Below are 72,089 nucleotides of genomic sequence, written 5' to 3' on the forward strand. Positions count from 1 at the left end.
AAGTGTCGATCTCATTTGAAATATTGTCACAATGACGGCAGAAGTCCAATTATAGATTGGCGTTAGCTACGGTTTCCAAAAAGTTTGACGTCGTGGCCTATGGTGAACAGGATGAAGTACTGAACAACAACAACTTAGATATGTACTTACTAAAGTCAATATGTCAGTACGTGCTCTAACATCCAATTACCGTCACGCTTTATGCTGAAAAATATCGAAAACGCTCGATATCAGAAAAAAACTTAATGACGTCACTGTGACATAATATTCAGGGCTATGACCACCAAACTTTTCTCAAACATGCCCTTGCTAATTATTTGAGGCTATGCCAAGTTACTGAAGTTCATAGCTCATCAGGTTCCGGAGATGTCACACAAAATGTAAAGGGGGGGGGGGGGGTAACTTATGCCTCCAGCACCTCGTGAGTTAAATGCTCCTTACCAGAGAACCCCGTGGTATATAATATGACCTTAAAAGTTCAAGTGCAAAAAAATGACATCAATCAAGATCATGTCCCAGCCTGCAAAAAAAGTAATTTTGCATACCTACATATATTGAATTTTCGTCAGAACAAGTAGGTTTACCATAGTGGGCTGTGTTGCACTTTGTTGCTAGCATGCAACCGGCAAATCGTATTTCACGGCACGGTAAATAAAAGTACTGATATGCTAGCTCAAAACTAATCTAATCGCTGCAATCGTTGGGATTCGTCATTTGATAAGTCTCGTCTTGCTTAATCTCAACATTTTACCCTCACTCTGCTGGGCCTCTGGATTTTTCACCACCTGCTGGGGCGGGGTGTTTGAGCACCCCCCCCCCCCCTAACTCAGCTCCGGGGCGCCGTAGCGAAAAGCGGCAGATGGCGTTCGAAAACTCATTAACCCTATTAGTGGCAGGCTCCTGGCATACCCCTATTAGTGGCAGGGGGGGGCTGTTTACGACCCCCCCTTGATATCTCGAGATCTAACGGGCCGATTTTCAAAATTCAAACGGCATTCGATTTCGCTCAACGTGATCTACATTTCTAAAAAATAAAAATTAAAAAATGTTAATAGGGGGGGGGGGTAGAGGGGGGTAAAAACAGGCAAATTGCAGATACATTTTAGACTGTTTATCACGGCCAGGTTTCTGAACCAATCTTAACGCAACTTTTGCCGATCGATAGAGAATGAACCAGGAATTCACATGGATCCTAAAAATATGCATTTTCAAAAATCATAGGCGGATACAGATCATTGAGATTGGGGGTACACAAAAAGTATAGTAAATAAGGTTTTTGTTTGTACTGTTTCTAAAAAGGGTGGTAATGGTCTTGTTATGTTACAATTTTCTTATGAGAGAACGACTACAATTGTATTGGTCATGCATAGGCGGTGTCAGGGCACCTATGTTGGGGGGTAAAACATAACCCCCCCTTTTTGGACGCCTGGATCCGCCTATTATAGCAAAAACGTGTCAAAAGAGGATGCACAATAACTGTATATGTTATCACATGATACCTTTCATTCACTGTTCGTAAAACTGGTGCAGCATCGTGATCTTCGCCCAAATGACTCGCTTCACGAATAGGACCCCCCAATTCCCAGTGCTCTGGAGCCGCCCCTGGTAAAGTTATGAACTTGAAATTTACAGGGAATGTGCCCAATTTAGTTTTAGGAAAAGTCAGAAAATTTCAGCATCGTAGCTTCAGCGGTTTCGAAGATATTCCCGAAAAACCTGAGGGGTGGATAAAAACCCCCCTGCCACTAATAGGGTTAAAAAGATGACGAAATTGTTGGTCATTGCTTAGCTCAGGTAAAAAAAAAAGACGTCACCAGAGGTTATTGAAGGTTAATATTTGACGATTTCGACTCGACTTAACCCTCACGTTTTGGTTATTATATCACCTTATACACAGTACAATTTCTCCAGCAGTCCCTCTGATTCCTGACAGTCGACTGACATATCTGACTGATCTGATCTTCTTGTGAATAAGGAAATCCTCCAAATTTGACCCTCTTTTAAAATTTAAACGACACAAATATGTCACCGGTACAAGTTTGCTTTAGTTCTTCAGATAGCACAACCACAAGACTTCTTCTTGTTTCATTTTTTGTTTAGATAGGTATGTATACTCTGAGTTATAAACCGCCAAAGGCACAGAGGCGGCCGGGGGCACAGGCCTTGCCCTGACGACCGGACCAGAACTAAAGACTAAATAGAAGCCCTTCACGTATGAATGTAGCGCAAAGTGAAGCTTACCTTTTTTCGACGCTGTGGCATCTTCAAACTTCCCAGTCACTGAAATGTCACTCAACCGCACACAATCGAGCCAACACACAACTGCCGCGTCACCCAACAGCCACGTTGCCAGTTAATCAACAGAAATTGACGAGAGCCACAGCCCACACCGCTATGGATTCCCCGACTTGAACGACGCCATACAGGTGCCAGTCTCTAATAACGTAACCCATTTAATATTGTAAGCACATTTTTAGACTACCTATCCTTAAGTATCAAATAATATATATTATGAATAAGATTACAACAGTCATATCATGCTTACTAACAGCCATATCACGCTTACTAACGCAACATTAAGTACAACACAGCAGCTCTACTCACCATCCACCTGCTACTAAGCGTTTCGTTTTTATTGAATGCAGCAGATCGCGTTCTGATTGGCCGGATTTGGCGCGACCGTCGGCCCGGAGCGGCGCGTGAAAGCGGCAATCAGCTGATGCTAGCGCCACTGGTGGTGAATCTTTGAACTACGAGCTATCAACTTTTTTATTTCACATTTAAAAGGGAATTTCGGTGGACCTGTATTGGGTCCATCGAAACGAAAAGCAGAGTTAAAACACGTACACGTCCACTGAAAAGCAAGGATAGGATGCTGTTTTTACGTGGACTTCTTAGGTCCACCTAATGACAATGTCCACCGAAGATCAGAAATGAATCATCAAAAGTCCACATAAACCAGAAATTGGAAAGCATCTTCATTTTTAAAGGAATCAAGACGTAACAAAAAAGGTTATACGTGATTCTACTTTGTCTATCAAATGGCTATCTCGGTTTTTTGAAACTTTTGGATTTTGGCCCAAATTTTTTTTCAAAAAACTGACTTTTTTTGGGAAAATATTTATAAAATCCAAAATTTTGAATGTATCGAAAAAAACCGGAATATATGTCAAAGAAGTGGTCAATGTGCATCTACATACCAATTTTTAGAAAAATCGGTTCAAAAATGTGGAAGTTATTCAAAATTGTATGACGTCACGACACACAAAAAAAAATTGAAAAATGTTTTTTTTTTTGGAAGTTCTAGACCTTGTACGGAAACAAAAATAGCACCATTCGATTCGCCGTGAAAAACTGCATCAGATAGACACCTTTTTAGGCCTTAACAACCAACTTCAAAATTTGACCTCACTTGACCTGACCTTGACCTGACCTCGACCTGAAATTCGTCCAGAGGTGGTCGATATCACTTATTGAGTGTGCCTATTGAATTCTATGAGTAAAATGACCCATAAAACATGTGTCGCACATGCCCTTTTCTATATTTTGTTTTTGGTGACCTGACATGACCTGACCTGACCTTGACCTTGACCTTTGAATGACATTGTATGCAACGAATATTGTCTTGGTAGTCTAAGAACACGTTTTGGGCAATCAGTCTCAGTCCATTCTTCGGCAACTACGGTGCGAGGCCGATACTGTAGAAACTTGCATCTTGTACCCTTGACCTGACCTTGACCTGACCTCTGACCTACTTAAGCAAAAAAATTTGGGCTCTTAAGATCCGCCTTGTTGAGAGCTTTCGATTGCCGTTTTCCCCGTCTTTCTACGACCATCGGTTCGGAAGTTAGACAGGGGGGCAGAATCTGCCCCCCCCCCCAGCAGGGCGCGTATGGCTGAATAGCCCAGCGGGGCGCGGGTTAAAGGTAGTGTGCCACCTTTGAAAGATTTCCCATTTTATTTTTCCTAGGATAAGAAGCTTCTGTTTTTACCGAATATCGCAAAAAAATCAAAAATGGGCCTGGAATAGTGCCTTTTTCGCCTAAAAGTTTATCGGTTTTTCGATATGTGTAACAACTGTAGTGGGCTGACCTGCAAACAGGCGTCGGCAACAATCGCGAATGCGGCGCACATGTGACAATAAGCAAAGGTCATTATAGAGTTACGACGTACGGGAATGAGTTATCAGCTGTCTAATCTTAGACAACACAATGTCGAGCCTTAAAGGGACTATCCCACCTTTCACATTGGGTTTGAGTTGAGATAGCCAAGTTTGCGGCGAGGTTCAGAAACCACTATCTATCTAGGTTGCAACCCCCGCGGCCTCTTGGTGTTGAAGAAATTCGTTCCCTTCATTTGAAAATGGGCCTTGTACAAGGCCCTATCTTCAACATGGAGCGACCGTTAGTGTGACGTCACCTCGTTTAGTCATTCTGATTTAAATGGGTTTGTTCGTTGAAAAATCGCTTAAAGGGACCATCCCACCTTAACATTAGTTTTGAGTTGAGATAGCCAAGTTTGCGGCCAGGCTCAGAAACCACCATTTATCCTGGTCGCAACCCCCGCAGCTTTATGGTGTTCAAGAAATTTCTTCCCTTTACTTGCAGGGTGGGACCAGCGTAGTCCCTATCTCTTAACCATTAGCGGTTTTTTGATGACGTCAGCAGTCATTTCAACGCCCGCCATTCCTTGAACCCGAGTTTTGCTGACCTTGAGCTCCCTTTTTTATCAACGTGAAATCCGTCGTCGGCGCTGAGAAAGCCTATTGCTTTTCATTTTAATTTGAATATTAGAAGATACCCACCACTGGAACTTGGACTGATATTATACCAAGGCCGAAGATGATGAAGCTGCGTGCTATATCTGGAGCTTGGGGTTCAACTTCAACATGGAATAAAAACAAAATATCGAAGCAAACTGGATATGGTACTGCAAGTTAAAGTCCAAAGAAATTTGAAGAGCTGACAATTGACATTAATTCTTTTCCTGCAAGGTTTCCATATGGAGATCACACCATGAAGAAATATTTTTGATGTTAACAGTTGAAAGGGGATTGATCTTCCAGTTTTGACGAAAGACGCTGCTGACTGTCTTTGGAAAAGGATGTCGGCATGAGGTGCAATTGTGCTTGTGAAGTGGGTATAACTGGTCTTTTCACAGTATTAAACTAAATGTGCCATTGCAGCCAAGTGTGTTATCATGTAAGGTAAAATCAAAACTACAATGTTGGTTATGAGCATTGAGAAGGCTGGTAGGTAACACCTGCCTGTGCTCGTAAATCATGCTGCCAAAGTATTCTAAATTAATTTTATCATACAGTTTTGTTGTCCAGAATGGTTGCACTATTGTTTGGTATCATATTATTCCATGTAAATATGGTAGTGTTAAGTCCGACCAACATGTTACCAGATTTGAAGCTGTTACGTTACCTAAGTACCTGTTTTTTTTACTGGCGTGGTGAATGTCACCTGGATTTTGTTTTGAGGTGCAGACCTAGTAACTCTGACTACATGGGTTTGAAGCTATTATCTATTCTGTCTTTACTGGCCTGGTGAATGGCGACTGATGTTGTCCGTGGATGGCACTGAAACAAATTTTGAGTGTCATGTACAGTGTTTTAACCCGCGCCCTGCTGGGGGTCCTGGATTTCCACGCCCTGCTGGGGGGGGGGGGGGGTGTTTGAACACCCCCCCTTCTAACTCGGCTCCTGGGCCACGTAGCGATACGCGGAAGGCGGCGTTCGAAAGAGCGTCAAAAATAATGACGAAATCACTTCGGTCAATTTTTTGGTCATGTCAAAGGTCAGGTCACCAGAGGTCATTGAAGGCAAAATTTCGCCGATTTCCAATGTCGAAAATTTCCAAGAAGCCAACGCATAACTCGGGAACCAATAGAGCTACAGCGCCGCGGAAAAGCGCATTCGATAGCCCTATTAACGCCCTTTCTGAGTAATTTTCTCAGATTTCACCTAACGTCAACGGTTTTGCCTGCAGGGGGCAAAAACTGCAAAAATAGCCGATTTTTTCGGAAACAGTTTTTCTGCAATAACTTTTTGACCCAAGCCTTGTACGAGCTTACTTTTACCGGCATCGTGTTCCTCTCGTCAAGACGCATCGAATGAACTATAACTTGACCTTGAAAGGTCAACTTGAAAATTTGACCTCAGGTCAAGGTCACGACCTGACCGGAAAGGGTCATGTTGCATATCAGTCGATCCGTATCGTCGAGCTGAACACATCTAAGGCGTTTTCATCGCTCTAGCATGCCTCTATCAAAAGTTATTTGCGAAAAACTGTTAGATACCATTCGTGACCTAAGATGACCTCAGGGCATAAACAGGGGTCACGGACACCATTTTCATGATCAGTGTGTCTAAACCACTTGTAATTCAGTGTTTGGGAGTGTTTATAATGTCTTTCGTTCAAAAGAGGCGCATTTCAATTTTCTCCCATTGACTTATAATGGGGAGGTCGCAAAATTGACCTGACCTTAGGTCATCGATATCAAAATTCTGAGATATACATTTTGTACATGCTATTGCTCTTAGCAATCGCTGACAGTTTCAAAGCGATCGGTCACTCGGTGTAGCTATGACAGACATTGAAACTTTTTATGAGGTGAGGTCACTTCATGTGACCTGGTGACCTGACCTTGAATGACCTTGGTCTGAAATTTTCACAACATGTGTAGAATTGATGTATGATAAGGTGTACCAAAAACGGCGGCGCTCCGCGCCGCCGTTTTTGAGATATTCGCGAAAAACCACAAGGGGGGTGTTCAAACACCCCCCCCCCCCCAGCAGGGCGCGGGTTAATACAATGCTGAGGGCTGAAAGTTGTCTTGTTTAGAGTGGTGAAAGTTCAGGATATGCCAGCCACCATGGTGGGTCAGAGTTAATGTGTTGCAGTCAGTTCGGCTTCGGCAAGCACACGGATGGGCATACGCATCAAGACCTGCTCTGCCATACTTTCAGCCAATTTTACCTAGGTAAGTCTTTTCTTTGTTTTCTGCCAAAAGCTATGACATTGTGATTTGTGAATTTCAGTGCTGTGGCCTGTGTGTAGCTTTCAGGAAAGCAATTCTAAATAAAGCCCTGATAAAGTGCAAAATCAGCAATGCAGCCCTCTATTACATTTTCTACAACATCTTACTTGTTCCTTGCATGGAGAGAAAAATGCAATGTTATGAATTCGTTTATTCACATAATTTGACAAGCATGCAGTTACCTGCTACTATCACTGCACAAAACAGAGCAGAAAACATCAGTTGATCAAACACAAGACACAACAGAAGTTTACAACATAGGGCTGCCGAACCTGCTTCCTCCCACCACAGTTGACTTGATGCCATTTCCTAGCCTGGCTTGATGTGAGCACTGAATAGCTGCTTTGTCTAATTACAGCGCACTACCATTCAACTTAAACTACTCTCTTTAAAGTAAGAGTGAGAGCGTTCAGTGTTCATAGCAGCTCGACAGACGACAGACAACAAACATCTTGACAAACCAACCAGTTTTTGATTTTTGATTTTTGAATCATCATCTGAATCATCTGATATCAGATACTGGCTTCTGTTTCTCTTGAAAGCAAGTTAAAACAACAATGATAAACTAAGGCAGGAGATGTGAGTTGTGGCAGTAGATTTTTGATTCAACATATGTCAACCTAGTATATTGCTTGAGACCTCTGTGACAGACAAACAAATATTTATAGTTTTTTGATAGTTTGGATTCTTGGCTTGATTTAGCAGATCAGCTGTGAGCCTTGACTTCGAAATCACATAAATGTCATGGTACCCGAACGAATCCTCGCATGACATTTCTTCGTAGCACAATTTTTCGTCCGCATTTCTTCGTCTACAAATCTTCGTCGGTGCATTTATTTGTCCCTCAATGCTTACTCTTGCATATATTTGCGTTGAAGAAGAAATGCGAGCCGATTTTCATATACCCTGATGCGAGACAAAGTAATGCGATACGAATAAATGCCCTGACGAAGATTTGCAGACGAAGAATTGCGATACGAAGAAATGCCATAAGAAGAATTGTCCTGGAATCCTTTATTGGCCATCATATATTGACCTTGATAAGATAAACGCATCATTCGCGCAATATTTGTCGCACTTTGGTACCAAACTATTGCTTCCAAATGCCGACGTAAAGGAAACCTTTATGTGACGTCATATAAACAGCGGAGTTCCCAAAAAGTAAACAAAAATAAAAGTCTAATATTTTGAAAACGGGTGAATATTTTCCGGTAAAATTTGGTAGATGTTCATTTTCGCTCTTTGTGATTCACGCTACATCACTTTTATGCCAATTCATTAACTTTTTTGAAGGTGGGAGGGTCCCTTTAAAACTTGGTCTGAACTTTGTTGTGGTGCTTACAGAGTAAAAAGAATAAGCTTTATGACAGTAATGTGGCCTGGGGAAGGAGGTAATTTTGGGCTGTGACGTCACATATTTGAAAGTTTGTGTTTGGAATATGGGAAGTCTAAGATGTTTAATGAAAAATAAATGCCAGAACCGTGTTCCTGGTCATCCAATCTATAAAGTCGGGCACAATTTAACTGGTTTTAACAACATTTTAGAAGGTGGGATAGTCCCTTTAAACTGTAAGCCTGTATTGGTATTGTTTCTTTTATTTGGCTGTCGAACATTATTTATGGTTTGAAATATGATTTTATGTAAAATAATTGATATGAAAAAGCCGTCTCTTAAGTTATGACCCCATTTCACCACACGCAAGTGGCAGAAATGACAATGATCAGCTGACGCATTTTTCTTGGCCGAAGTCAGAGCGCGCGGCCCGACGCACCACCACCGCACCACAAAGTATGAGCAGAAGCCGCGCCCAAAGCCAGGGCCCCGGTAACGTGAGGTAGCCGAGTCGGGGCAGCGTGCGCTGACCCAAGCCGGGGCCGCAGCTTTGGGCGCGGTCTACCGCATCCCCGCGGGCAGCCCCGGGCTATCACATGACACCGGGAGGATGCGCGGCCCCGGCTTGGGTCAGCGCACGCTGCACCGACTCGGCTACCTCACGTTACCGGGGCCCTGGCTTTGGGCGCGGTCTACCCAAGGGTCTACCGCACCACCTAACAGGCGTGTTCGAAACCGCAGGAGATGATGATGAACGGGTTTATCGAAACTTGATTGAATGAGCATATCGGTAATAGCGATTTCAGTGTGTGCATTTATTGTTCATAGTGGTGTGAAATGTGGTTGGGGTACGACCGACGACCCGTCGGGGCGAATTTCGCACTGGGGTACTCAAAATTTGAAGAATTAAAGACGTTTCCATGAGTTTTGAAGGTATGGATAAGTTCTAAAAATCCGGTTCTCCTTATCTGGGCCATTAACTCCATACGGTCCAGGAAAGCTGGCACACTACCTTTAAGAGAGCTATCGAATGCGTTTTTCCACAGCGTTCTAGCTCTATCCTTTTCTGAGCTATAGGCCAGTTTGTCGAAAATTGTCAAAGGTTGACCTGGAAATTGGCGAAATTTTACGTTCGATGACCTCTGGTGAGTTGACCTTTGACTTGACCTAAAAAGTGACCACAGTTTTCCTTCATCATTTCTTACTCTCTTTCGAACGCCGACTACGGCGTTTCGCTAGTGACCCAGGAGCCAAGTTAGTAGGGACTAGGGGGTGTTCAACCTCCACCTCCAGCAGGGCGTGGATACCCAGTAGCCCCATCGGGGCGCGGGTTAACCCCCATACGCATAGGGGTAGCGGGTATTTTTCGGAATAGATCACGTTAAAAGGGTCGGATCACGAAAAACTGTACCCTCGAGCCGATCATCTTTATCTGTCCTGAAAATGGCATGACCTTAACCCGAATAACCGTTGATTTGGGAGATCTCTCTTGAGATCATGGCAGGCCACAAAATCTCACTTCAAGAAGTTACAGCAAGAGCCGATTACTCGGGACTTGTCATTGACCTCTGGAAGGTCACCAAATGACCAAAAACCTTTCAATTGGGTAGCAGCGGCTGCCTATCTTCATGGGCAGCACGCTCAATTTTTCTGCAAAGCTCCATTTCAGAGGCCGAGATGCTTGGGTCAGGGTGCAATGGACAACTCCTCTCTCTTGCATTAGTGACTGTGAAAACGCCAATAGGCGAGCGCCAGTTAATACATGACAGTTACCTTTGCGCGACTGTACGGAATGGTGAGCAGCTATGTACATGAAAATTGGCATGCGCCAGCTAATCAGTTCATGTTTTGTTCGTTTGCCCTCGACTAATCTTTGAATCCTGGGGCACAACAGTTGCGATATCTGTCCCATCAAGGGAGCCATTAATTCTAAAAAAGATGAGGCTTTCTCAGAGGCCCTCATTACCCCCCGCCGAAGGCCGCCATTACCCCCAAAGGGGGCATGCCCCACCATTTGCCGACCCCTGTTGTACATCAACCGGGCCTGCCTATTGACTAGGGCCGGTCTCCGGCTGGTTTTGTTAGGTCTAGTTTCAGGCAGAACATGAACGGCGTTGATGTACCTACTTGGGAGTTTTTACAGCGTTAACTAAACAATGATTTATGCTATAGCCGAGTCTGCAACTCAACCTGGTCGTTACTCAGCATTGTCGTCATCACAGAGCTTCAAATCGATCAGCTACAGGCTGAACACGTACCTATAGGGTATAGGAAGACGTCCAAAAACTGTTGGCCATAGTATCTGTAGTGGGATCTACGTTCCATGCTGGTCAGGCATTTTGCAAAATGCCTAGTCATTTTGTAAAATGGCTAGCCATTTTGAAAAAAGCCTGGTTGCGTTCAGTCATTTTTCAAACAGCCGTCTTTTTGTAAAATGCCTAGGCATTTTACAAAATGACTGATTTTCTAAAGTGCCTGCAACATATATATCCTCTGTCCTTGCGGGATCATGCTGCCAAGTTGAGGTGCGATGACTGAACTTCAGGATTGATCAACCTTTTCTTAGCCACTGCTTATATACGAGAAAGACCAAATGCTTGTTTGTAAACTGCGTTGAAAATTTAATGTTCCATCTCCAATTCTGACATGAAGGCACAAATGAAATAGTTCCCTCCCCTTTTGGAATACACAAAGCAAAATATTTAATAAATTTTAGTGGATGGACAAGAGCAATTAGCATAGCTTTCCCTCAAGTTAACTTCTGGCCTGCTTCTGTGGCACTGATAAATTACACTGACGCTTATTCGCGTCATATTTTGTAACAAACGCGCTAGAACTGCAATATAACAGCACTATATGCTTCTTGACAAAATACAATAGTAGTAAAAATTTAGCCCTGATGGCATTCATTCTTGGTGGAAACGTAATTACAAAATATTTTGTAGTAAGTGTTAAATTTCGGCCGAAAACAGTGCACGGTTTAAGAAAGAATCATTCCAATGACGGTCCATTCTTGCGGTCCTGAAATCGCCACTATTTCCGGCCTCTCCAACGCAACTCGTTGTCCAGACGTAAATATGCGACAGAGCCACCGCTAAGCGAAGCTTGTTGCGGTGACCCTGCCGTCTTATATACGAGTCTACCCTCCGATCGCGCAATTCCAGTTCTATGGCAGAATTTAGGGTGCGTTCTTTGCACGGAAATTTCACGGCTCAGTCAGCTGATGCGTTCTTTGCCGACAGACCGGGAATTTCACGGCGCAATTGTCGCACAGGCTTCATAAATGTAATATGCCCAGATTTGTGAAACATGCATTGAACTTAGCGTTGTTTGTATTGTCGGTAAGTCACATGATGCATCTTAAGTGATGAGAGGCAGATGGAGTTTTTATAGAAAAGTCTCTGGTGTGCATACAGCTTGTAAGAATACCTACCGGTTAATATTTCCACACCAGTTCGCTGGTTAGTAACAGCGGAAACAATCGCTAAAAAGTTTTTGGTAAAAACGGTAACATTTTAGTAACATTCCGCAAAACCAGTCCATATCATACGCATACATTCACATTCCCTCCTCCACTGGGCGTCGCCATCTAAAAAAAAAGCGCTCGGGACAAGCTTTTTCGATTCCCGTATTTCACGTGGAATTCCGCGGGATTTCACGTGAAATTCCGCGTGGAATCGGCAAAGAACGGCTTGATTTCCGATTCCACGTGAAATTTCACGTGAAATCTGTTCAAAGAACTCACCCCTAGAGTCCAAAGTTTAACGTGCGCACATAGCCGCGTACCGCCGGTCCCCTCAATGACTTCGCCTGAGCCCTGTTCGGGCAGCGCATCCTACTGCAAAATTTTGCACCACGCATGCGCAGTAGGGGTCTCTCGGGTGCCAGGCTCCGCCCTTCGGCGTATGACGTCACATGTGTGACGTCGGCACGCGCAAAATCTTTCAGTTTTGCGCAACAAGAAAATAGGAGCTGCAGGAGGCGAAAGTGGCGCGAATTAAAGTTTACCGTCCTATATTTCTTATTGTAAGCGGTTTGAATGCCGTTTTTTGGGTATCATTATCACTTTTTTCAGTGGCACATTGCTATTAACCACATTTGAACGCATTTTATTCAGTTTTTGAACGAAAACCACCAGTACATCCGCGCCACGGTTCGTCACGCGTCGAATAATGGCTGCCGCGGCCCTCGGCTCTGGCGGCCCGGCGGAGAGTGGACGGAGCCAGTGGCTGACATCATCACATGTGTGACTTCACACTCAGCAAAATATTTTGCGCGGACCCGAACAGGGCTCTGGCTACGGCCTGCCACCAACCGCAACCATACCTGTCAGGAGGCCCATAAATGTCGAGCGCCCGTCGCGCTTCGAACCCGGACTGTTATAACCGGGAACGCGTGCTCTCACCACGCGGAGTCCAACGCTCTACCAAGTACCAACCGAGATACGGGACCGGGACCGGGACCACACATTGCGCGAAGCTGTGAAAAAGGTTTTCTAGAGCAAGAGTCCTGATTTAGCCGCGACGTCATCAGGTACCGTAGCTCCGGATCAGGCTGGCACGGTCCGCCGACATCAAAACAACGGTGCGTCAGCTGATTATTGGTCCTCCGATTCAGGAGAAATTATTAACGCGGGAACGCCGGCGCTAAATAAAGGCGGTAGGATTCACGGCTTTGCATGATCGTGTGCAATATTTTTTATAGTATCAAGCGAGGGGTATTACTGGAGTTTTGCAAATAAATATTTTTTCTCAGTTTGGCTATGCGATCGTGAACACTTTATTTTCATAGATACGATATGAAATAGGATAAACAGGCCAACCCAAGGCCATGTATGCCAACCTTAGACTTCGCATAGCCATGGACATTGCGTAGTAAGATACTCGCAGATCGTACCACGATACCACGGGCAAGATATCAGACTTTTGGGAGTTTTGTGTCGCTGAAATGTATTTTAAGTGCTAAGAAGGAAAATAATTCAATTTAATGATGTCATGTACAATGGACATTTAGCCATTCCAAGCATATAGGTATAGTTTGCCTGGCTTCGACAACCAGATAGCCAGGTTTATTTCAAGAGCTTCTAAAGAGGTAGTGGATTTAATATCGTTTCTATTACATTTATTTGATAATCCTACATATCAGTAAACCTGCCACGTTATCATTCTCGTCGAGCGTCCGATGGTTTACGATAAGAATTATAACAATAGTTTTAAACTAGCGCTTTTTAGAACCATGGTCCGAAATGGTAATTCAAAGAACCACTTCCCCTTTCAACTCACCTGAAAAAGCTGCTTTCGTGTACCACCCAGCACCCGTTTCGTAGATGTATCAAAATGATAACCGGAGGCGAAGATTATCTTTATGATACCACGATTTGTGGGGCTGACTAGTACCGACGGGGATCCCACGAACACGACGGTCACATTCATTAAGCATGATGTACGGCGTAAAGCACCACAACTCACCCCAAAAGCGCAACCTTCTGAGATATCTTATATTTAGTTTCAATGCTGGTACTGGTGCAGTTTCAATGCTGGTACTCTGCTCATTTCTGCTCAATAGTTATTTCTCGCTTAAATGCGCCTCACATTAATCGTGTGCTGTGCTCCACAATCATTGCGCCGCGCGCTCTTCCTTCTTATCGGCCCCCTTGAGATCGTATCCACCAATATCTATTTGCTTCTAAGTTCTAATGACTTGTAGAGAAACAATTTTAGAGCGTTTAACAAAATAATTGCATAACCTATGAGCGATGGGAAAAGCCCAATCGTCCAACTCATAAAAAAACATTGGGACACAAACAACTGGAAACTGTTGGTAGTTGGTACTTTCGCGCATAGGCGGCGAAACGGAGAGGGCACCGGGGCACCGTGCCCCCCTTTGATTTTGGCATTTTAACATGGGCTCTATGGGCGTTACATGGAAAGAATGGGACCAAAAGTCGGCAGTGCCCCCCCCCCCTTCCCCAGTTGAGCTGGGCGCAGGGACTAAATAGCATCAAAGGAAATCCTATATTCATCTCGCCGCATTTAAGCGCACCAATCGAAAGACGACAGCGTGACCGCGCTGACAGGCAATCAACCTGGCCACATAAAACTAGCTAGTGCAAGGAAGATGTCTATATAAACCACTGGACCATGCAAAGCGTTCATGTAAATAAAATATGAGTAAAGATGACCCGTTTGAGAGCAGATTGGCCAAACAGGGGGGCTTTGGAGCCCCAACAGACGGTCGGGTCAAGGTCACCGCTGAGGCGGCGGCGGATTTGCTGCGCCCGGGCAGTGGGCACCCTCAATTCGGTGAAAATCGACACCCTTGCAGCTCAACATGACAAAACGCTGCATACAAGCGCACGTCCTCGCATTTAATTGACGCATTTAACTGCGTCACTAACCTCGTACACTGTACAACACTGGTGAGATGACTGTCCGAAGGAAACTGCCGACTTTGGCTGGCAACATTCAGGGTTGGTGACTTATGTACTGGGTTCGGCTGGCTGACAGCGATGTGACTTCAGGACCGGTTGATGAACGGGCCATCCTAGCCCCATACTACAGGAGCCCAGCTGGTCTTGGCGAGCGGCGGCGACTGGACGAGGCTGGACCCCTACTACAGGAGCCCAGCTGGTGCTGACGAGCGGCGGTTACTGGACGAACGGGTCAGCCTGGACCCCTATTGCAGGAGTCCGGCTGGTCTTGGCGAGCGGCGACGACTGGACGAGGCTGGACTCCTACTGCAGGAGTCGAGCTGGTCCTGTCGAGGAAATAGTTCACCTTTAACATGGGATTTTAAACTGAGATAGCAGTCTGATAGAGCAGATTTGTGTATGCCCTATATTTGAACCGTTTGAGATATTCACCTTTTATCAGTGAATATTGGTGCTTAAATTCATGTTCTAGTGCTCATTTACAGCAAGCAGAAACCTCTTCAACACACACAGTGGCCAATCAGCGATGAGAGCACTTACAGGAGCAGAATCCCTTGCAGCTGATAGGTTGTTCAACTGTTAGTGTTCATAACTCTAATCATTAAAATAATGAAATCCCTTTAGAAGAAGTGTGTAATTCCAAGTTAGAATACATTTAAATTTTGTTCATCACATTTTAACACATCTTTTTGAATTTTATTAATCAAATTACTCACAGAAGGTGAACTATTTCTTTTAACACTTACCTTGCTTCAATGGTGACATGTAGCTCTTGCAGCAGAGAAGGCACAGCATTTGGCTGCAACTTCAAATATTGACTTGTTGCTATCAATTATTCAGTTTTGAAATGCATACAGGTACAGTGAATCTTGGGTTCCCCTGTAAGAATGCCGACTGCAGAAGCAGAAGTTCATCCAAAGCTTGCGCCTGAAAAAGGGCCAGGTTTAATATATGAGTGAAATGAAGACTTTTGAATCATTTTATCATTATACCATAATCACATTTTTACCTAATTTGTAAGAAATAGGTTTAGGTTAGCAGAAATAGGTAAGGTTTTGACTAGACCCCCTGGGTCACAACAGGAGATGACCCTCGTGACTGGTGGGACCACCAGGCACCAGCACTGGCACAGTCCGTTCTGACCACCGCACACCTATCAGCCCGAGAGCACACTAAATTGCATGTTAAAGCTCCATTAATGCTTTTTTCAATTTTGGCCATCCATTTTGTTGGGTCCGTCATGTCCATCACCAAGCCACATTTAAAATGCACTACACTACATCCCCCACCACCTGACCACACCAGGCCAGATCCGCACCGCGCTACACAAAATCCGCACTGCATCAAGCTAAATCCATGCCACACCAAAGCCTCACCAGCCGGACAAGCCAGCACAGACAAGATCTTGTCGAAATTGCCATGCTTTGCAGAGTGCATACTGGCCTACCTGAACCTGACCTTACCCAACATATGAGCCTGACTGTCCTTAGCACTGGGAGCTCATTGAGACCAGGCCCCACAGGCCTAGTGGCCTCCTGAAACCTGATTTCCATATGGGGTGAGCTATTTAAGAATGGTGATCGGATACCGAACCCGAGACAAGACAGCAATGAGCAGTGGGCGGTTCATGCAACCATAATCATGTTTCCTTACCACAAGTATCAAAGCAAAAACAAAAATAGCTGCCTATCGAATTGAAATTTCACTGGAACCTCACCTGCATGGATCTTAAGTGAAAGGTACCTACATCTTGATACATCTGCACGAAAGATACATCTTGATCCACTCATCTCAATCTTGTTTTTCTGCATCCAGGGCATGCAACATTTCTGGTCAAGGCCGTATATAGGATATCGCTTCTGGTATTTTTGGCACAACTTACTCGACTGCTGAGCTCAAATGCAAACTGCAATCACGGTCATAAAATACCTACTGAATATTGAATCGCAATGTATATTCAGTCGATGTACCCCTCGTTCGATGTCTCTCAGACGACGAAGATTGTACGGGGCTCGGCTGCAATTATGGAATGTGATTGGCCAAACGGCGTAGAAGCTTTGTCGTCCGAGAGACATCGAACAAAAGTAATGTCGCTACTGCGCCATTTGTTGCATCGAATTCGCCCCATAGAAGCACGTGTTAATTCTCTCCCATAGGGCCCTGGGTAAACTCTCTCCATAGGGTCCTGGGTAAACTCTCCCCTTGTCTATTTTCTTTAAACGGGGATAGTTTGGACAACAAAATATTTTCGACCTCATTAAAAATAAAAATTAATTTTTGATGTACCTCATTGATGCAAAACATCAGAAAAACATTAGAAATTAAGTCAAAGAAACCGATTGTTTATAAATGGACAGCTGACGGCATGCCTCCCGTGTCCCCTGGCTTGAAGCTTCGGCTCCGTGTTACCTTAGTATTCTATGACCGTGGCTCCGGATGTCGCTGCCGAAGATCGCCATTAGAGACCACGGAGGGATGAAGTACTTCTGATTACGCCGTGCTGAAAGGGCAGCATGACCATATCTGGTGCGACAACATGAGCCCAGAGCTAGGTTCAGCAGAGCAGTCCACTAACCGGTGACTAAGCGGCTGGGGCTGGCACTGAAACACGGCAGTAGGTACCTCTACACTTCATTTTGTCTTGATAGACAACAATGTTATATATAAGATACCTTGTTCTGGACCATGTTCAAAATCATATGTCGGTGAAACGGGGAGGGGTTTGAAAACACGACTTCAAGAGCACAAACGTGATGTTCGAAATCATAATGTATCCAATGCGATGGTGCTTCATATAGAAAAGTGTCATCATATTACAGCTTGGGATTCAGCTACAGTGATGGAAAAGGGCATGCCAAAACCGATTAGGAGAGCCATGGAAGCTGCATATATTTTACTTGAAGACACCGTTAACATAAAGCCAGGCTTCTACAGCTGGTCCAGGATAGGTGCGAAAATGGTGCTAAAAAACAAATAGCTATATCTATACATAGGAGTGTCTCTGCTATAATGGGTCAATGTGTCGATTCCAATGCTGTGATTATGACTTACAGAATAGTTTAGACAGAAGAACGATATAACATTTAAGTGCGAGATTAGATATAACCTGTATTTCAAAAAAGTAAAACTGTATTTCGTGCAGGCTGGTCGTCTTCTATATTTTTATCGATGTAAAGCCTATATCTTGTTTTTCCACTGACGAAGGCACTTTGTTGTCGAAACGTCTGGTCTTATTACATTGTTTTTGTACCTATTGTCATTGTCTGTGAGAAAAACGAAATGTCTGACTCTTCTAATTTGTCTTGATATGCCAGCGTAAAATGCAGATCGGCTGCGGAGATGCGTCTATTTACATGCTCACACCTAGCACCACATAAAAGGCAGAAAACAAGATCTTCAAACAACTGATATTTTCCTTCGCGAGCATCCTTTGAAATAGGCACCTTTCTATCCATATAAAAGGATCGTTCGTGCGACCCAACAGACATGTGCTTGGATCCGGAAAAATGGATCTGAGATCCGATCCCATGGATCCCGATCCGAGATCCATTCAGATCATAGATCCAACCCCTCAATTTTGTCGAGAGATCTACTGGGATCATAGATCTGACCCTTCAATTTTGTCGCTAGATCCACTCGGATCATTGATCTGGCTCCCCAATTTTGTCGTGAGATCCATTGGGATCATAGCTCATAGGTGCTCAAAATGTTAACAACTTTCTTTCATAAGAAGTTATGAATACCAAAGTATGGTTAGAAACAAACAATCTTATACAAAGGCCATATTAGTAAAGGCATCCAGTTACATTATACAGAATACAAAATAAAGGCGGCTCATGACAGTCACAACTTGAGAGAATTGAGGGACATGCAGATTGTTCACAGTTCACATACCAAAAGAAAAGTTTGCATTAACAATTAACATAGAGGTAAGTCAAAGTAATGACTAATGAACAATACATAACTAGGTACCTACCACATCACAATTCATGTTAGAATCTACATAATGATATTGATAAGACAATTCTTGCATTAGACAACCATGAGGCTTTCCAGTTTCCAGCTACCACAATTGATTGATAAACAATAAAAGATGATACTGACACATGTGGCTTGGTTAGGTAAAGGTATTTCAATCTATTGAAAGAAATATTTGATAAAATAAACTGAGATATAAACAAAAGTATAAAAATATTCAACAGCCTGCGGAAGCGATGGGAAGCGAAATAATGGCCTTGGATATTTACCGTAAAATGATTATTTAGTATCTAAATAGAGCTCGTGACGTCATTTCAAATAACAAATGAGCTAGGCGTTCTACTACCTTCGAGTATAATGAAAACAAATAAAAAAATCAGACTGGAAATTCAAAATTCTGGAGTTTTTTTAAACAATGTTCATTTTTTTCTGCCTCACATAATTTTACGATACGATTGTTTGTGAATATCATCTTTGTACCGTTGAATTTATTGACGTAAACGTAAGCTGAAACGGTATTACATGGCCTTGAGCGGTGTGCGCCTTGCATCTTTATTTTATTCACTTTTCAAAAGAATAACAATATCTTACGTCATTAGTTTCAAGGGCTTATTACGGGGAATCTTTTGGAATCGTCACGGTTTTGGTCAAATTAAGACTTTTCATTGGTCAAACGATAATGACGTAATAAAACCATATTACCAAAACGTGAGCTGTGAATTTCGTTTGTCTTTTTTGGGAGGCTCTCTCATAACAAAAGCACAGCATGGCACCACATGTGTGGCACGATGCCAAAAGTAGGTAATCTGAAGAAGTTGATGCCATTTTTGAACTTGTAATTTTGTTAGGAAAGTATTAGAGGTTGGTTGCTATTCTTACTAAATCGAAATTGTGTTGCACATACTAATAGCTCATATGAACATTCTGGATTGGGATTTCATACCTGGCAGAAGTGGATTGCTGGATTATTTTTAACAAAACTGACCTATTGGCTTCCAGGTTTGATTTCCTTACATCTGTCCATAGGCGGCAGAACAGGGGGGGGGGGGATGGCACCAGGGTACAGTGCCTCCCATAGATTTTGGCATTTTAACATTAGCCCTACTGGCGTTGCATGGAAAGAATGGGACCAAAATGAAAATCTGTAGTGCCCTGCTGCCACTGCATCTGTCTGTACTGTTTGTTCATTGAATTAAAGTGGCTGTAGCTTGTTGATAAGATTGTCATCAGTGCTGTCATGAAAAAGTTACAATTGGTCACAAAAAGTAGCAATATGCATGTTCTTGGTTTATTTTAGATGTAGGACAAATGTTGTTTATTTAAATTCAAATTTAATGATGATACCTAATGATAACAAGTGGTCTTAACTAATAACCATGTCCACAAGTGATAATTCTCAATTGTATTGCACTGTAAGGTGTACAATTATGTAGGATAAGGGTTTCATTGGCTACATGTTGTCGTGAGATCCATACAGATCATAGGTCCTCCACAAATTTTTGCCCGCTGGATCCACAGAGATCATAGATCCGATCCCTAAATTTTGTCGAGAGATCCATTCAGATCATAGATCCAACCCCTGAATTTTGTCGAGAGATCCACTCAGATCATAGATCCAACCCCTCTATTTTGTCGAGAGATCCACTGAGATCATAGATCCAGCTCTCGGATCCAAGCACATGTCTGCGACCCAACGACTTGTTACGCAGCTGCAATGCACCGTGTTGTAAACCAGGTTAATAACACGGTCGGAATCACGGTGTTCTCTAGTCTCTACTTCATGCTACAGGCTACAGCCGCATTTGCAGGCGGTTGTGCTGCAGTGCACGTCACACCAGGTTTTGTGCAGCTGCATCGTCTGGCGCAGGCCTTCCTGCATTTACATACAAAGGACGTTCTTGGCGAGGCAGCTTGGCTGTGGTAGGAGCCTGGTGAGGACAGGCTTCAAGCTCCCATCGATGGCGGCGGCAGAGAGTGGCGTCCCAGCGGCTGCTTTCGGGACAACCTACTGGCCTGTTCCTGGCCTCCCTCATGCAGGCTTGCATGGCGTACAGGGCGGCGTCCTGGTTCGATTGCACCTCAGAGGTGATCCGGTAGGCGCAGCGCTCGGGAACCCAATCAAAGGGCGCGCGACTGTTCATGGCGTCAAACCACTTGTTCACCGTGCTGACCACCAGCGCTTGCTCCTATCTGCCGGGTACCCGAGTCGCCAAGGCCGTCGCCGCAGAGTTCGAGAAGGAACGCGTAGCCAAGTAGGTACAATGAAAATGATTGAATCCCTTTGCTGGCTTAAAAACCCCATATTAAACCCCGCCCCGGTTTGATTTTCCCTATTCAAATATGACAACACTTTTTCAGTCCCTTTCAAGAGTTTCTGACAAAACCGCTTAGGTAAACCATAAGCAGACTTATCTTAAACCATTTAAACCCCATAAACAAGACCAAGAAAAGGCCTTCACCTTAACATAAAAGGTTTGCACCTAAACCCATGTAACCCAGTCACGAATCTCTAAAACCCAAAAAAGGTTTTCCTTAAAACCGTTACCAGCGTGATAAACCTTCGTTTCAGTCTACACCGTAAACCTCCGCCGGGTATATTAACCCGCGCCCCAGTGTCAGTCTGGATTTTCCACGACCTGGTGTGGGGGGGGGGGGTGTTGAACACAACCTTCTAACTCGGCTCCTGGGCCACGTAGCGACACGCGGTAAGCGGCACTCGAAAGAACGTCAAAAATAAGGACGAAAATACTTAGGTCATTTTTTGGGTCAGGTCAAAGGTCAGGTCACCAAAGGTAAAATGTTGACTATTTCAACATTTTGGAAACTGCCAACGGCTATCTCGGGAACCGATAGAGCTACAGCGCCGCAGAAAAGCGCATTCGATAGCCATTTTACAGACCTTTCTGAGTAATGTTCTCAGATTTGACCTCAGGTCAACGGTTTACCCTCCAGAGGGCAAAAACTCCAAATATAGCCGTTTTTACGAAAATCGGTTTTTCGGCGATAACTTTTGACTCAAAAGAGCCATGACATTACTTTTGCCAGCATCGTGTTCCTCTCGTCGAGACGCGTCGAATGAACTATAATTTGACCTTGAAAGGTCAACTTGAAAATTTGACCTCAGGTCAAGGTCATGACCTGACCGGAAAAGGTCATGTTGCATATCAGTCGATCCGCAACGTCGAGCCGAACACATCTAAGGCGTTTTCAGCGCTCTAGCACGCCTCTATCAGAAGTTATTAGCGAAAAACTTCGATTCTGTTCGTGACCTGAGATGACCTCGGGGACATAACGAGGGGTCACAGTTGCCATTTTCCGGTTCAGTGTGTCAATTTTACCTACATCTCGATGTTTGAGAGTGTCTAGAATAGCGTTCGTGCAAAACAGACGCTTTTCAATTTTCTCCCATTGACTTATAATGGCGAGGCCGCAAAATTGGCCTGACCTTAGGTCACCGATATCAAAATTCCGAGATATACATTTTATAGATACTGTTACCCTCATCAATCGCTGAAAGTTTCAAAGTGATGGGTCACTCGGCTTTTTTCTGCGAAAAACCACAGGGGGGTGTTCAAACACCTCCCCCCCCCCCCACACACACACTTGGGCGCGGGTTTAAACGCGTTACAGGTTTCCAAAATTTATTTGGTTAACCCAAACAAACAAAACAAACAACGCGAACAAGGCTCGGCGCGGCGGACAGACCCCGCCGCCCGCTGAGACTGGGTCCGCCCCTGCTCCCACCGACTTACATTTACGGGCGCTTCCGGGATGGGCCGACCGAAAAAAAAACTCGAACCAGCTACTAGCCTTAAACTGACAGCACGCGGTGCGCCTGTCCAATGCGCGCGACCTCGGTCACAGCGGAGCGCCGACCGCCACTACAGGTCCAAATAAGCCCTAAGGCTATCCACCTTCTTCAGCACCGAACGGGTGGCCCGCTCAGTCACCCCCAGCAGAAGGAGCTGCAGCAGTTCGAACAGTGTCGCCCGGTCGCCCCTCAGCTCCGCCTGGCAGAGGACGGTACGCACCAGGGGCGTGTCGTGCCGGAATTCCCCATGTATTATTGGCCAATGAGCTTTGCATTAGCTGTGACGTCACTGGTGGAAGCGTCGGCCGCCCAATCAGAACCGAACTGTGTGGCTTGTCCTTGAAAACTGAGGTTTGTTTTGATTGGTTTTGCAGCGGTTTCGGGTCGTCGATGTGTGCGCGAATTTCATATTCTGTAGATTTTTATCTTGTGTATGTGAGTGGAATGCTCGGTAGGTATTTAAAGGCCTGTTAGATTCTTAGTTCTTTATGAAAGTATGTCAAGACACATTTGTTTCTGTCCTCGTTGTCCTTACCCTCATTCTTGTTCTGGACACACGGAATCGTTTTGTTTTGTTGCATACCTATCAATATGAATATATGATTGCCTGGCGCATCAGCTTCTAAGATAGGTACATTAAAAGATTTTTATTCTTGTAGGCCCTAGCCTATCTGGTATTAGTAGAGCAGAGTGCAGACGTCACATAAAGGTTTTCCAATTTCCAACCAAGGAGAGGCGCCATTCCCGGAGGTGCTTCTTTCTAGGAAAACCTAAACAAACCGGCTTAAGAAGATCACTTAGCCTGTGGATACTGCACTGTCTTGTCATCAAGTTTGTGAGGATGTAGGTATGTAGTTACCTTCCTAAATGCCAGAAGACTGTTCATGCAATGGACTGCAACAACTACCAGATCAGGACAAGGATAGCGCACTGATGACAACTGTGGACGCTTGAGCCCAATGAGGCCATCCGCCCTGACCCAACAAGTACCTGCAAGCCTGCAAGCAAGGGCTGTTCCAGGGCACTAAAGAGTCGGGTACTCCAAAGTTTTTCCTAGTATATACTAGAATTATACTATATCATCTAGAAATACAACTAGAACTGGGAGCTTTTTACTACATACCGAAAATTATCCTAGGATATGGCTGCGCTGAAGCGCGGCGCAGCTGGCGCTCGTGTTTCAATACATTGCGCTTCATATTTATACACAAGGCGGCTTGTGGTTTCACGCGGTTCCATGGTGTTCTCCCTTCATTTAAAGACTTACAAATTGTGCTGGCTAAGTATCTAAGTATTTAATAACTATCGTGTGCATTAAAAAAATTGGCTCTTCATTATGCATGGAATTGTGTGAACAAAGGCCTTTCTGAGTAACTGTGTGCAAATTTGCAAACTGCTGTACTTGACTGGGTGGTGGGCCAGCCTCATGCTTTCTCATTCTTTCACTGTTGCGTTACAATGTGTTGAAAAGAAGTTCCAAGGAATTTTATAGATTGTGATGCATGGCGACACCTTTCGACTTAGCTGTGAGCATATTTGGTATAATTGTATTGCAAAGATTGCGTACACCGGCTTAATCTATTTGCAATGGCAGCTTTCGTACGACATTTGTGTATTGTCTTTTCTATGTTGGTCACTACTCGTTTGTATGTATTTTTAGAGCCCTGACAGGCTGATGAAGGAAGACTGAAGTCTTCTGAAAGCTATCATTACTAAGAAATGAAGCTGGTGTTATGACTCATGAACAGTGAACAGTGTCCCAAAATTTTATTTCAGAGTGAAAAATTGTTCTTGAAAATTGGAGATGAAAGTGGAAAATTGATTTCAGTTGGATATCATTCCCCACCCAAAACTGGCAAATTTTGGGACAATGGTTTTGAACAAACTTAACAATACAATATCACTGTCCCAGGCTCTAGCTGAAAAACATCAACATATAACATTATACTTTGTGTAAGCATCTCGTACAACTGTGTTGCTGACTGCTGTGATAATGAAATCAAAACACATGCATCCTGCATCCATGAAAGTGGATAGTAAGTAGAAAGAAGCATTTGTTGCCACATGTTAGTGATAATTGTGCAATTTCTTGGTAATTTTAGTTTGTATGAAAACGCGTAAGATTTAGGTGATTGAAACTAAACAATAAACATGGAAGATAATTTTTAGGTCAATTTTTACTTTTTCTTTTTTAATGCTGTTCTTGATATTCCACTTCACTCAAAACACACCAGTTCATAAGTTATTTCAGGGCTTTCACAATAGCCATGTCTTTGTGGTCAATCATCCTCAGAGCAGCCTGAGTCAATTCCATTCATGACTTCCTTAGCCAGGCATATATCTCTGATCCTTTTTCAGGACAAGACATGCACTACTACATGTATGCTGTGCCTGGCTCAAGATTCCTATATGTAGCCAGGCTGCCCTACCGACACTGGCAAAATGAATGCTTCCTTGAACAAAGCTAACCAAAGGTGCCATCAACTGTCTTAATCTGAACAGGAAGGAAGCCTAGTTTTCAACATAGACAACAGCTTGTGTGAAGCTGTCACTCTCAGGGTGTGCACCACCCAGTGTTCATTTGTTAACATCAATAATGTGTGACCACAAAAGGAAACCCTTCTGAAGGTAACATCTCTCGACCATTCTAAGATCCTGTTAACAATCCACTACCTTAGTTAATATTAACAGTTCTTTTAAATAACCATGCATTAACTGTTCCTCTGATAATGCTTGTTATGTTTTCAAATAGGTTCATGTTCTTTCATCCTGATTTTTCAAAGATAAGTATCACTTGCGTTTGTTTTTATTGCAAGTGTGATGCATGTAATTTCATCTTCATGTTTTCTCAGATCGAAGATCCTGCTCGCAGCTATGCCTCATTGCCTACCATGGCCAAAACCTCTTTGAGGTTTACCGTAGTGTTCTCCGTCTGATTGTTATGTGTTGAGGATGAGCTGAATGTTACTGATATTGATACCTGATATCTAATTGTGGTCAATGTTTAGTGTAATACCGTGACATCTTCCAATGCCAAAGTTTATTTCCAACGAGCCAACGCTTATTTGCATTGCAATTACGAGCGGTAGTGTGATGTGTGGAACGTGTAGTAAGTACGGTTGGGAACCACTTACTCTGTAACCCAAAGTGGCATGTTTGGATATATGAGAATGTTCAATGTTCATCGTCTTTAGATAATAAAAGCATTGGCATACCAGGAAGTGGATTGTTCGGTAGTCGCCTAAAATGGTATCACAGCTGCAATTTTGACACCATCGTGTTCGTGATGCTCAGTCACGTCGAATGATATGCTTTTTGTATGGGTGAGGTCAATTTAGGATGTTGACCTCCGTCCAAGGTCAGGTCAGGTCATTACCTCATGATGAGATCAAGTTGCACGTTATTCAATTCGGCAGGTCTTTCTGAGTCTATTTGTGTCTTTTCCGTCTAAGATCACTGTCAGCGCCAAAATAGCTGTCTCTATATCCCCACCCCCATCGGCTTATAATGGCCAGATCACCTGACCGACCTGACGTTAGGTGACCCTTAGGAGAAATCCGAAGTTAACGACTTTTGAGAATAAGGGAGTTTGATAAGTTCTGTAAGTTTCATCTACCTGTGATAGATCTCCTTGAATTGATGGAGTTGCTATGTTACGTTTTTTAGACCGTGCAGAGGTTCACTTATGACGTCATAGGTCAGTGACCTGACCTGACCTGAAAATGAGGTTGGTGCCACAAAATTCGGCTTGAATCAAAGGTCAGGTATGCCAACTTACAACCCTCCATCACCAGCGCGCTCACCCCTACTTTACTTTGCAGCAATGGTTTGCCGCACATTAACGATAAAAGTTTTGATCTGTCCGAGATTCGAACACAGGACCTTCCGATGTATCAAAAACAATGGGTCATATATAGACGAATATCTCGAAAACGGTTGGATGGGCTTGAACTTTTCGTCCCAAAAATGGAAATAAAAATGTTGTAGCTATCTTTTGACATACTTTGTATGTGGATGCCCACACTACGAAACCTTGAAAATCGAGCGCGAAAAGTCGCATTTTAACACGCAAACCTATGGGCTAGTAGGAAAAGTCACGCCCATGCTGCCATATGACTTTGGAGGGGGCTGGGCTGTTCATGGGCACCTTGACCTCCACCTCTAACTGCTGAGTGCTGTGTGCAGCAGATGTGGGGTGAGGGATGGGTAGGCAGTACGACTCCACACAACTGTGTGCAGTTGACATTCCCCGTGGCCGGTCTCAAATGACCACACTCAGCAGTTGCTTTGTGCGCACAGCAGTTGCTGTGTGAGGTGATAGAAGGATGATGTGGGGGGGGGGGGGGCAGGTCTTAGTAAGCCTGGCATCACACATAGATGCCAGGGTAAGTTGGTAGGTTAGTAGATATGGATACAACATTTAATTGGTCATGCATAGTGAAGGAAACCCAACAGAAAAAAATGTTATACCTGGTTTTTCTAACATTGTGGACATCCATACGGTATCCATTTTAAATAGGTATATGTGTGGAATGAAATCCTGAATGTCAGTTAGTGATCTCCTTAGTGAAAAGGAGCAAGTCTTTCACCATAATGTAATGTGTTGTCGTCATCATAGTGTGCATGTGTTGTGTCACTTAGTTTAAGTTATGACTGCCATTGTAAATGGGCTGCAAGGCCTGTAGTCTTTTACTGCAAACACAGAACACAGAATGTTTGGTTGGTACTCAATTACTAACTTTGTACCTAGTTATTACTCAATACCTAACAATATAACAGCATTAATTTCTTTTTCTGTCTCGTTTGTCTTGAGTCTACTGTTATTCGTTTGACGTTCATTGACACCTGTTCTTTTTTCAGCACATCACTGAAAGTGACCTAATGCACAATGTCAAACAACTGTGCTGTTGCCACTTGCTGCAACACCTTTAACAAGCAACTTGGGATTTCATTTTTCCGGTTCCCTAAAGATTCTGCTGTTCAAGCAACATGGATACACAGATGTGCAAGACAAGATCAGTTCAATGTGGCCACATCAAGGATTTGTTCTGAACATTTTCTTGACTCAGACTATGACCCTTCCTATGTTGTCAAAGCTTCTCTGATGCCAGATGTGAAGCCATGGCTGAAAGTGGATGCAGTGCCAACACAGAAAATTCCTATCTCCAGATCGACAGTGTACGTATTATAATAAAAAGCAGGGCAATTTTCTTTGGATAGCTACAAGCATCCATTTTGAGTGGCCTTTTTAAGCAATTTATTTCTTGATGGTTGATACAGTATCCTACCTTTTCATCAAATAAATATATCAGAGCTAAAAGGTTGAAATATTGTTTCTCTTACCTGAGCTTTACATCTCACAGGGTGCAGGGAGAGAGTTCCAGAAAGACACGTCAGGATCGCCGGGACATGAAGATGCTGGCACAGGACACCATTCTCTCTGGCGATCTCGGAGAGCCATCAAGGTATTAAATGCACACACGGGACTTAGCCCTTTCCGGTGGGGGGTGGGGGGAGGGGGTGCGGTTTTGGCTGCAAGCCATCGAGGTATTATGTACATAGCTAAGTAAGCGGTGTGATCACCAAATCCAAACTTCTCTTCGCTGGAACCTTTGAGACCCGTAGTTCAAATAAGGGCTTGCTGAGCGTGCTGCATGCTCAGGTGTGCCACATGTTTGAGGGTGGAGGTTCCTGTATGAATCTAAATTATAATTCAATGGCAAATTAACCCTCGCCGCCCGCCGGACCTATTGGTTTCTACATAGGTACAGTCCACAGCAGAAGTAATGTGCGGTTTCAGTCATGGGTATGTTCTGCTTCTGAAGCTTAGGAACGATTAGCCAGACTACAATGAAACTTTGAATGTAGCTTACATGTATCGCTAACCATGCAGCTGCAAGTTTATCAATTGACGTCTTATTTTCGATCACTCCGCATTAAGAAATGGCCAGTCAAAGCCATCCGTTGACATTGGTAAAACCGCACATTACTTTAGGCAGTGAGCTGTACGCGCCGGCCGAAGGGGGGGGGGTTGGTACGACTTCGCCGTTTCGCCCTGATGGGGCCAGAGCCTCGCGGAAAAAACGGGCGTGTGCGCCGTTACGAGACGCAGCAACTGGCAGCCGATTTTAAGGTCTCAGGTCAACCGGTGACCTCTCAGATCAAGTGGCCAAAGGTACCGGTTCGGTATCTTTGCAAAAAAAGGCCGTAGAGCGATTTTGGCGTCATCGTGCTCGCCTCGCTCAGGCGCGTCGGATGGTATACTTTTTATTCGGATGAGGTCAACTTTTGTTGTTGACCTCGGGTCAAAGTCAGTTCAGAGCCCCCCAGGCAACGGAATTGATCGAAGAAGGTCATGTCGCATATCATTCGATTCGGCAGTTCTTCCGAGTCCATTGGTGGCTTTCCCTACTCGCTAGCTTAATTCGATCAGGAGTTATTGACAAAAACTCTAATAACCCAAGTGACGTCATAAATGACATCACGCAAGGTCAACAATGCAAAAATGAAGCATTGAATCTTGCAAGGAGTGCATGAAATCACGATTCCGTGTGGTTGAGATAGTTTGAGATCGTTCCCGGCGCCAAAATAGCAGTTTTCATGTTTTCCCGTTGACTTACAATGGTGAGGTCACGTGACCGACCTGACCTCATGTGACATAGGAGAAATCCGAGATATACAAGTTGTGAGACCTCTGGAGAGTACTAGGTCCTGTAAGTTTCTTTTCCCTGTGAAAGCTCCTCTGACACTGAGGACGTTGCTATGTTGCGACATCTGAAGACCGTGCAGGGGTTCACTTATGACGTTATAGGTCAGTGACCTGACCCGACCCGAAAATGCGGTTGGTGTCACAGTATCTGGTTTGAATCAAAGGTCAGATATGCCGAGTTTCAGCTCTCTATCGCCAGCGTGTTTGGAGCTATCGCGAAAAAAGAAAACTGTGTGGGCGGCACCTGCCCCCCCCCCTCGCGAGATTTATAGGGGAATTAAAAGTTCTGGCCATCAGGTCACGCCTAAAACATTTTGTTGTATGGGTTAGCAGATTGTATGCTGATGGCTATGCCTTTGTGGATAACTTTGTTCCTGATTTTATACTAAGCTTGATATGCAATGTTTTGTTCTTTTCAGCGGGCCGGTGTCACCGCAGCTGCTGCTGAGTGAGGGCTGCGCTGCCACCAGAGGCACACCTGGTGGCTCACGACCTGCAACTCTTCGAGAGGAGGTGAGGAGGCTCACCCTGCTGAATAAGCGCCTCAAGCTCCAGCATGAGAGACACCGTCGGCTGTGGCGGCGTGAACGCCAGCTGCTGCTGCGGAGGCTCCGAGCGGCTGAAGTAAAGGCAGCGAAGCTGGATAAGCTGCTGCATCGCGGTGTCCTCACCACGAAGCAAGTATCCGCTGCAGAGTCGGGACATCGCGTACGCTGGACTCCCGAAGATGTATCCCGGGCGCGAGTTTCCTAAGTGTGGAACTATTCATACCGTCGCCCGTTCGAGTGACGTCATCACTCGGCGCTGGCGGCTAGGTGCATGGATTGGCGGGTCCTTAAGTTGGCGAAGAGGCGGAGCCAGTTATCCTGCGTAAGTATTTAGTCAGTCTTAATTTAACGAGTTCCCTAGCTAGAGAAAAAGTAACTTGTTCTACGTGAATATATAACCGGTGTTATTTCAGTTATCGTTTGTGCATTCGCCCACCTTGGAAGCATATCTCCTACGAGGTGCTTGAGTTTTGACGGTGTGGTTTGTGCACTGCGTTTCGCTTCAGCATTGAGCAAATGTCTTCAGCATTACGGCTGGTGATACTGCCTATCGGCATTGAATGATGTTTGACACCAATAGGACATAAATTAGCAGGTAGTGCGAATTTATTATTAGCAGATCATTTATTAGCGAGACTATTAGCAGATTTATTAGCGGATTTATTTATTTTATTAACAGGTAGTGCGGAACTATAGTGCGGATAGTGAGTGACGCCATCTGGACCGATGCTGGAGATGGTAGCGCCACCTGCCGCCACTTAACTGCTCGCTACTTGTAACAGTGCCTGGCTGGTGTTTTGTGTTGATTGTTTGAAGCGTAGTGTAGTACCTTATGACGCATAATATAAGGTCACTTTGCAAAATGTGAGGAGCATGGACGAATTAATTTGTGAGACATTGACGCCTTAGTAATACATAATTGTTCCCAACACAAGCTATGCATTAGCTTTTAATGTAATTGCTCAACTTCCCATATAACACCAGGGGCGCTAGTGCCGCGCGCCGCTAGCCTATAATCGTGCAGCGATTGGTCAGCCGACTGTGAGCTATGACGTCACAGCCTGTAACGTCATCTCGGCGAAGCTTGCGCCAATCATAGACCTTAGGTATGGGCAGTTCCACACTTAGGAAACTCGCCGGCCTGGGACTCCGCTGCAGAGGCCGCAGGGCCTACGAGTACGTCAGGGACGTCCTGCACCTGCCGCTGCCGTCGGCCGCCACCCTGGCTCGCTGGACTCGCGGGTTTCGTGTGACACCGGGAGTCATGGTGGCGGCGCTGGCCGTCCTCAAGGCGGCTGTCCAAGGGATGGACTGCTTGCAACGCCTGTGTGTCGTCTCCTTCGATGAGATGTCCCTGGACGGGCGCTATTGCTACGACTCGGCCATGGATCAGATCCTCCAAGGATCCAAGCTGCAGCTGCTCATGGTTCGAGGGCTCTGTGGGCCGTGGAAGCAGCCGCTGTTTTATGAGCTGGACACGGCGATGACTCTCGAGAAGTTCGCCGATGTCGTCTCTCTGCTGGAGTCCCTGGGCCTAACCGTGGTGGCGGTCGTCAGCGACATGGGCTCATCGAACGAGGTGATGTGGCGCACGGCTGGTGTCTCCAGCACCCGACCCTGGATCGCCAACCCCGCCGACCAGACAAGGTAATAACTGCTTGAACATTGATTCCGCTTTATCACTTGACATTTTTTACAGCTCTGCCATATGCTGTGATGTGACCGCTAATTAAATTTTGAGCAGTACTGTACTGGGTGTCACTAATGTTGTGGGTTAGACTCCCACCCCTGACAGAGTTAACTGTAAGATAGGTGTTGTAGGGGGCAGATCGTCAGGTGGCCCAGTTAGTGACACCTCTGTTCTTAGTTATATATTGTATTGGTATAATATTGGTACAGTATTGCTTTTGCATTGATAGTTTCTAAACATATTTTTAAACATGACGCGAATTTTTTTGTGATTGTGGTATAACAAATGTCATTTTATGCAAACAGGTATGGTGACTGTCTGCAATATCAGCCTTATTGGATAGTGAATAGCACGATGGGTCATTCTAGTTCCCTACCTAGTCCTTCGTTCTAGCCCTGGGACCTGGTTCCAAATCGCCGTAAACATCTACTTAGGTCCAGCAGACGCAATGCTCATTATCCCTGTGTTCCTCCCCTACCCTTTCCTTATATCCTAGACGAATCTGGGTGTTCGCCGACACGCCGCACCTGGTTAAGCTGATGCGGGTCCACACTGTGTCGGAGGACGGTGGGTTCTTGATACCCAACGGACGAGGTGGGAAGGCTCTCTTGAGCCGAAACACCTTCAAAGAACTGATGGAGCTGGACGACGCCGAACTACGGATCAGTCACAAACTAACAAGCCTGCACCTCACGGTATATTCTATTTTACGTTGTTTTAATCACCATCCATGTTGTTTTGCCTTTGCCAATGACTGTTATTGAATTAGGTGGAAGGTCTACGCACAGGTGTGATGTTCTTACATGTTTGGGTGTGACCAGGGGGTGTCGAAGTCTAGTAGGAAAATCTGGCAAATTCCCTGCGTGACGTCACGTCGGGGATGACCGACGGCACCTTGCACTGAAAGATACGGCAGAACGGCTATTTTTGAAAAATGATTAAAAATACTTTTGTGCTGTTATGACGCATAAAACGCTTATCAGCATGTTCCTCATCATGTGATAAAGGCATATCCGTGGTCGAAAATAGCTGAGCCCCTCCCAATCACCAACCACCGACCTCATAAGCAAAGGATGTAAGCGTAATCCTTAAGGGCGACTTTCCTATACATATCCGTACATATGCGTCCTTATGGAAATCGGTAGTGTGGCGATTGGCGACGTGCGCGACATCTGTGTGGCGACCAAGTGGCGACACCTGGTGGCTGCTTTTCTGCTGTATGTAGGCATTGGGGTTTTGCCAGATGTGGTTCCTACTGCTACACCACTATGTTGACCCAATACTAGAAAAGTTATTTTGCTAGTAAAAGGCAAGAAAATTGAAAGTTGATTTATAAAATTGCTTATAAATGATAACGAGATAATAATAAAGAAATTTTGATTGAATAATTATTTAAATAATCAACCGTGAAACTATATTCTGGTAGGTTTAGTAGAAATAAGTCCGTGCAACCTTGTATTTAGGGCCTTGGGTGTGACCCTCCTCATTTTGACAGGATTAATAGGCACGTTTAAATTGACCTAACATGTACTGCACGTACTTTTTGTTTTTGCCCTCTAACGTTTAAAGACTCAATCAAAACTCAGAAAGCTATTGCAAGTGCTTTGCACAATATTGTATTTATACATGTGTCACGCTTTTCGTTATTGGCAAAAAATGACAGTAGTCGGCGCGCCCTGAAGCCCCAATAAACAACAACAACGAAGGCAAACCTAACAAGGTGCCTCTATTTTACAGGGCACCGGGCAGGTGAGCCAGCGCGTCCGACTGGCTACCCAGCTGTTTTCCCGCACGGTTGGGACAGCCATCAAGCAGTACCTGCCACGCCGCCAGGCTCAGGCGGAGGCTGTGCTCACCGTAAACGGCTGGTTCGACGTCCTCAACAGCCGCTCCCAGTTCGACGGTGCGCTCGAGCGGTGTGCCTTCGGCAGGACACCAGAGGCAAAGGCGGCGCAAGATGACGCACTGGAGAGGATGGAGTCGCTGATCTCCGAAAGCCGAAAGTTCAACCCCAAGAATCCTAACACCCCGAGGAAGATGCTTCCTTTCCAGCGCGGCATCCTGCGCACCACGGCGTCCCTGCGCGGGCTCTACAGTGACCTGCTGCGCACCACGCCGGAGCTCAAGTACATATTCACGTCCCATCTGAACCAAGATTGTGTCGAGAATTGTTTCTCCCAGCTTCGGAGCATGGGAGGCGCCAACAACGCGCCAAACGCCGTGGAGATACGGTCTCGACTTAAAGTCCTGCTCATGGCGCCCTCTCCGATGGTGGCTGTGAGGACCGACGGGCGTGCCGTCCTTCAACTGGAGTCGGACACCGGATTCGTCTCCACCGGACGTGTGCTGAAGCAGCCCGACAACCTGTCCAATCAGGCCCTGGAGGGTCTGCCCATTCAGGTAATTATGTCTAAATTTTACCGGACTGATATCCTGACACTGAGATCATGAATGGAGAGTAGACACTCGTCCCAATAATAACTGTGCAACGTACATTGACCGTGTATTGACATGCATTTTATGTCTCAAGTTTGTTGGCTTGTGTGCTTAACTTATAATTGAGATTATTAGCATAAATTATGTTCGATTTATAATGATTAATGAGCACATGCGCCTGTGTTCACAGTTCGAGGATTCCACCGCGACGCTGGTGGCGGAGGAGGCTGACCAGATCGGGCAGGCGGCCGACGAGGTGGGGCTGGAGGAGCGAGGAGACGCGGCGGCGGCGGCCACTGCGCCGTCTCAGTCCACCTTCCCGGACCCGGCGGCTGAGGTGGCGCCGGGCTTCAGCTGCAGCCAACATTCCCCTGTGCTCGAAAGGGATGCACTGGCTTTCGTGGCCGGGTATGTCGCGGCGCGCTGCCAGGATTTGCACCCCGATCTGGGACGGCCGTCCAGGGAAGCACCACCCAGCTCCGTGCCCTCCAGCTGGATCCGGGCTGTCAGCCGCGGAAGCCTAATGGTGCCGTTACCCGCGTGGATGGCAGTTGTGGAGCAGTTTGAATCGTCATTTCGGCTTGCCATGGGTGCGTCAGCGGACCGGGACCCGGGTGTCGTGGACAGACTGCTGACGGACCTCCGTTTGAAGCAGCCGAACCTCCACCCACGGATAGCGCGGAAGCTGGTAACCACCCGCCTCCATCTCCATATCCGCAACCTGAATCGCGCTATGGCCGGAGCCGCTGCAGAACGACTTGCAGCTAAGCAGGTGCAACAACACGCCGGACGTACCAGCAGATGCTGACAGGCGTGACAGCTGAGCGTGCCGAACTGATCACTGACGGCGACCGCTATGCTGGTGGCGCTGTGCGCCGGCGCCGCGGTAGTGACGCGGCGTAGTCGGTGGTACGGTGTTTGGTCCATGTGGTGTCGAGGATGCTGTTGTTTCTGGTAGATGTGTGCGTTGGGGGTGGGATGTGGGTAGTTGTATCGCCAATGCTGATAGATGTTTTGTGTCAGGGACGCAGCGGGATAGCGTTTTTTTATATGGACTGCTTTGTAGTATTTTTGGCCGTGGTCAAATTGTGGCCGTTGGGCTGTGAATACCAGGGGTAGCCAGTAACAGTTGGTAGCATTAGGCCAAATGGGCGCTCAAAAACTACTACCCCATAGGGTTTCCATGTTAAATCGACCTTTTTCAAGCGAGCCTCACGCGTAAGCTAAAAGATAAAGTGCCAATATTATTGTGGGGAAAGGTAGCCTCGAGCTTCCTCTACAACCTTTTTATCTAGCGTTTTTCGATGCGGAGGCCATAACAGGTCCAAAATGCATTGGGCGCTGCCCGAGGTACCAAAAGCCCCTCCATGAGAGCACAAGTTCCTGCGCATGCGCATATCGCCTCAACCCTGTACAGGCGTAAATTGCTGATACTGCTCACGGACTCGATCAGCCAATCAGCATCACCGATTACACTCAATAGATGTCGCTAGCATCACGTAAATCCTGCTTGCGAACACATTTAAAGAATGAAACAGCTGCGCCATTTCCGCCTTCCATTGATTCCTTCCATTTTAGTATCAACTATACGCTTTTCAACTAACTTTAGACTAAGTTTTAAACTACGATTAGTATGTTATTTCTGGTACATATAATTTAAAAATAACTGCTTTATGAATTTGGCTTTACTCTTCAGAATAGAATGCTCTATTTTTTCCATATTCAAAAAATATATCACCTACCATGTAACTCATCCAGGTAAAATGGGCGCTTTCCGCGTCGTTGGTGTACCCGTTGTTCTATATACCCTGGTGAATACTACCGATAGCTGACGGTCGTTAGCCTGATCGAGCGGCCTCCAGACCACGGCCGCACACTTAGTGCCTGATATGGTAGCGTCCACGCGCCAGAGATGTGTGGTGGTACCGTTATTCGGCGAGCGAGTCCTGTATGTTAAGTTTGGGCACCAGGATGTCCCGACGTTGGATCCTGTGTGCTGTTCTGGAACCTAGGATGCTGTTGTTGTTCGTCCCTCCGTCTCACAGCTGATGCGTAGCCGTCCGGCTCTGTAGGGACCTGTGGGCGGCCCCCAGGGCCGCCACGACGGCGCCGCTCCGCACCTCTTCTAGTTCGGGGTTGACAGATCCCAGCAGTCGGTGACGGGTGGCCATCAGAGCCGGGCAGCGCAGGAGGACATGCGGGGGGGGGGGGGTCCGCCTCCTCCCGACAGACGGGGCAGAGTGCGGCTCAGTGGTGTCGATCGTCGCACTGCTCGCACCCCGCCAGCCGGGAGGGCGCCAGCCCGACTCTGTGGCGCCACTGTGTAGAGCTGGTCCAGTAGCCGGCGCGGAGCTGGTGTACGTCCACCACCGCTGACCGGTCTCCGCCGGCCACGGCCGGCGGGAGGCGGCCTCCCGTCAGCTGGCGGAACCAGCCGGCCGGCCAGGCCAGAATGGTACGGGTCCTCGCCACTGGCGGCCGCGATGGGTAATGGCCCTAGGATGCTCGCTGTGATCGGTATGCATACGTATTTCGATAGTTAATTTCGCAGATAAGAACAACTACAATGACATATTGTGTCGCATTACCATATCCGAGACTGGTGGGGATCCATGTATAGCAACGCTGATGGAATAGTTACACGCAAACGACGACCAAAGTTGCTCTCGAAAGGTCTCGAAAATTCAATAACTGCCCTATAATCGACAAGCCTGGAACAGAGGTGGTTCTGGGAATGACAGAGGATCGGCTGCCGGAAGGAAAGTCATTCACAGTAATAGATTTCTTGCTTGTTTAGTCATTCAAAACGACACGCCCACCCGCACGCGCGCTAGAGCCGTGCGCATCGCAGTCTCCTCCAGTGACGTCACGCTAATGCTAGCGACCGGTCCATAGGGAATTCCCGGATGATTCTACCTCTCTTATACGGCCTTGGTACGCACCACCGCCCACAGGGCTAGGCTCCTCTGTATGGTGGTACAGTCCACAGCAGAAGTAATGTGGGGTTTCAGTCATGGGTATGTTCTGCTTCTGAAGCTTAGGAACGATTAACCAGACTACAATGGAACTTTGAATGTAGCTTATATGTATCGTCACCCTAGGCAGCTGCAACTTTAGCTATTGACATCTTCTTTTCGATCACTCCACATTAAACAATCGCCAGTCAAAGCCAACCGTTGAGATTGGTAAAACCCTACATTACTTTAGCGGTGGGCTGTACATCTTGGTACCAGCGACGGCGACGGCGGCCTCCATCACTGCAGGCTCGCCAACTTTCAATGCTTCGGCACAGCCTGGAACCCAAGGCCATCTATAGAAGGTACAGTCACTCTCCCGCCGACCAATCAGAGACAGATCCTGAGTGACGTCACCCCTGATGCTCGATAGGGGTACTCCATTCCTTTACAACGTAAAAATGACTAACTTCATTTGAAGATTGTTGGTGACACTCTACACATATCGCTCAACGATTGATGTTATTGGAAAGTCCAACTAATTTTCTAGCGATAAAAAAGAGCAGCAATATGCTAAGAAATGGCCGGTTTTGAAGATATAGACGATTTAGAAACCCTCTCCCAGCCAGCAATTCGTCCGGGATGCGGTTGGGGACGGTCGGGATAGGCTCCGGATGTCCCGACTTGTCCCTACCGGGTTGGGTAGGCTTGGGTTGTCCCAATCGATACCGGACCTCGATGGCCGGCGGTAGGGGCGACTCGGGATTTCCGGACCGCATGCTTAATCGGTTGGGACGCGGTACGGATAGCCCAATCGAATCCCATGTTTAGACAGGCTTGTGATTTACGTTGTTATCCCAACCGATCTGAGAAGGCGCTTCGGGCACCATATCCGGTGGCCCAGAAGGCCTGGAAAAGCAATCAGATGGGCCGCGTGCAGGCAGACGCGTCCTCTGAGCGCAGCGGCCAGTCTAGCTGCCGCGTTGGTCAAGTGTCGATCCCTCCTTTGAGCTGCTGCCTCAGGATATTGCTTTTGAACTGGCTCTAGCAAGCGGTCGGTTCAACTGTTGTCGTTGCAGGGAAATCAGTCCGTCTTTGACAACAGGGTGAGTATAGTGCACACTTCATCCGTGATGTAGGGAGCGGGAAAGCTATAGGTAATAGAAATTGTTATGCTCGTTGTGGTTGTACGGCATGTGAATTACACTCGTGCTGTCGCATGTTTGATCAGTTATCATGGACAGAAGATGTTTGGTCTCATTGTCAAGTGTCGTTAATGGTTGCATTGTAGGTTTGAAACCTGTATTACCAGGCATACCATGTGAAATGTCAGATGTGGGTTATTTCTTAGTGATTTTTAGTGTGTCCCAGACTTTGATTAATAACCTCTTGGTCATTTTCAGATGCTCTCTTTGCACAGTGGTGAACCGCCCGACCAGATGCCAGCCGTCTAGTTTCGCGGTGGCTCTCTGAAGCTCGTGACGGCAGACGGACACACTGTCCGCAGAGGAGCCGACACGAACAAGGCGCAGGCCTGCTATACCTAATGACTGTGAACACCGGAAGTGAGTCCGCTGTGCCAGCGCCTTGCAGCGGCGCTAAGATGATGGCCGACGCCACGAATGTGCTGGCCAGGCTGTGAATTTGTGAAAATTTGACCTGTGTGCAACCAGTAAATTTGTGAATATATTTCAGTGTCCAATGCAATTCATTTTGTCGTGCAGGCATTATAAAGGTTGAGTTGGAGAATAATGAAGAGGCGAGGGGGTTGCGGTGGCGCAAGCAAAGTGGTCGCATCTGCATAACAGCAATCTGCGGTTATAAGACTGCGGTTAATATGTCAGATGCCTGCGGTATTCCCAAACCGGCCGTGCGGGCCGAGTTGGGACATCCCGATCGGGATCGGAGTTCATCGCTTGTTAAAATGCCATAAGGCGGTCCGGATGCGTGCGGGATTTCCGAACCGGTTGTACGGGGAGATTTAGGGAATCCCGATCGGGATCAGAGTTCAGCGCTTGTTAAAACGTCATAAGGCGGTCCGGATACGTGCGGGATCTCCCAACCGGCCGTGCGGGGTAGGTTGGGATATCCGGACCGTTCCAGCCCGTACAAAGTGTCTCATTTCCCAATCCCGTCCCACTCCGGTCCCGATCGGGGTGGTGCGGGCTGAGTCCGAAAATCCCGATTGGGAACGGAGTGGGATTGCTGGCTGGGCTGCAGTTGAAGGAAAGCAACGTAAAAACGCATCGAGCTTATATTTTTACTATGAATAAATCATTTTTCAGTAAGTTTTTAGATATGGTATCGATTTATTCAACAACTTTATTACAATATTTTTATTACCTACTTGGAACTTTATTTCAAAATAATATTTTCAAAAATGGCAACTGTTGGCAAGTAGCTTTGAAGCGATTGTGGCGCGCCGCGCCATTATTGTCCTGAGGCCCCCATATGATGTCATCAAAAGTGGAGTGACATGGGCCTGCTGGAACCTTGGCGATGTCGAAAAACGCTGCTTTCGTCTCTTCATCTGAAAAACAAAGCTTCGGGTTACTATCAGAAAAAGTAAAGACAAGACATGTGAACGGAATAATGGGAGCAACACTAACAATACTAACAAGATTGAGAATAGCCGTTTTCAGGACGGCCGTCTGGTACACATTTGGTGCAGATTAGGTGCAGATTTGGTCAAATTAGGCTCAGTGTGTCTCTTAGTACCTATCAGCTAGGGTTGCACAAATTGCTTATATGCCTGGTTTGTCATATTATCGATTAACCCTCGCCCGCACATGCCACTTTCCCATCCTAGAACGCACATGGGGGGGGGGTTGCCACCCCCCCCCCCGCGCCATTTCGTTTCTGTTGGAGATAGAGCTTAGCAGTAAAGACCAAAAAGATTCTTTGGGAAGAGACGAATCCAATGATACCCAGTTTTACCTTCTCAGGTCAGTCATTGACCTTCCAGGTCAGGTCAAACTAAAAAATGTTGCTGTTTTGGGTCACCGTTGGATATCAAGTGCGCTGCTTATCAAATACCGATGACGATGCTGTTTTCTGGTGCCAAGCCAGCTAGAACCTCTTTGTCACACTATCCGACCAGAATTTTGCTGCTGAGGTCATTTCAGGTCAAGTTAGGTCAAGGTCAATTATATGTGTTTGTATGTCTGTGTGTGTCTGTGTGTATACTGATGTGTGCACCGATTGTTTTTGGGTCCATATCACATAAAATCATGATCTGAGAAGCTTTTACCAAAAATGCAGTCAAAAAAACTTCACAAAAAGTAAATTCAGCTTGCCTAAAACGCAATAATCTTAGATGACCTAGGTTGACCTTGACCCTGACCTTGACCCCTGTACATCGTCGAACAACATGTTCCATGATAGGTGGGAGGTAAGACTTGCAAAAAAGGCCGAAATCAGGGTGTCAAAAGCTCACAAGGCCCATGGCAAACGCAAGATGTTGAGAATTGGCCATTTGGGTCATAACATGACCTGAAAAACAAGGTCATATCTCCAAAACCAAAAATCACAGAAACTTGAAATTTTCAGTGGACATCAAGAAAGGATAGAGGAGCAGCTATACGAAAAATCAGCCTTCTAGCTCTAAAAATGTTGAGTGCAGAGCAGAAAGACTGCCTGGGGGGTGGGGGTGGCAACCCCCCCCCCCCCATGTGCGGGCGAGGGTTAAAACACAAATACATTCATAAAATGAAGATTTTTTTCTGTAAAAGAGATTGGGTGCAGATTTGGTCAAATTAGGTGCATTCGCCGGATACGCCGTCGTTAAAACGGCTGATGCCGATCCGTAAAAGAGCTGCAAAGGAGGTGATGTGTTATAATGATATTTGGAACTAGGTCTGGGATAAAGTGATTTTAGGCACAAATTAGTAATGAAGCAATTCCCGGAAAATAAAAGCATGACAACGTTTCTAGCGTTTCCGGAAAGGAACTTATTACAGCCGTGACCCTCAAAATCATATGCAAGGCCAAATTTGCGGGGAAGGCCAGCTGAGAAGTGTACGACCCCGTGACGTCACGGGTAATGTTCGAGTCGGGCGCCCGGCACATAGGAAAGCTCGGGATGACAGCCCCCTGCCACCATCGTGGAAAAAGGTCATATTTTGGCCTGACCTCGCCACGGCTCACTATAAAGCCTAAGCTACACTAGCATGAATTCCGACGTTTTTTCGGTTCCTGCGGGATTTCGGTTCGCGTCGTCAAGTTCGCCTCATAGCGAATGCATTGCGCAAGCTACACTGCCAGTCTGGCGTCCCGGGGAACGAAAACCCGCAAAAACCGACGAGTCGGAACCGAAAAAAGCTCAGAGCTGTGAACTTTTTTTCGGTTTCTGCGGGATTTCGTTTTAGTGATGAATGATTAGAAGTGATTGTTGCTAATAATATTGTGACGATGGAACAGTTTCAAATGTAAATAATGAAAATGGTGTAATTCATGATTGAAGAAGACAAGATGTGTTTCAAAACTCATCATTCTACTTCAACTATGATAATTTTAATTAAGCTGACAAATGATTATGATCGAAAATATATTCTTGTTAGTTGTAAAATCTTTAAAACAAATATTTAATTATGATTTTGTTAAAACACGATAATATTTAACATGAATAATTAATTAATTTAATCACTTATCCATCACTATGCTATAAACAACACCGTCCACGCGGCGGCCGCCCGGAACGAGAAAACGCAGAAACCGTAAAAACGCTGAAACCGAAATCACGCAGAAACCGAAAAAACGCTGATAGTGTAGCCTGAGCTTAAGACGTCCAGTCACCAAGAAGCTGAAGGAGGTCAAAATTCCAACGGTTGCACGTGCCCACCCTGCTTCAGGTGGCTCCAGAGCCTCTCAATTGGCCGGATCTGATGCGCTGCTGGTGGGCTGTGGGCCGCGCCAAGCTGAAAAAGCTCGACCTGAACATGGTCCAGAACCTCATGAGAGGTGTCAAGACCAAGGTGCGTCGCGTTTCGGACGGCGGTCACGAAACGCTTCTTCGTCTATGAGGCTGACACGCAAAGCTTCGGTGCTTCCAAGGCCCTAAAACATAAGGCTGACGAAGTTTTCTACCAAAAATTTACTAGAATAGCGCACGAGTCAAAGCTATTTCCGTTGTTTCTTTACAAATATGTCGCAAACAAGATTTTTTCTGTAATAAATCATTATTTCGATGTTAACCCGCGACCTGGTGGGGGGGGGGGCTATTTTTTGCCCCCCCTCCAGACTTTTCGATATATCTCCAGAACCGCTGCGCCGATCGTCACCAAACTTTCAGTACCCTCCCGGACATCAATTTTACACATTGTGACCAAAAATTTTTCCAAAGGCTATGACAGGTTGGCCAGAAATGACGTCAGAGTGACGTCATGTTCTGCCGTTTTCGACCCAAAAAAGGGTTTTGCGGGAAGAGCTGTCAGGCCTATAGCTTTGCAAATACAGAAAAATGATAAAGACATAAAAGCTGTAGAATTGACAGAACTACAAAACTGCTATCTCGGATTTTTGAATTTTTTGGTTTTGACCCCTAAAAATCAAAAAATAAATTTTTTGGATATAATAATCGAAAAATCCAAAAAGTTTTTTGAATTTCGCAAAAACCGGAATATATGTGATAGTCCCTACCGCCTTCCATCCACATACCAAATTTGAGATCGATACCTCTTTTTTTGGCGAAGTTATAGCGAAAAAACTTCAAAATTGATGACGTCAAATTTTCAAACTCAATTTTTAGCAATTCTAGACCCCGTAGCGCAAAACAAAGACCACCATTAGACTCCCCATGACAAGCTGCATCGAATCAATACCCATTTTATGCAAAACTATCAACTTCAAAATTTGACCTTTTTTGGCCTGACCTTCACCTGACCTTGACCTGAACTTCACCAGAAAGTGGCCTAAGCCGTACCTGATAGTCTTATAACCAACACCATTGAGTTGGAAATGAAAAATTGGCCATAAAACATGCATCACACAACCTTAGTAAAGTTGGGCTCATGTGACCTGACCGGTGACCCTTGGTGACCTGACCTGTGACCTGACCTGGTATTGTCAGTGACCTCCAATAGAACATATCTACTAGGCAACTGACGCCCTATCGCTGATTCTCGACAAAATGCGTTATCCTCGGTGTTATAGCGCATTCCCTAGAAAACCCGTGAACGGTGAAACATTTCATCTTTGACCTGACCTGTGACGTCATCGGTGACCCCGAGGTCAATGAAATTTGGTTTTCCTCGACAAATTTGACAGGCCTTTCGAACGCCGTTTGAATTTTGCGGATCCGTGCAGTAGTTTCGGAGATACGAGGGGGGGGGGGCAAAAAATAGCCCCCCCCCACCAGGTCGCGTTATAAACAGACCCCACCAGGGCGCGGGTTAAGCAACCAGTTGCTATAAATTCGATAAGCAAACACTTTTTTATATTAAAGCCTAGCTGATATAGTCCATCACTAGTTGAATAATCAAGTAGCTACTAAATTTTCCAGATGTGACACATATTGCGCACTTCAGACAAATGCGTTGCTAGGGCGTTGCTAAGGACTTTTTCTCATGTTTTGCTGCTTGGTTTTTGTTATGAAGTGAGGGAAGTGAGATGGACAGGCATTTTGTTTTGTTTTGTTTTTTTTTTGGTTTTCTAGGACCGTCTCAATTATTTAACTTGACATACTTTTCTGGCTTTTTAACCGAGGCTTTTTCAATAATTGGTAGATTCTAGCGTGGAAATAATAAGGGTGAGCAGGCCACAGGGGTAAATGCAAGTCGACTGATAGTGAAATAAAAGGTAGAAGTGTCTGTTCCAGTAGAAATTTAATGTGATGTGATGAAACATGAAGCAACAGGATCAGACGCAAGAACCACCAATTAAGAACCCAGAACCAGCAAGCGCCATGCAAACAAGAGCAGCCATGGCAACGTTTGATTAGCTTTCAGAAAACCTTGGAAGACGCCAGACGGTGAGCAATCAAGAGTTCTTTGAAGGCCAGTAGATGCTTGAAAACGAGAGCCGCCAGGAAAATCAGTAGATTCTTCAATGGCAACACATTTCAACATCTATCTAGCAATGATTTGCACCAGCGAGGTGCTATCATTGTGTTTTGTGTCTGTATCCCTTAACAACTCAAAAAATATCTGTCAATAAATAAGCAAACAAACAAACAAATAATGCGTCTTTTTTACTGAAAGTAAGTCCTCCAAGTGGCAGGGGATGAATAATAGAAGGTACCTACCTACCTAATTGTCATCTATTCATTAAATTCATAGGCAATTCAGGGCATCGATCGGCAGCGCCCTTACTACTGCATGGTACTGCGGATCGTCGATGGGTTTCTTGATGACTCCGACTCTGACTCAGACTTTCAAAAATCAACTCTGACTTCGATTTCAATTGTCGGCTCTGACCGACTCCGACTCCACAGCCCCAGCAGGTCTGCGGAGGCAATGGATTTTTGGTGACTCCGACTCCGACTCATGGCTTTCAAAATCGACTCTGACACTGACTCTGGTCAGAACTGTCGACTCCGACCGACTACAACTCCGACTACGGAACCCTGAAAGGTCTGCGGAGGGGATCGAATTTCGGTGACTGACTCAGACTCCAGCTTTTAAAATCTACTCTGTCTCCGACTCGACGACTCAGGTCAGAACTGTCAACTCCGACCGACTTCATGACTCCGACTCCGGAGCCCTACTGGCAGCTATTTTTTTTTTATATAGAAGCTATCACGCCAGGGAGCTGCAAATTGTATGTTCTGTGGCGTTAATGGCATTAAAGTCGATAATGCGACTTGGATCGCACTATGAAACACCCTTATTGGCTGCAAGAACCACGAAAGTTAGCGCATCACCACTGGAAAACGTGACAAGTTATCGATTAATTGGCCCTGGATTTGGATAAATAACATGTTGATCATATAGGCACACATTTACATTCTCATCTATCTCAAGGTTACCCTTCAGGCGGCTCTAAACTATGGCAATTTCCCTATCTTCAACATGTAAATGCCCTCGGGCGTCCTCGTGGTGACGTAGGCATGGGAGTGCCAGGTTGGTAAGAACTAGACTTCGACGCCCCCTGGGTGCTTCGAACAAGGTTATTACGGATGAGACACGGCTTCAGAATTCTGAAATATACGCTTTTTAAAAAAGTCACATTTTTTATTTATAACGCTTGAAATTTAGATATAGCACGGAAAGTAGCGTTATTAATTTAAGTTCCAAGGACAAGGTGCAGGATTTCATGAAAACCCAGTCCGGAGAGAAGCCATCGAGACTGGCCCTGTCCCGTCAGGCGTTATGCTTGATAGCCCCCAATACCAGCTTATTCGTGCAGAGCTATGGAGGCCGGCCCCCGGTCAACAGACATGGTAGCCCAAATCTAGTCGGATATGAAAATTCTTCTAAATCCATAGACTTTAATGTTAAATTGACTATATTTGAGAGGGTTTTATGAAGATACATGACCCGATACAGAAAAAAGCGAGATGCTATCTTGTAGATTAAATCGTCGACTATCTGCGACTTTTGAAGTGTTTTTCAATCTGAGGTACGGAAATCGTGTTCCCAAGAGACTGAAAGTAGCCATGCTTTACATTAGACCCAATGGCAAAAATTCGCAATCTGACGAAATTGGCCATTTTTACGTCTGATTTATGAAAATTATAGACAGGATATATAAAAACCCGAGATGCTATCAGGTGGGAAATTTCATTGTCTATTACCGCTTTTTGAAGTGTTTTTCGATCTGAGACCGGCAAATCGTGTTCCCAAGAGACTGAAAGTAGCCCTGTTCTACAGCAAGACAATGGCAGAATTCTAATATTTGATGGAAAATATCTTAGGTGATAATAACCTTACTACTAATTGCAATGCTTCATTGGAAAGCTCAACACTGGCACTATCATCGGTCTTTGTATTGCTATTTCACAGAACAACAAGAAATAATGTTTTGAAGCCTCTGAATATTGACTTACTTTTCATCGACGGGCTCGATCCCTATTACCACCAGAAATTTTCCGGGAAGTCAGGATTTTGCAGATATTTAAGCAGAATTGCAGAGTTGTGTTAATACTACGGCACTTAAATACACATTTTAAGAAAACTGCTTTTTTCTTAGCATGATTTAGGTCTGAGAAACAGCAGCATGTGGATATAATGAGGAAAAATAAATGCAAATGATCGCGCAAGAGAGTATCCTTAGCTCCCTAGCAACCACCTAGCAACGTAAGGCAAAATAGTAAACAACTTCTGTTGATATCAGATACTCAGCCTTGGAAGCACACTAGAAGTTCACCATACTGGGCTTCATACTGAATTTTGCATACCAGAATGGGTGTTTCCAACTAAAATTATTTTTTCGCGAAATTTATCTTTGTTACCCTACTATTTTTCGTAAAACCGAGATATACAAACTTTATATCAAAAATAATATTGTGATAATGAAGACCGCCATATAAAACAAGATAATTGCTGAGATGCCTACTAAACTTGGTCCTACCCCCTAATTCAATATACCCTGATGGAGACAAGACACTGGCCACGCACGGCGCATGCAGTCGTTCGACTTTTTCTTCGGCGTGTAATTGGCGCTGCATCTGCTGCGCATGGCAACCATGAAGAGCGTCCAGGGCAGCCAGCAGACAGTGGCTGCCAACCAGGGTATATTAAAGGTAGTGTGCCAGCTTTCCTGGACCGTATGGAGTTAATGGCCCTGATAAGGAAAACCGGATTTTTAGAACTTATCCATACCTTCAAAACTCATGGAAACGTCTTAAATTCTTCAAATTTTGAGTACCCCAGTGCGAAATGCGTATTTACAAATTGCAACCGAGCTCCGCCGTGGGGTAAGGTGGGCAGGGTTTTTTGCACTACGGCTGCGGTTGAACTACCGTCTGTGGTAGAAACTTCAGGACGATGGCGCGTTTCATACGAAATTTGGCGCAATGCTTGTTTGCTTCTGAACTCGTACTGTTATTGCTGTGAATTCTTGAAGTGGGAGTGTTTTAATAACAATTTGTGGATTATTTGAGTTTATATAAACATAGAATAGTATTATGAAACATTGTGTGGAAACTGCAAATACTGATATGATCAATTGCTTAGTTTGGGAATCGATACACATTTTGTAGAGATTTGTCTGGCAAATGGTGTAACAAACCTCAAGCCTGTCATGATCTGAAGCTGTTGTAACAAATCAAAATTGCTTTGATGTTACATAGTACCTTGTTGGAAAGACTGGAGCATGGTTCAAGATGATGTGTAAAAATTCAAGATTTGTGCGAAAGCTTGTGACTGAAGAACAAAAACAGTTCTATATGATGGCTCAATCAAACGTGGAAATGGACGACAAAAATAGAGTTTCAACATTCCAGCATGTGAGAATAACTTCAGAAATTCATAGTTCTTGTAGCATTGCATTCTTCTTATGTACAGTTATAGATTTTGTCAGGGTATTTCAAATTCATTGTGTCAGTTGAGATATAGATGGATTGCGGACAAATTTTAGAATCATTGCATGGTAGCTAGGTACTTGTTCGGTAAAAGGTATGTGATGAATGCCATTAGAAGGTTTTTTATGATTTAATATATGGTCGTTGCTGTACCTACAAAAATGCAAGCTTACTAGCAACTAGTTTCTGAATCAAATTGAAAGTATTTGCCATGAATGTAAATATGTACCTGCAAAGTATGTCAATAAATTTGTGTGATGCTGACCAGAGAGCTTTATCATCTGGGCATTTATGTCGCTTCTTACATTAGGTGTTAAGCATAGTAATTACGGATGAACTTTGTGCCAATATCTTCAATGCACAATGTATGTAGCATGTCTACAACCCTCACTGATATTGCTATAGCTATAGGCATTTGGCACCAGCAAGAGCAAGGGCATGAACTTCACAGTTGCACAACCTTTTGTCATGTACCACCGTCCACCAGTCACTTTTTTACTTAAGGTGCACATAGTGCACACAACAATGTGCAGAGGGCCTACACAAAAACAACATGATTAGTGTGCACTATGCACAGCATTGTACCCTGATTATTTGAATATTTTGATCACTCAACAGTCAACAGTCAGGAGATATGCCCACTTGGTTGTGGTTGTCGGGTGAACCGAAAAATAAATAAATAATAAAATAATTATTGAATATCCGATTTATTATACATCACTTGTCAAACAAGAGCATGATGACACACATTTTGACAAGCAATCATGGTAGTATTCCAATAAGTTGGACAGTCACCTCCCTAGGCGTCATTTTTCCAGGAAGGTACCTATGCAGGGTGTTGTGGTAGGCTAGGTTGAATTGGGTTATGGCCCTTTCACACGTAGCAACTTTTCAGTCGCCGGCGACAGCAGCAGTCGCCGGCGACCGCCAGCGACCGCCAGCCAACGATCGTGTGTGACGTAGGTATGACGTAAGCAAGTCGGTGGCGATCGCCCGGGCCACGGCCGGGCAATCGCCAGCAACTGGTGACGTCAGATCCGCGTCACAGGCCAGTCGCCGGCGACTCTTCTCGAGCAGCGGACGCCGCCATGACAGTTTTGTCCTTGGTGAGTGGTTTAGGTGATTTGTGATGCATTTTTGGTTGGTGTGGCTACCTTAAATTTGTTGCACAGTAGCATAGGGATTATTATCTTGTAGTTTGCCTGTCGTGAAGCTGTTGTGACTTGAATTTAAGCTTGATTCGACAATATTGGAGGGTTTATGTCATTTGTGGCGCACTTGCCCATGATCACCCATGATTTTTATTTGTGATAAATATGTATTTTTTCATCAAAATTGAATATTTTAATGACATTGAAATTGACACTAGTTTCATAAGGTAATGAAAACTTGCTTGTTGTGTCACAAGAACATGGTTTACATTCAGTATCAGTGCCACTGGCGGATCCTGGGGGGGGTCCACGGGGTCATGACCCCCCCCAAAAGGTCTGAGAGGGTCATTTGACCCCCCCCAAAAGCCGAAGACCTAAATGCGCTATAGACGCCGTCTTGCATGCTCAAAATCACCTGTCAAACACTTCTGAGCTAATACCTTTGTTTTTCTGGATCGTGTTGCGTGAAAAGGCGTATTGAAGACCAGAATCTTACTCGTTTTTGTCTCAACCGTGCGAGCACCAGGGGATGATCCAGGAAAACTCCAAGGGGATGGTCATGAATTTAATTCGTGGTGCCCCTACCTATACGCAAAATTAAAAACTCAACGGATTTCGGTCACTTAATTTTGGTGATGTCCTATTTTCATTTTTTATTTTGTTTGTTTTATTTTTAGTGCCCCTGGGCCCTGGCAGGTCAAAATCACGTCTGAGGCGAAAGAAATTCACGGGAATCCCAAAAATCACGTCAGGACATTCAGGGCCCTCTGACCAGCCTGACAGCTAGGGCCCTTCTTACTTCCTGGGGCCTCCAGTGAATAACCGCTAGTGTCTGTGTCTGACCGCTAGGGCCCCTCTGACTCCTCAGTAGGTAGGAGGCCCTCTGTAGAGGAGGTCCTCTGTAGAAAAGAGGCCCTCAGTAGAGAGGAGGCCCCCTGTAGAGAGGAGACCCCTTTAAAGAGGAGGCCCTCTGTAGAGAGGAGACCTGCTGTAGAGAGAAGGCTCTATGTAGAGAGGAGGCCCTGTGTAGAGAGGAGGCCCTCTGTGGAAAGGAGACCGCCTGAATGCAGAAGGCCCTCTGAAGAGTGGAGACCCGCTGTAGAGAAGAGGCCCTCTGAAGAAAGGAGGCCCTCTGTAGAGAAGAGGCCCTCTGAAGAGAGGAGGCCCTTTGCAGAGATGAGGTCCTCTGGCTCTTTGAAGAGAGGAGGCCCTCTGTAAAGGAGGCCCTCTTAAAGGGAGAGACCCTCAGTAGAGAGGAAGCCCTCTGTAGAGAGGAGGCCCTGTAGCTTCTGTAGTTAAGAGGCCCTGTGAAAAGAGGAGGCCCGCAGTAGAGATCGGTGGTCCTCTGTAGAGAGGAGGCCCCCTCTGTGTTTTGACAAATGTTTTTGCAAATTTTTCGCGGCGCTTCGCGCCGCCGATTTATGTACATACGTACAGGTCAATACGAAATCTTGACTGTAATTACATAAACCAACCGTGTCAAATTGAATCAGAATTCATATGTGTGCTGTAAAGGAACTCCGGCTTGTACTGCAATGCTGAAAGGGTGGTAAAATTTGTGTTTTGGAGCTGTGTTTCGACACATTCTTTTGCAAATTTTCTCGGCGCTTCGCGCCGCCGATTTATACACCAATCAATAAGAGAGAAATAACAGTGACTGTAATAACACCAACCGTGTCAAATTGAATCGGAATTCATATGTGTACTGTGAAGGAACTCCGGCTTGTACTAGCATGCTAAAAAGGTTGTAATATTTGTGTTTTAGAGCTGTGTTTTGACAACTTTTTTTTGCAAATTTTTGCGGCGCTTCGCGCCGCCGATTCATACACAGGTCAATAAGAGAGATCGTGACTGTATGCTACTATTTACTAATGCATTAGGCTAAAAGTGAGGTAACTATATCTACTTCTGGGTTTTTAAGTCGGTCGACCCGCCTCCCCCCCCCCCAGTAAAAAATCCGTGGCGACGCTCCTATATAGGTGGGTTTCACTAACTAAAACTACTGAGCCGAGTGACTTACGATAAAACTTCATCTTATAAACGACGAAGATCAAATGTCATTTTTTGATCTCGACATACTCGCTCCCTACCCCCCCCCCCCCCCCCGGTCGTCAGAATTCATTCACCAGACCTGGTATGTCGGCCGACTGGTGACCCCCCCCAAAACGACCCCCTAGATCCGCCCTTGATCAGTGCCCGGCTTGAGGACAAAGTGCCTACCCATCCAGTCAGCTATTTGCCTACGTATTCGTGCGCCACAAGGAAATATTTGATAGCAACAAAATATTATATTGCTGCTCATTAATTAGCATGATCAAAATCAAACAGGTAGCTTTGCAATTTTGTTATTGTTTCTGCTGGGGTTTTCCTTGGTACCATGGATAAACAGCCCAGGCCAAACTTAATCCGCATTGGGTTCACATGTGTGTGCGTGCTCACATGGCAAATGATAATCCATGGCTTATTAGTACATAAATAATTGCATTATGCAACAGTAGGTGGTAGGTATGTCATGTATTTTGGCAAGGTATTAGGTGGTATGTATTTTGGCCCTGGAGCTGTTTCCTATTCATTGCAGCAATGCAGCCGTCATGGCTTATGTGTACCATGCGCACACAAGCTCCACTAATGTAAAAATGTCATTTTCACACAAAACTCATAATTGGAGGAAGGTAGAGCAGACCAAGAATAAGCGGGCATTTGCTGCAGTGTGGAAAAAGTCACTAGAGGCTTGATACTTTTTTACATGCAGCAGCCTGGAGATGTCCACAGAGGCATGCCTGAGGATGTCCACAGAGGTGGATCCAGGCAATAGTTTTTACAATCTTCTCCCCTTGTGCCCGCTGTGTGTTGTGCTGACTGCTTGTCCCCCTTCTGGTGGTGCCTAGACTTGCCTCTGCATATCTCCCCAGGCTGCTGCATAATGTCTAAAAAAAAAACCCTCAAGCCTCTAGTGACTTTAATCACTCCAGTCTCTACAGCATATGCCCACTCATGCTACAGCTGCCTTAATAATACCAAAATTAGTAACAATGGTCTCATAACCATATTCAGTAGGAAATGAATTACCTAGAAAATTATATTAAAAAATACACTTGCTTTCAAAAAGAATGAGCACTGCTAAAATGCTATTATTTCAAATAATGCTAGGTTTCTGAACCACAAATTCCAATTCTGTGTCACTGAATACTGATTGCCAATTGTACAAGACAAAAAGCATCAACAATGCTACATCAAGGATAATGATGCTAAGATAGTTCTCATTTTAGCCTGAAGTGTAAAAACCAAACCTAACCTGATTTGGGTTTTTGGGTAAACCAAGCCTAACCTGATTTGGGTATTTGGGGAGTTTTTATGATGCTAAGCAATAGCCTATTCCAGGCTTCCTAATTTGCAGAGCTTTTGGTTAAAAAATGATTTTTAAAAATGTATTTGAAGTATGTTCTGACATGTCCGCCCTCTGTGCCTGGCAGACAAGTCACAGCGTTACCTGATGAGTCAAGAGGTTCTGTACCTGATGTACCTGATCAAGAGTACCTGATGATTCTGCAACACCACCTGATGGCCAACTCGACGGCATTGCTGACCCGAAAAGGAGTCTAGCAGCTGAATGTTCAACTTCTGCCACTGCACTGTTGACTCTGCCTAGAGACAGCATCTGCACCACGGCCCACAGACGATCTTCCGTGGGACGGTGTGCTGCGCACCAGTCACCACACTGACGGCGTTCACCTGTGTGCTGCACAACTTTCTGTGAGGTCAGGAGATCGACACTGACGGCCCCGGACGGTGTGCTCTGATTGCGCCGAGTGTGCTCCCTCGTGTCCGGGCCTTGATGCCAATACCGCACGCGAGGCGGCGCGCGTCCGCCAAGCCCTCACATACTGCGTCCAAGGTGCAGGTGGTGTTCGGTGACAGTGTGCAGCTTCTGCCGGCCCCGTGGACGGCACCGCATGTGACCATGGCATGTGCATTCGATTTTCTGACATAAGTGCAGTGAATTCATTTGTCATTTTGCTTCTGAATGCTGTCGCCGCTCGGTAGGGTCGATTCTGCCAGAGTAAAGAGGTCGCCACGATCGGCGGCGGTGGGCGGTGCGGCAAGCCGGAGCAAGGCACTCAGCAATCAGCTGCCGGGAGGTGGCGGCGGCGGCGGCGGCTGACGACTCGGGCCTCGAAAATCCTGTCGTGTGCGTTGCTGGCTATTATGCGTTGTTGGTGTGCGCTGTTTTGCAAGGCCTTTGGAGCGGCATGTCGAGTTTTGGACGAAGGAGCCTTGGTGTTTTGTTGGTCTATTTTCGATAAAAACGGTCATGAAGAGTGAGCTGTGTCCAGGCTGATTTTAAGATTTCTGTCACAGTATTGTCACCTTTGACCTAGGCTTGTGTCTTCTTGGGTATCGGCATATTGTGCCACCGTCCTTGCCCCGTGTCCGCGCGTGCTGCATTTTTATGTATGGTGTCATATACTGTCACCTCGCCATGTTTAGTGATATCCACTGTGTGGAAAAATGCATTTTGTTTTAAGGGGGGGGGTACACTTGTGTTCCCCAATCCAGCGCTTTAGATAATACAGCATCTGTTTTTGACATAATGAAAGCCTGTGTTTTATGTGGGTGGTAGGCTTCGCCGTTCCTCAGGTCCGTTTCTGGCATTTGAATTTCTGCTACATTTCTAGAATGCCTTTTTCTGTTTTTCACATACAAAGCACGGTTCAAATGTGTGACCACAAATCACTGTGATTGTACCATGCTTACCACCAACCATTCCTTCAATGCTAATGTCGTTACAGCGAAGTTATTCATTTATTGAGAACAGGGTTGTAGTTGAATAAACAAGACAGGTGAGCAAAATCTGCAGCACTCGTAGTCTTGGCTGATGCGTTAGGAAAAATGGAGGAACTGCAAGTACACATCACTTTTCAGTTTTATGCTTGAGTGCATTGAATTCCAATGTAGAAGAATCGCAGTTTGATTGTATTTTCATTGATATTATGTATTGTTTCAATAATACTCGTAGATCTAATAAATATTATTCCAATATTACCTAGACGGTAGTTATCATCCTGCAAAACATGTCCAAATATTTAGTACCTTTAATAATGCAGTAAAATAAGCTGCGCCGCTGCATGTATCAGCAGCGCAATATCTGGTGCCAACTCAAGGTCAAGCGGGTCACGTGACAGCTGAGCGGCGGCTGGCTAGAACAGTCGCCGGCGACTTCAAAATGTTGGAAAAATTGAACTTTCTCGGCAACGCCGACAACTCTTCAATGATTGGCTGACACGACTGCTACGTCACACCCCGGCGACTGGTCAGCTGATATCGACAACTGCGGAGTTGCCGGCGACTGACCCCGGTCGCTGGCGATCGCCGGCGACTGACCCCGGTCGCTGGCGATCGCCGGCGACAGTTGCCGTCGCCGGCGACCGGAAAAGTTGCTACGTGTGAAAGGGCCATTAAGTTAGGCGAAGTTAGGTGGTTAGGACCAGGTCAGACCGTAAGGCCTGGTCAGGTTGATTTTAATCTTTCATTCTAATTTGACATAGATACCTATTACGTATGCTTTTTCTCCAGCCTGAATTTCATTAGGTAATGAGTTAATTTTGCTTTGTTTTTATCTGTCTTGTTTTGTGTTTTTGTCCCTTATATTTTGCCCCATAGGCAAGGGTGGAGCTTTTCCAGGGAAGGTGGTGGAGCATGATTGGAGGCGCTCAACCAGACGGCATAGGAGGGCACGGTTTCTGAACGCGCACTGATGCCTGATTCAAGCCACGCTGTCTTCATGCGGGGCGGCGCGCTACTTAAAAGTCCCTTAAAGAACGGGAAGTGATGCCGATAGAATCTTCAATCATTCTGGGCTAACGCTTATGACTTGGAAAAAGTCGCGATCCCAATTCAATCGAAAACCTGTGGGCTCTTGTTCAGCAGGAGGTGTATGAAGAGCCACCCGCCATAAGCACTGCTCAACCGCAGGCACAGGTTTGGACGGCGTTGGTCCGCATCAAAGCCAGTGTGCTGGAGAATCCATTGGCTGAAATGCTCCAGAACATTCGCCACTGTGTTTTTATGAAAGGTGGCTACAAGCTCAGTTAAAAGAAAAAGTACCAGATTGTTTTGCTTTTTAATTACAGCGGGAAGAAAGGTGTCCGGATAATTTCGTTACACCCCCTGTAATGTTCAAATGATTGCTAAATTCGAAATCAGCTCCAAAAACTAGCCTAGAAACATGTAAAACTCGAAAAAGTGAACCTAGGTCATCAAAGGTCATTGAGCTGACCTGACCTTCAAGTGACCTTGACACCCACCCCACCCTAATGCATGGGACCAGCATCATATCACATGTTTCAACGCTTGAAACCACGTGAAGACTGCAACCGCGCGGCTAATGCGAGCCGACATAAGCCGAATCGCGATTCGGGCCAAACTGGTCTCGAGAAATAGGTCACAGGTCAAAGGTCATTTGGGTCAGAGTCATGAAATTTTCAGGGTAGGTGTAAAATTGATAAAATCGGGGGTATTGAAAGTTTCGTCGCGATCGGACGGTTTTTACGCGAGTTACTCACGAAAAACCGATAAACCGCACCCAAAAAGGCAGAAATATGCACATGCGATATCCTATACTGCGAAAAAAGGTGCATGATTTTTGAACGTCGCCGACAAATTGTAATTACCCTAAGCTCAGGCAGATGCCTGGTAGAAAATCCCCAAGTGAAATACACTACGGCGGAAATAAAATACCCTACGGCGGAGCTCGGTTGCAATTTGTAAATACGCGTGCGAAATTCGCCCCGACGGGTTGTTGGTCGTACCCCAACCACATTTCACACCACTATGAACAATAAATGCACACACTGAAATCGATATTACCGATAGGCTCATCCAATCAAGTTTCGATAAACCCGTTCATCATCATCTCCTGCGGTTTCGAACGCGCCTGTTCGGTGGTGCGGTAGACCGCGCCCAAAGCCAGGGCCCCGGTAACGGGAGTTAGCCGAGTCGGGGCAGCGTGCGCTGACCCAAGCCGGGGCCGCGAGTCCTCCCGGTGTCATGTGATAGCCCGGGGCTGCCCGCGGGGATGCGGTAGACCAGGGTATATTGAGTGAAGGGTAGGACGAACTCTGGTAGGAATTTCTCTACTAGAAAACCTACTATATGTGGTCGGGACTAGCAAAAAGTTAGTTCAATTAGAATATGGTAGCGCTTATGGTTAGCAGTCGTGACGCGCACGTGATATTCATTTCTTAAATTTCTTAAATAACAGGTTTAAGGGGCCGATTAGTGAGCAGATACATTCAATTAGCTATTAATAATTGATAATGCAAACATTCAAGAATCTACATCTTTCAGTTAAAGCCAAAATCACGCGGCGCTCCCAGGATTCGAACTCACGACCCTCGGATCCGTAGCCCGATACGCTACCGACTGCGCTACCGAGGACCGCGCGCCGACGATCGGAGAGGCGGATCGCGGGTGCTGGCGTGCAGAGAAATCTTTACCCTGTACGCCGTAGAAGATCGGCTGGGTTTCGTGAAAAATGGTAGAGGAATTGTCGAAAGAAAATTCATCGATCTATCATTTGAGACTAAGAACCATTGATTCCTTTAAAGGTTGACCGAGATATCGCTCGCTGAAAACAGGTCATTTAACACGTAAACCCTATGGGCTGGTAGGAAATGTACGCCGTGGAGCAGCAGTGCTACCAACTAACTTCGGCGGGGGCCGCGGTAGACCGCGCCCAAAGCCGCGGCCCCGGCTTGGGTCAGCGCACGCTGCCCCGACTCGGCTTCCTTACGTTACCGGGGCCCTGGCTTTGGGCGCGGTGGTGGTGCGTCGGGCCGCGCGCTCTGACTTCGGCCAAGAAAAATGCGTCAGCTGATCATTGTCATTTCTGCCACTTTCATGTGGTGAGATGGGGTCATAACTATAGAGACGGCTGTTTCATATCAATTATTTTACATAAAATAATATTTCCAACCATAAATTAATGTTCGACAGCCAAATTAAAGAAACAATACCAATACAGGCTTACAGTTTAAATTCGACATTGTGTTGTCTACGATTAGACAGCTGATAACTCATTCCCGTACGTCGTAACTCTATAATGACCTTTGCTTATTGTCACATGTGCGCCGCATTCGTGATTGTTGCCGACGCCTGTTTGCAGGTCAGCCCACTACAGTTGTTATACATATCGAAAAACCGATTAAAGGGACAGTATCACCATTTTGATGAAATTTGACATTGCATAGGCCCCACCTTTCTGGTCCGGGAACTGAAGACCGATCCTCGAAGCTCCACACCGTTATCCCGCTATCGCCGCTCAAAGTACGAAAGGTGTACCACACTTTGAATCGTGCTTCACTATCTTCACTGTTTAAATGTTTGCGCCGCTTTGAATTGACCGCCAGTAATAAAACTTTTACCCTGGTCATTTCATCAAATTTTATAAAGCCAAAACGTTTTTCGCACTTATTCATCACCGTTAAATTCATTAAATAGTCGTAGGCAATTTCCGCTGTTTCCTTCGGATTCTAGCGGCTCAACAAAGGAATTCCTCCAGCTTGAATCACAATCTCCCTCCAATGTATGACGTTTATCACGTGATTGTCACGTGATATTTTCTCCCATTGTCAATTGTCACGTCCAATTGTCACTCCCTCCAATTGTCACGTGATATTTTTATAGGCAATACCTAAGGCTACCTCTCCCTAAGGACAACTCAATCAGAAGAACGACCGCGTAAGCGTAGCGTCAATAATGTATTATCTGCGCCAGTTCTGTAGTAATTTTGCATGCTTCCAAACTGGCGGCCATGCTTGTATAGTGGTGGTTCGCTCATGAAAATGAATCATGAAAATGAAATGTGGTTGCAATATTTTTCACCGAGTTCGGTCCTCAAACTATGTTTTTCTGATTCAGAAAAATAAGAAATGCTAGTAAATAAAAAATGAGCTCAATACATTGATTTTTTTTTCGATGATACTGTCCCTTTAACTTTTAGGCGAAAAAAGCACTATTTTAGGCCCATTTTTGATTTTTTTTTTGCGATATTAGGTAAAAACAGAAGCTTCTTATCCTAGGAAAAATAAAATGGGAAATCATTGAAAGGTGGCACACTACCTTTAAGTGAAGGGTAGGACGAACTTCGGTCGGAATTTCCGACTGCGTTGCCGAGGACCGCGCGCCGACGACCGGAGAGGGGCGTCGCGGGTGCTGGCGTGGAGAGAAATCTTTACCCTGTACGCCGTAGAAGATCGGCTGGGTTTCGTGAAAAATGGTAGAGGAATTGTCGAAAGAAAATTCGTCGATCTATCACCTGAGACTAAGAGCCATTAATTTCTTCAAGCATTGGCCGAGATATCGCTCGCCGAAAACAGGCCAGTTAACATGTAAACCCTATGGGCTGGTAGGAAATGTACGCATACGGCCTTGGTACGCCGTGGAGCATCAGTGCTACCAGTAACTTCGGCGGGGGTCGGCTGCCAACCTCCAGCTGGTGGATGATCTCCACCAGGGGTAGCCAGTAACAGTTGGTAGCATTAGGCCAAATGGGCGCTCTAAAACTACTACCCCATAGGGTTTGCATGTTAAATCGACCTTTTTCAAGCGAGCCCCACACGTAAGCCAAAGGATAAAGTGCCAATATTATTGTAGGGAAAGGTAGTATCAAGCTTCCTCTACAACCTTTTTATCTAGCGTTTTTCGATGCGGAGGCCATAACAAGTCCAAAAAGCATTGGGCGCTTCCCGACGTATCAAAAGCCACGTACATAAAGTTGCATTATATTCACATTCAGATTCGCGTGCACATTCGCGGACCCCTCAGATTTTGCTCAAAATTGCACAACTTATAGATTTTGAGCTCCTGATTGCGAAAATCATGTTTTTATTTCACGCCGTCAAGTGGTTATCAAAATATTCACATTTGTTTTACTGCTAACATATTCTGGACCGTAACCCTTATTGGAAACATCGGACCCCACCAAACTTTTCGAAAACTCTTGAGTTCATGAACATAAACGCTGATCCCAAAAAACTAATTTGTATTTAACGCCGTCTCATAGTTTTCTCAGGACGAGCATCTAAAGTTCAAGGTCGTTCAAGGTCATGTACCTTTTCTCACCTTTTGGCGCTATTTGAAACGTGACAGCTTTATATTTATGATGGACATTCGCACTACCTCCTACAAAAACAATATTCTGAAATCCAAGGGGCGTTGCTGTACCAAAATGTAAAAAAGCATCAAAACCTCTTTCATATAGCTAACAGTTAAATTCAAGAGATATTTGAATTTGCAACAGATAAAGCAAATTTGTCGGACCTGGTCGGACCCCTCCGATTTCGTTCAAAATTACAGGAATGATGCTCCTTGACCTCCTGAACATGAAAATAGTACTCCCTTTCAACGCCGTCAAAAACTTTTCCAGATATACGCATCAATGCACATTCAAATTGCATAGGTGCTGCATATATGCACGTTCGGCGGACCCCTCCGATTTCGTTCAGAATCACAGGAATGATGCTCCTTGACTTCCTGAACATGAAAATAGTACTCCCCTTAAACGCCGTCAAGAACTTTTCCAGATATACGCATCCATGCACATTCAAATGCATAGGTGTGCATATGCACGTTCGGCAAACACCTCCGATTTCGTTCAAAATCTCAAGAATGATGCTCCTTGACCTCTTGAACATGAAAATGGTACCCCCTTTGAACGCCGTCAAGAACTTTTCCAGATATACGCATCCATGCACATTCAAATTGCATAGGTGTTACATATGCATTATGCACGTTCGGCGGACCCCTCCGATTTCGTTCAAAATCTCAGGAATGATGCTCCTTGACCTCCTGAACATAAAAATGGTACTGCCTTTGAACGCCGTCAATAACTTTTCCAGATATACGCATCCATGCACATTCAAATTTATTTATTTATTTATTTATTGCACTTCATCAGATCGTTCCGCTAAAATAGGGCTATTCTCCGATCATCGTCATGACAATATGCATAGGTATGAAAAAAAAACACATACACACACCAGATAAATTGAGAGGTACAATGACGGCATAGCAGTGACAAAGTACACTATCACGGCATAGACCTACCCGACTGCGTTACTCTGGCGCAGTAAGTCCTTCATCTTGGCCTTAAACGTTGCTACACTCAGACCAGCCAAGCCGTTTTGCAGCGCCATTCGATTGTACAGGGAGGCGGCTCGGTGCACAAATCGACGTTTGCCATGGGCGCCGCCACCGGGGGGACGGGGGGGGGACGCGTCCCCCCACTCTCCGAATGGAAGGGGGACGTCCCCCCCAAACTCATTACGGAGCGAGCGTAGTCTTTCGGGAAATTTCTGAGTACGAGCGGCCGGCCGGCCGTGGTCACGCTTTTGCTAGACTTATGTCTCAGGAACCACTTGACTGCTTGACTGATTTACATGCGGTAATTTTTGTAGGATAGCTTCATTCCTTCTAACAAGTATTGAACTATTCTCGATGCATGTGGGTGACCCATTATGCACCTGCCACGTGAAAAAACGAAGAGGTGTCAGTTTTGTAACAATTGCAATAGGTATCTCGGTAACATACTGGGCCGATTGCGCTGAAAGTTGGCATGTAGGTAGGTAGATTCCCGGATGAAAAGTCAAAACGTTAAAAGTAAACGGATAAAAAGTCAAAGGACATTAAGTCAACAGACAGAAAGTCAACATCGCAAGAAGTCAAAGGACAAAATGTCAAATGAACAAAAAGTCAACCTGCCAAAAAGTCAACACGCCAGAAGTCAATAAGTTAAAAGACAACACGCAAGAAGTCAAAAGACAATGTCAAAGAGACAAAAAGCCGACATGTCAAAAAGTCAACGCGCTAAAAGTCAACACGCTAAAAGTCAACACGCATAAAGTCAACACGCAAAATGTCAACGCGCAAAAAGTCAACACGCAAAAAGTCAAGACGCTAAAAGTCAACACGCCTAAAAGTCAACACGCTAAAAGTCAACACGCGAAAGGTCAACATGCTAAAAGTCAACACGCTAAAAGTCAACATGCTTAAAAGTCAACACGCTAAAAGTCAACACACAAAAAGTCAACAAGCAAATAGTTCAAAAGTGCGCGAAAAGTTGATGCGCAAAATGTAGTCAACAGCAAAAAGTAGTCTTTAACAGCAGTCGTTAACTAAGTCGGTACAAGTATGTATGTACTTACGCCGCAGCCCGCGTCTCCGGTCGGCGGCTGACCCGCGCCGGGCCACCTGATCCCCGGCCGTCGCCCGCTGGGCGCCGGCTGCACCGCATAGCGCGTCTCGGCGCGCCCCCGTGCGTGCTCCGACACTACCGATAAGGATAAGAACGCTCCTACCTATTTTTACTTTGCTTTAAAAGTATATTGGGAATGTGAACTTATCTACATATATTAAGTTGTACTGTGCCTGCTGGTGGCGGGGGGGGGGGGGGGGCAGTTCCGATAAGGAGACGTAGGGCGGAGGCGAAGATGGAGAGGGACAGTAACTGGTGGCCACAATGCGCTATACTTCTCACCTCTCTTTGGACGTCACAGCTCCGAGGTCCTAAAAAATTGTGTTTTTAGCAAATGCATCTCGATAACTTTTTTTTTATTCGTGCCTCCCTCCAACGGGCTCTTGTATGTCCCAATTATAGGAGGGCTCCATCTCCTCCCGGCCACTGTACCCCACCCCCCAGGCTACGGCTGAAGTGGGAGCATACCCCACACCTGGTGACATAGCCGGGGACGACGACCGCGGAACGGGCGGAACCGGGAATCGAACCCGAATCCGGCACCGCCCGCACCGCGGGTCGACGCCGGCGGCCGCTGGGCCTCCGCGCCACCCGCCGGCCGCTGGGGGGGGGCATATAGTTGCCCCCCCCCTTTACTTCTGCGACGATATCGTCGCAACGCGAAGAGATAGAGAAGCGAAACTTTGCACACATCTTCCTGAATACCTAGCCGAGGTTGTGTCCGAATTTGGTGTCGACCCCATTTGAAATGACGTCACAGTGACGTCATAAGTGAAATTATAGATTTGAGACTCTCATAATCCTCACGATACATCAGGTATATGGGACCGAATATAAAGGGTAGATTATTGGTTAGAAACTAGATGGAAGTGTAGTTAGATGTTTTAGGATGACAGCAGGTGCTGTCTAGTTCATTTACAGTTGAGTTTCATGCTCAGCGTCATCAGAAACGGTCCATATCGGAAAACGACAAAACTTTATGACGTCACTGTGACGTCATCTTAGGTGCTACAACCACCAAACTTTCCTCAAACATTGCCTAGGTATTCATTTGAAGCTATGCCAAGTTTCAAGTTCGTAGCTCATCAGGTTTCGGAGATATTTCACAAAACGTAAAGGGGGGGGGGGCAACTTTATGCCCCCCCCCCAGCGGCTCGTAGGTTAACCGACTGTGCCACCAGGGCCACTGATACATTTCGACTTAATTGACCTATACATTTCGATGAAAAATTGGTCACCTTAATTGTATGCAGTCCGTACCTTTCGATGAAAATTGGTCACCTTAATTGTATGCAGTCCCGAGTCCGTGAATATTAACAGGTGGTTGTCTGTTGATGCTGATATGAGCGTTCCTTTCAAGGCAGGACAATCCGACAATCACACAATTGCCTCTCGTTCCAACTTCCACCTATCTAAAAGAAACGACGCGCTTTACTATTGTACCAACTGTACCATACAATACGCTTGAACTATAATAAAAGTGTGAAATCGCTAATAGAACCCGTGACGGAATCAATTGATGAGAAACGTCCCCCTACACAATATGGGAAATTTGAACAAGCGAACCTTTCGTATCGATAACATTCCGGGTTACTATATTTGTTGAAATAATTCCAGTAAACTGCGCCTGGGACAGCCAGTTGTCTCGAAGGATCATGTAACGCTGCCTCAGGACAACCTCACGATGCGAGCTAGCTCCCACTTAGCACGTAAGTGTCAACGGATGTGTGTCAGATTTCAGCCAAGCATGCCCGTGTGACCAGCTGAGTCGCGGTTGCGGGCCATGGGAATCCCCATCAGTCGCGCAATGGAGGCAGTCTCGCTTCAATGTCCAATGATGCAGGTTATATTATGCAGCATACTGCTTAATTGTGTACAGCTGTTTGTAAATGTTATCTCATGTATGTAATGACTGGTAATGACTGATGATCCAGGTGTCATTGACTTTGTCTCTTTGACTTGTCCTTTTGAGTTTTTGGATTTTGGCTTTTTTTCTTTGGATTTTTCGTAATTTGACTTTATGTCCTGTTGACTTTTCGTCTTTTGACCTTTGTTCTCTTCACTTTTTGTCCTTTTGACTTTTTGTCCCTTTGATTTTTTGTCCTTTTGACTTTTTGGACTTTGACTATATGTCTTTTTGACTTTTTGACCTTTTGACTTTTTATTTTGACTTCATGCCCGGTTGACTTGTTGTTTTTTGACTTTTTGTCCTTTTGACTTTCTGTCCTTTTGTTTTTTTTTTGGATTTTGACTTTATGTCCTGTTCACTTTTTGTCTTTCGACATTTGTCCTTTTTACTTTTTGGCAATTTGACTTTTTGCCGTTTTTACTTTTTGTCTTTTGACCTTATGTCCATTTGACTTTTTGTCTTTTGACTTCTATGCTAGTTGACTTTTTGTTCATTGACTTTTTGGCAATTTCACTTTTTATCTTTTGACGTTTTATCCTTTTTGACTTTTTGCCTTTTGACTTTCCTCTTTGTTGACCTTTTACCTGTTGACTTTTAAGATTTTTGACTTCTTGCTTTTGACGTTGTGTCTGTTGACTAATCATCCTTTTACCTTTTATCATTTGACTTTTTGTCCGGAACCCAGGTAGGTAGGCACCCACCAGGCAATGCATAATCATATCCATGACCATGTGCCACAGTTGAGGTGCTGCTGCACGTGCGCACGTGCAGGGGTCGATTCCAGATCTCGAGAACGGCTGAACCGATTGTGCTGAATGTTGACACATGGTTAGGGACCGGTTATTAGGGTGCCGTGCAAAAGTCAGTTGGGACCCATTTTGCACGTGTGCACGTGCAGGGTGCCGCTTACAGATCTCGAGAACGGCTAGGCAGATTGCGCTCAAATTTGGCACATCGTTAGAAACCGCTTAGTAGGGTGCAGTGCACAAGTTGGTTGGAGGTACCCCCTCGCAATTTCGTACGTGAAAGCCGAAAGGCCCACCCCTCGCTCGCTCCGTTGGTCGCCCCAAAAGGCGTTTTACTGGTTGTTTTCCGACTCGAAATTTGATTAGGCCCTTCGGTCCAATGAGACCATTTCAGAGCCGGAAGGATGAGAGAATTAGAGGGAGAAATTGGTCTGGGCAGCCACCCCAGTGAGCCACTTGGGCTGAACTCGACCAATTGAACAGGCAGCCCAGCCCACTGGCACTCACTTACCCGGCAACGGACTCTATCTCCAGTGGAGTCATTCCCGCATGGGATAGAGTTGCCCGTCCAGCCCGGAGCAGGGGATCGCAGCGTGGAGGAGAAGGATTTGACTGTCCTGAGGATGGAAGCGATGGAACGGTGCCGAATCTGAGAGGGTCCAGGAGGTTTAGATACTGAGTATGTGGGGTATGGGCCTACATGCATTGGTCTGACCCCTGCCACCTCGCCCAACAAAATCTCCAGCTCTTATCCGACCTGTCATCGCGGAACTGCCGATTTTTGATATCGTTATCAACGTGTGTCGTATATCACGACTGGCCGAAAACGGGCATAGTATATTTCGTATAACCAGCCAAGAGCATGACTTTAAACCAATCCGACCTCGGAGTCAAAATCTGAACAATTTCGAAGACTCCGACTCAAGACTCCGACTCTGGCCAAAACTGTCAACTCCGACTGATTCCGGCTCCGACCCCACAGTTCTGCAGTCACACTACACTAAATTTTCAGCTTCTAACTAGGAAATTAGCTATACCGTTGACAGGGCCACAAAACTTTGAGGCGACTTGACTTCTTGACTTGGTGACCTGACCTAAGGTTTTCTGGTATCAAGCTTGTTAAACGGCTGCAAAATTCGTACCTATTTTAGAGCAGTTTTGCCTGATGTTTTTTTTTTGCCAATTTTCGCGGCGCTTCGCGCCGATTCATGCACAACCCAGACAGAGAGATTGTAACTATACAACGCCTCCTCCTCCAATATGCATTACCTATGCAATATGCATTACCGATCAGATTAGTGGCATACATCAGCAATTATACCCTGATGATGAGGCACTAGAGGCTTTGCCAATTGCCATGTCAAAATTGAATCGGACAACATATGTGTATATAGGTAGGTACTCGGTGGGAATTTGGTCTACAGCCATTACCTAAAGGAAATGCCTAAACTACTTTCCTCAAACCAGTTGTTTTGCCACAGGTTTATGAGTTTTTATGCGTAAAATTGTCAGGAAATAACATAATGAATATTTGCAAAATGTTTTTTTTTTTTACATAAGAACCAATTTCCGTCTTTCGTAGAGGCCTTACCTATATTGCAGCGGAAGCTGATTACGCGTTGACCAATCAGATTACGTAGTTCAAACCAGCTAAATGCTGATTGGCTGGCATTTTTCCGTAAGGGAATGGATTCCTCGGTAAGGGAATGACAAAGTGTAATTATGGGAATGACTTCAGTCTTCAAACCTAAAATCGATACCGATATATTTGGCTAGGGTGATCGTTGAGCCATAAAAGCTCCTGATTTGTTCTCGTCTCAGCTCAGGCTACAAAACTGTTATTTCAGTTCAAAAACCCAATGGTAAAAGTGGCATATTTGCTTTAAACTTTGAATGCATCGGACCAAAAAAGCCACGGTAAGAATGCCTACTTTTGGGTTTTCAGTCGGTCAGTCCGTCCCCCCCCCCAGTCAAAAATCCGTGGCGGCGCCCCTGACGTTTGCCATGGTTGTTTTTCGCATAGGTGGTAAATTGCATAGGTGTTGCATATGCACGTTCGGCGGACCCCTCCGATTTCGTTCAAAATCTCAGGAATGATGCTCCTTGACCTCCTGAACATAAAAATGGTACTCCCTTTGAACGCCGTCAAGAAATTTTCCAGATATACGCATCCATGCACATTCAAATTGCATAGGTGTTGGATATGCACGTTCGGCGGACCCCTCCGATTTCGTTCAAAATCTCAGGAATGATGCTCCTTGACCTCCTGAACATCAAAATGGTACTCCCTTTGAACGCCGTCAAGAACTTTTCCAGATATACGCATCCATGCACATTCAAATTGCATAGGTGTTGCATATGCACGTTCGGCGGACCCCTCCGATTTCGTTCAAAATCACAGGAATGATGCTCTTTGACCTCCTGAACATGAAAATGGTACTCCCTTTGAACGCCGTCAAGAACTTTTCCAGATATACGCATCCATGCACATTCAAATTGCATAGGTGTTGCATATGCACGTTCGGCGGACCCCTCCGATTTCGTACAAAATCTCAGGAATGATGCTGCTTGACCTCCTAAACTGTTAACATGAAAATGGTACTCCTTTTGAACGCCGTCAAGAACTTTTCCAGATATACGCATTCATGCACATTCAAATTGCAATTTGAATGTGCTTGGATGCGTATATCTAGAAAAGTTATTGACGGTGTTCAAAGGGAGTACTATTTTCATGTTCACGAGGTAAAGGAGCATCATTCCTGTGATTTTGAACGAAATCGGAGGGGTCCGCCGAACGTGCATATCCAACACCTATGCAATTTGAATGTGCATGGATGCGTATATCTGGAAAAGTTCTTGACGGCGTTCAAAGGGAGCACCACTTTTATGTTCAGGTGGTCAAGGAGCATCCACAGTGTATATAAATACAGTGGCGGCAAATGCGCTTGGTCACGTGACCAAATCTGCACGTGCGGTTGTGGCGAGGGCACTTCCCGAAACTCTGGTGCCAACGGCCTCGCGGCGCCCATAGGGAATACATGGGACCTTTTCTTTTCAGACCTATCGTGTCTAAACCAAGCCATTTAGTGCAAGGATACGACTGGTTTGAGATGCAGTAGTCTTTTGGCTATAAGTCGGCATAAGAAACATATTTTTATCGGCAAAATTCGCAAAATACCACGTGGTTTTCCGATACCCTGCACGCCTCCTAACCCCCGGCGGCCGACCGGAGAGTCAGTAGCGCTCCACTCACGACTTTTGGCGATAGCTTAAAACACCTTACAGCTAGAGGGCTGCTATTTGGCACGCGTATTTGGAATTTCCGACCTCGACGAGCGTCTGTGGTACAAAACTACCACTTTGGTAGGGGAAACTACTGCTGTCTGCTACCGTTTGCACTGCATGTCTCGCTGTAGTTGCGACCGATTGCGACATCTATGCTTAGCGATATACGTACTTTATAATTTACGTACTTTTTCGATGCGTATTTTCTTCCTTGACGTAGTTACTTTTGTCTAGGTATACGTACTTTGTACTGTACGTACCTACCTCTGCGATACCTACGCCTACTTCCGTCCTTGACGTACTTATTCCATACGTACTTTATACTCGACGTACTTTTGCGATACGTACTTTTGCCCTTGACGTACTCTTGTCCATACGTACTTTATGCTGTACGCACTTTTACGATATGTGCTTTTGTCCTTGACGTATCTTTGTCCATGGGTACTTATAAATGCACCTATACGTACTTCTTCGATACGTACTTTTGTCCTTGACGTACTTTTATCCATTCGTGCTTTATATTGTACGTACTTTTGCCATGCGTACTTTTGTCCTTGACGTAGTTTTGTCCATGCGTACTTTATACTGTATGTAATATGTGCGAACATTTGTGATGCGTACTTTTGTCCATACGTGCCAGGGGCGTCGCCACAGATTTTCGACAGGGGGGACGGATCGGCCGACTAAAAACCCAAAATTAGGTATCGTTACCGTACTTTTTCAGGCCGATGCACTATCTGTTCAACGATACTGGGCTGAATTCCTACGCGGTACGCGTCTGAAGTATTCATTTTTACACGGGTATACACTATACAGAGCCTCCGGTCTTCTATCAGGGTATATAATTGTTGACACATGCCGTCAATCTGATAGTTAACTGTTAATGTATACATCCCTAGTAGCACACAACATTGATACAACATCGAGATGTGTTGAAATCAGGTTGATTGTCAATATTGGTGCTTCAACACGAATTCAACATTGATTCAACGTTGATATCACGTTGATATTAGGTTGTGCTTTGTCGAATCTTAGTTGAAGTTCAACATTGTAGTTCAACATCGATACGACATTGTCCCAATGTTGAGTTCACAATATCGACATAGGTAAAATTTCAACTATATGTGATTCAACATTGATACCTACAACATTGTCACGATGTTGATTTCACAATATTGATAAAAGTAGAGTTCCAACATTGTGATCCAACACGTATGATATCATACGTGGTGACTGGTGGTTGCTTTAGGTATTTGTCACAACTCTGAACTCATAATCTCTTTTGGTCTCCAGTATGAATGGGCGGCGCGGGTCGGCGCGAAGCGCCGCGAGATTTTCGTCGAGGTCGGAAATGTATATGCATAGATGTCGCTACAATAGCTTGACATGCAGTGCAAATTGTAGCAGACAGCAGTAGTTTCCCCTACCAAAGTGGTGGTTTTCTACCACAGACGCTCGTCGAGGTCGGAAATTCCAAATACGCATTTGGCACACCTTATCTTTGCTTCCATACGCATCTTTGGAAACCAATTGCATTTCCGTCTCAGGTCAGATCACTGACTTATGACGTCACACGTTAACCTCTGCAATAGTCCCAAAATACCGAAACTTCGCAATGCCCTCGGTGCCAGAGGAGCTGTCACAGCGAGATGATACAGGACCTAGTATCCTCTAGAAGTCTCAAAACTTGTATATCTCGGATTTCTCCTAGAGGTCACATGAGGTCAGGCCGATCGCGTGACGTCACCATTGCAAGTCAATGGGGAAAATATGGAAACTGTAATTTTGACGCCGAGAATGATCTAAACCTAGCCCAAGCACATGGAATCGCAATTTCATGCAATTCTTGCAATGTCCAATGCTTCACTTTTGCATCTTTAACCTAGCGTGACGTCATTCATGACGTCACGTCACAAGTTTTTTCGTCAATAACTCCTTATAAAATTGAACTGGCAAGTCGGAAAAGTCGCCAATAGACTCGGGAAGACCTACCGAATCGAATGATAATTGATATAGGTACGATATAACCTCCTTCGACCAAGTTCGTGACCTGAGTGCCTCTGACCTGGCTTTGACCCGATGTGAACACCTTATGTTGACCTCACCCAAACAAAAGTGTACCATTTTGACGCACCGGGGCATGACAAACATAATGGTACTAAAATCGCGACTCTGCGCCGTTTTTTGGCAGTTATTTTTCAAAACCCGAAATCGTATTTTGGCCCTCGGGGCACTTGACCTGACCCTCAGAGGCCACCAGTTGACCTGAGACTTTTTAACCGTGCATCAGTCGCTGCGTCCCCGGTCCCGTAACGGCACACATGCTTGTTTTTCCCGCGAGGCAAGCTCAATTAGGGCGAGGGAGTCGTACCCGCCCACTCTCGCGGCTGGGGCGTAAGTATGTACAAAAAACTAAGAAGTCTGGTGATGATTGATGCAAGATTCTGACAGATAATGGTAGATTAAGGTAGGGCATCAGTTATTAAAGATAAGTGAAACAAATTTGCAGCCCTCAGTAGCATTGATTTATGCATTAAGAGTTATAGAACCATAGGCGGCGGAACGGGGAGGGCACCGGGGCACCGTGCCCCCTATAATTTTGGCATTTTAACATTAGCCCTATGGGCGTTGCATGGAAAGAATCGGACCGAAAGTCGGCAATGCCCCCCATCCCCCCCTTAATTGAAGGTGTTCCGCCGCTACTGTATAGAACAACTGTAAGCTGCAGGCTCAGCTCTTCAGTTTCTACCTATGCCTGCAAACACAATAAAATCAATGGAAGAGTAATAATAGATTAATTGCATTTTATTGATGCTATTCAAGTATCAATTGTAACTATGTCACTGATGATTCAATATTATTTGCACGGTATCATTTACCAGTCCAGGGGCGCCGCCACGGATTTTTGACTGGGGGGGGGGGACGGACTGACCGACTGAAAACCCAAAAGTAGGCATTCTTACCGTGGCTTTTTTGGTCCGATGCATTCAAAGTTTTTAAAGCAAATATGTCACTTTTACCATTGGGTTTTGAACTGAAATAACAGTTTTGTAGCCTGAGCTGAGACGAGAACAAATCAGGAGCTTTTATGGCTCAACGATCACCCTAGCCAAATATATCGGTATCGATTTTAGGTTTGAAGACTGAAGTCATTCCCATAATTACACTTTGTCATTCCCTTACCGAGGAATCCATTCCCTTACGGAAAAATGCCAGCCAATCAGCATTTAGCTGGTTTGAACTACGTAATCTGATTGGTCAACGCGTAATCAGCTTCCGCTGCAATATAGGTAAGGCCTCTACGAAAGACGGAAATTGGTTCTTATGTAAAAAAAAAACATTTTGCAAATATTCATTATGTTATTTCCTGACAATTTTAAGCATAAAAACTCATAAACCTGTGGCAAAACAACTGGTTTGAGGAAAGTAGTTTAGGCATTTCCTTTAGGTAATGGCTGTAGACCAAATTCCCACCGAGTACCTACCTATATACACATATGTTGTCCGATTCAATTTTGACATGGCAATTGGCAAAGCCTCTAGTGCCTCATCATCAGGGTATAATTGCTGATGTATGCCACTAATCTGATCGGTAATGCATATTGCATAGGTAATGCATATTGGAGGAGAAGGCGTTGTATAGTTACAATCTCTCTGTCTGGGTTGTGCATGAATCGGCGCGAAGCGCCGCGAAAATTGGCAAAAAAAAAAACATCAGGCAAAACTGCTCTAAAATAGGTACGAATTTTGCAGCCGTTTAACAAGCTTGATACCAGAAAACCTTAGGTCAGGTCACCAAGTCAAGAAGTCAAGTCGCCTCAAAGTTTTGTGGCCCTGTCAACGGTATAGCTAATTTCCTAGTTAGAAGCTGAAAATTTAGTGTAGTGTGACTGCAGAACTGTGGGGTCGGAGCCGGAATCAGTCGGAGTTGACAGTTTTGGCCAGAGTCGGAGTCTTGAGTCGGAGTCTTCGAAATTGTTCAGATTTTGACTCCGAGGTCGGATTGGTTTAAAGTCATGCTCTTGGCTGGTTATACGAAATATACTATGCCCGTTTTCGGCCAGTCGTGTTATACGACACACGTTGATCACGATATCAAAAATCGGCAGTTCCGCGATGACAGGTCGGATAAGAGCTGGAGATTTTGTTGGGCGAGGTGGCAGGGGTCAGACCAATGCATGTAGGCCCATACCCCACATACTCAGTATCTAAACCTCCTGGACCCTCTCAGATTCGGCACCGTTCCATCGCTTCCATCCTCAGGACAGTCAAATCCTTCTCCTCCACGCTGCGATCCCCTGCTCCGGGCTGGACGGGCAACTCTATCCCATGCGGGAATGACTCCACTGGAGATAGAGTCCGTTGCCGGGTAAGTGAGTGCCAGTGGGCTGGGCTGCCTGTTCAATTGGTCGAGTTCAGCCCAAGTGGCTCACTGGGGTGGCTGCCCAGACCAATTTCTCCCTCTAATTCTCTCATCCTTCCGGCTCTGAAATGGTCTCATTGGACCGAAGGGCCTAATCAAATTTCGAGTAGGAAAACAACCAGTAAAACGCCTTTTGGGGCGACCAACGGAGCGAGCGAGGGGGTGGGCCTTTCGGCTTTCACGTACGAAATTGCGAGGGGGTACCTCCAACCAACTTGTGCACTGCACCCTACTAAGCGGTTTCTAACGATGTGCCAAATTTGAGCGCAATCGGCCTAGCCGTTATCGAGATCTGTAAGCGGCACCCTGCACGTGCACACGTGCAAAATGGGTCCCAACTGACTTTTGCACGGCACCCTAATAACCGGTCCCTAACCATGTGTCAACATTCAGCACAATCGGTTCAGCCGTTCTCGAGATCTGGAATCGACCCCTGCACGTGCGCACGTGCAGCAGCACCTCAACTGTGGCACATGGTCATGGATATGATTATGCATTGCCTGGTGGGTGCCTACCTACCTACATGCCAACTTTCAGCGCAATCGGCCCAGTATGTTACCGAGATACCTATTGCAATTGTTACAAAACTCACACCTCTTCGTTTTTCACGTGGCAGGTGCATAATGGGTCACCCACATGCATCGAGAATAGTTCAATACTTGTTAGAAGGAATGAAGCTATCCTACAAAAATTACCGCATGTAAATCAGTCAAGTGGTTCCTGAGACATAAGTCTAGCAAAAGCGTGACCACGGCCGGCCGGCCGCTCGTACTCAGAAATTTCCCGAAAGACTACGCTCGCTCCGTAATGAGTTTGGGGGGGACGTCCCCCTTCCATTCGGAGAGTGGGGGGACGCGTCCCCCCGTCCCCCCCGGTGGCGGCGCCCATGGTTACCACCACACGTCTAAATATTTAGTATCTAAAATAATG

The 72,089-nt window shown here is 45.5% G+C and overlaps 3 long non-coding RNA genes across 5 annotated transcripts; 2 read left to right on the forward strand and 1 right to left on the reverse strand.

Annotated features, from left to right (window-relative positions):
* Positions 1-14,372: 14,372 nt before the first annotated feature.
* Positions 14,373-17,288, reverse strand: LOC122377661. 2 transcript variants are annotated; one of them, XR_006255897.1, is made up of 4 exons: positions 17,217-17,288; positions 16,271-16,612; positions 15,554-15,734; positions 14,373-15,133 (listed from the first exon to the last, which is right to left on the reverse strand). It is a non-coding gene; the product is annotated as an uncharacterized LOC122377661 (long non-coding RNA). The 2 variants fall into 2 exon arrangements; XR_006255896.1 differs by lacking the exon at positions 17,217-17,288 and having other exon boundaries at positions 16,271-16,705.
* Positions 17,289-23,797: 6,509 nt separating this feature from the next.
* LOC122377667 lies at positions 23,798-25,810 on the forward strand. Of its 2 annotated transcripts, none has more exons than XR_006255899.1 (3): positions 23,798-23,868; positions 24,955-25,224; positions 25,449-25,810. It is a non-coding gene; the product is annotated as an uncharacterized LOC122377667 (long non-coding RNA). The 2 variants fall into 2 exon arrangements; XR_006255900.1 differs by lacking the exon at positions 23,798-23,868 and adding an exon at positions 24,540-24,632.
* Positions 25,811-27,454: 1,644 nt separating this feature from the next.
* Positions 27,455-30,986, forward strand: LOC122377673. Its single transcript, XR_006255901.1, has 3 exons — positions 27,455-27,774; positions 27,960-28,061; positions 29,725-30,986. It is a non-coding gene; the product is annotated as an uncharacterized LOC122377673 (long non-coding RNA).
* The last annotated feature ends 41,103 nt before the right edge of the window (positions 30,987-72,089 follow it).

This window comes from Amphibalanus amphitrite, unplaced genomic scaffold (assembly GCF_019059575.1).
Source record: "Amphibalanus amphitrite isolate SeventyFive unplaced genomic scaffold, NRLGWU_Aamphi_draft 000006F_arrow, whole genome shotgun sequence".
In the NCBI taxonomy this organism is placed as follows: Eukaryota; Metazoa; Arthropoda; class Thecostraca; order Balanomorpha; family Balanidae; genus Amphibalanus; species Amphibalanus amphitrite.